General features: G+C 36.2%; 3 protein-coding genes across 4 annotated transcripts in view; 1 reads left to right on the top strand and 2 right to left on the bottom strand.

Moving 5' to 3' along the window:
- Positions 1-23,337: 23,337 nt before the first annotated feature.
- Gnpnat1 (glucosamine-phosphate N-acetyltransferase 1) lies at positions 23,338-35,480 on the top strand. The gene is made up of 6 exons (XM_047539090.1): positions 23,338-23,555; positions 28,592-28,759; positions 30,331-30,393; positions 31,747-31,874; positions 32,539-32,600; positions 33,484-35,480. Exons 2-6 carry the CDS (start codon positions 28,606-28,608, stop codon positions 33,629-33,631), a joined length of 555 nt encoding a protein of 184 aa, XP_047395046.1. The 5' UTR covers positions 23,338-23,555; positions 28,592-28,605; the 3' UTR covers positions 33,632-35,480.
- Styx (serine/threonine/tyrosine interacting protein) lies at positions 31,356-63,458 on the bottom strand. 2 transcript variants are annotated; one of them, XR_007107011.1, is made up of 13 exons: positions 63,103-63,458; positions 54,764-54,796; positions 53,270-53,323; positions 50,888-50,985; positions 48,233-48,293; positions 47,711-47,747; positions 47,278-47,317; positions 47,145-47,195; positions 45,883-45,955; positions 42,637-42,730; positions 39,348-39,502; positions 35,099-35,190; positions 31,356-32,598 (listed from the first exon to the last, which is right to left on the bottom strand). XR_007107011.1 is itself a non-coding variant. In XM_047539089.1 (11 exons), the coding sequence occupies exons 1-11, from the start codon at positions 63,157-63,159 to the stop codon at positions 39,429-39,431; spliced, it is 672 nt and encodes a 223-aa protein (XP_047395045.1). In that variant the 5' UTR covers positions 63,160-63,458; the 3' UTR covers positions 35,257-39,428. The 2 variants fall into 2 exon arrangements, 1 of the variants encoding a protein (XP_047395045.1); XM_047539089.1 differs by lacking the exons at positions 31,356-32,598; positions 35,099-35,190 and having other exon boundaries at positions 35,257-39,502.
- Positions 63,459-65,717: 2,259 nt separating this feature from the next.
- Positions 65,718-72,089, bottom strand: part of Psmc6 (proteasome 26S subunit, ATPase 6) — a 22,180-nt gene continuing 15,808 nt past the window's right edge. The window contains exons 13-14 of the mRNA XM_047541869.1: positions 71,345-71,416; positions 65,718-66,229 (exon numbers count right to left, since the gene is read on the bottom strand). Of these exons, the coding sequence (XP_047397825.1) occupies positions 66,111-66,229; positions 71,345-71,416 (191 nt within the window). The 3' untranslated portion in view covers positions 65,718-66,110. The remainder of the gene's footprint in view (positions 66,230-71,344; positions 71,417-72,089) is intronic.

Below are 72,089 nucleotides of genomic sequence, written 5' to 3'. Positions count from 1 at the left end.
AGCCACTCTGGAAAGCAATATGGAGACTCCTCAGAAAACTTGGAATGGACCCACCATTTGACCCAGCTATTCCACTCCTTGGTTTATAACCAAAGGACTTAAAATCAGCATACTACAGTGGTGCAGCCACATCAATGTTCATAGCAGCCCAACTCACAATAGCTAGATTGTGGAACTAACCTAGATGCCCTTCAATTGACAAATGGATAAAGAAACTGTGGTATATATACACGATGGAATATTACTCAGCCATAAAGAAGAATAAAATTATGGCATTTGCTGGTAAATGAATGAAGCTGGAAAATATGCTAAGTGAAATAGATTAAGCCCAAAAAACCAAAGGCCAAATGTTTTCTCTGATAAGTGCATGACAATATATAACGAGGTGGCGGGTGGCTGGGGGAAGAGAAGAATGAAGGAACTCTGGAAGGTGTAGAAGAAAATGGGGTGGAAGGGGGGGACAGAAAAATAGTAGAATGAAACAGACAGTATTACCCTATTATATGTATGATTACATGAATGGTGTGAATCTACATTGTGTACAACTATAGAAATAAAAAGTTGTGCCCCATTTGTGTACAATGAATCAAAATGCAGTCTGTAAAAATAAAAAAGATTTTAAGAAAAAAGAAAAAAAATAAGTAAAATCTAGATTTGCCACTCGTTTTCACAATACTGTCTTCTCAGACTGAACTTTTGTGACCAGATGGTTGATACTGCCAAAAGGACAAATAGGTACTTACATTCTGTTCATGAATATGAACAAAAAATGTAGAAGGGAAGAGTAACTGCAATTTCTTTGTGAAATACACTGGACAAATGCAGGCAAATTAGGGGCAAAGTAACCCAAGAACAAAAACAAGAAAGGCCTTTTGATAAAGAGCCCTTTTCAAAGAGTTGACTAAGCTTTCTGTAAGGATATGGATAATTCCAAAATTCATGAAGTGAAAGACAAAACACCAAGATGAGAATAGTCTATATATGTTTATATACAATAATATAATATTTATATTTAGCACAAATGTTTTTGGAAAGACACACAAAAGAACTGTTACGAAAAGCTTGGTCTTTGTCCCTGATGCCAATCCAATAATGAGGACATGGTTTTGAGAAAAAGGAAAAAGAAGTTTTATTGCTTTGCTAGCAAAGGAGAAGCACAGGGGACGCCTGTCCCAGAGGCTGTGATTCTGCCCATCTGAGGCAACAGGAGGCTTTTTAAAGAGGTGATTCAAAGGCTACATTCCACATGTTCTCTGTTCAGAGTTGTAGTTCCCTTGTTAATTTGGGAGACAGTCGTTTTTGAGAACTTCTGATGTCATCCCCAAGTCTGAATTACTTTGTTCCTAGGGTGAGTGTGTTCCTATGATGGGTGTGTGCTCAACGACATGTGACTCTGCCTAGGATGTGGAGGAATGGTAATCCCATTTCCCCTGAGATTGGGGAGGGAAAGAGATTAGAGAGGAGCCTGGAGAGAGGAAGAGAAACATACCTGTTTTAAAAATAAGTTGCAATGGCAAAGCAGCAAGAGCCATATTTAAAAAGTGGACACTGTTATAGAAGGGTAACATTAGTAGCCCCTGAAAGAGAACTTGTGTGACTGGTGGGCAGAGCAAACAGAAGTTTTCAGGGCTGGAGAAGACTCAGTGTTGGAGCATTTGCAGAACATGTGGAAGACCCTGGGTTCAATCTGCAGCACTGAAAAAATAAGTAAATAAAGAAAAGCAAAAGGAGTTTCACTGGATACTAATGTGTTTATTGAATTTTGAGCTGTGTTTGTATGACCTACTTAAGAAGTAAATTAAATTTTTAAAAAGTACCGACTAAGAGTAGATTTAGGGCCCTCAATCCTTTCTTCTAAGAGACATCATGATGTAATAGAAAGAGCACTGTTGTGGGAGTTTAAAAAAAAAAAAGAGGGGCTGGGGTTGTGGCTCAGTGGTAGAGCACTTGCGTGGCATGTGTGAGGCACCACATATAAATAGATACATAAAATAAAGGTATTGTGTCCATCTACAACTAAAAAATATATTAAAAAAAAGAAAGAAAAGAAAAGGACCTGGTTTTTAAACCTGGTCAGCTATTTACTAGGTCTGTGACCTTGACCAAGTTTCTTAAGTTATTTGAATCTCAGTTTTGGCATTAATAAAGTTGATATAACAAAAGCTACTTTGTGACATTTAGATATTATATAAAACTGCCTTAGGCTTACTGAATGGTTGCTATTATTCTGTGGATTTCAATGATCCCTGCTATCCATTACCACTAATTATGAGCTAGGCATTTATTAAAGGGAACATGAGTTATGAATGAGGTCTTGGAGAATCTTACACATATCAACTATGATATGTGAGACAAACCAATTTTTTTTTTTTTTGGTGGGGGGACCAGGGATTGAATTCAGGGGCACTTGATCACTGAGCCATATCCCCAGCCCTATTTTGTGTTTTACTTAGAGACAGGGTCTCACTTAGTTGCTTAGTGCTTCAATCATGCTGAGGTTGACTTTGAGCTCTTGATCCTCCTGCCTCAGCCTCCCAAGTCACTGGGTTACAAGTATGCACCACCTCACCCAGTCAAATAAATCATTTTAAAAAATTGTGTTCTGGTGCTTTTTGAGGCTTCTTAAGGACTATCCTGAAAGATCAAGCAATCAGTGATGGTTACTCCATAATGCAATTTCATATTGGTTCTCCCTTCTTGAATTTTGCTCCCTTTTTCCTACTCCCTGTTCCTTGGAATTGCTCTCCCTAATAAAGTAATAGCACATAAATCTTTTGCCTCCAGCTCTGCTTTCTGGGGAAACCCAAATTAAAACTGGGAAATGGGGCGGGCCAAGATGGCGGACTAGAGGGCGGCTGCATTTCACGTTGCTCCAGGACGCAAGATTCAAAAGAGGAGATAGTGAGAGACTTGGGACCAACTCAAAGCCGCCGGGTGAGTCTCTCCTGTTGGGGAGGCGTCCCGGATGGGGCGGTAGCCCTGGAACGCAGGGAACTTTGTGAAGTGGAGTTGCTCAGCGAGACGCCCCTCCCCCCGCTGGAGCGGTAAACACGGACAACTGGGATCATTGTGGAGGAGGCGGCTCAGCACAGCACTTGGACTCGGAGCAACCACTGGGGCTCCGGGCGGCTGCCTGAGGAGGAGCTGCGTGGTGAGCTGTTTAGACCCAGAACGACCGCTTCTGAACACCGGGGGGTTGCCCGGAGGAAGGGGAGGAGCGCGGCGGGTTGCTTGACCTAGGAGTGACTGCATCAGAGCCACAGGCAGTTGCCAGAGGAGGAGCTGCTTGGCGAGCTGTTTGAACTCAGAACAACTGCTCCAGAACACTGGTGGCCTGCCTGGAGGAGGAGAGCGGTGGGACGCTTGGTCTAGGAGTGACTGCATCAGAGCCACGGGTGGTTGCCGGAGGAGGAGGCGAGTGGTGAGTTGATTGGACCGCTCCTGAACACCTGTGGCCTGCCTGGAGGAGGAGCGTGGTGGGTCACTTGGTCTCGGAGCCACCGCTCCTGAACACCCGGGGGGCTACCCCAAGGAGGAGGAGGAGGAACAGGGCGGGTTGCTTGACCTAGGAGTGACTGCCTAGGGCTATGGGTGGTTGGCAGGAGGAGGAGACCCGAAGTGAGTTGTTTGGACTCCTAGTGACTGCGTCGGAAACCGGGCGGCTGTCCGAGGGGGAGGTGTGTGGCGGGTCTCTGGGTCTCGGAGCTATTGTACGGGGCTCCGGGTGGTGGCTCAGAGGAGGGGCTGCATAGCCAGGCGATTGGTGCAGAGCAGGGTCCCAGGAGCTAGGTGGCTTCTTGCTGGAAGAGCCGCACAGAGACACGCCTAGGGGCGGAGCGAAGTTTCCAGGGCTGCGGGCAGATTCTCTGGGAGAGGCAGCCACAGGAGACTCGCCTGCGAAGGGTGAGGCTCCCAGGCCCAGGACGTAGGTCCGGGCCCCTGGGATCGTTGCAGAGGAAGACAGCCCAGCCCAGGCGGTAGTTGTAGATTGAGGGGAACCTCTAGGAGGGGAACTGACCAGCGAGACGTCCCCACCGAGTGAGTCTTCCCGGCCGGGGGAGGTTTTCCCACAGGGATGGTAAAACCAGAGACACAGGCACAAACAGGCCTTGCCTCAGCCCGCAGTCTAGTTCCCCATTGGATGACCATTGGTCAACAAGTGGAGGCACCTCTGCCCACTAGCAGGGAATATATGCCACCTGAGGGTCACCACCCCTAGAGAGGCAGCTTCTTCGTGGAGCTCTGCATTATCAACCTCCTCCAAGACTTCAGGCTACTGAAGGATAAGAGGGGATATACTAGCAATCTTCAGGGACATTATAAGTTGATAGAGGAAATCTGCAATATCTTAATGACCCACTGATCCCTGAACAATATGAGAAAACAAGGGAAGAAAATGCCCCAAACAAATCTAGATGTTACATCAATAAAATCCAATGACAGCATGGCAGAAGAAATGACAGAAAGGGAGTTCAGAATGTACATAATTAAAATGATTAGGGAAGCAAACGATGAGATGAAAGAGCAAATGCAGGCATTGAACGATCGCACCAATCGACAGTTAACAGAGCAAATTCAAAAGATCATTTCAATAAAGAGTTAGAGATATTGAAAAAAAACCAAACAGAAATCCTTGAAATGAAGGAAACAATAAACCAAATTAAGAACTCCATAGAAAACATAACCAATAGGATAGAACAGCTGGAAGACATAACTTCAGATATTGAAGACAAAATATTTAACCTCGAAAACAAAGTTGAACAAACAGAGATGGTGAGAAATCATGAACAGAATCTCCAAGAACTATGGGATATCATGCAAAGGCCAAATTTGAGAATTATTGGGATTGAGGAAGGCTTACAGAAACAAACCAAAGGAACGAACAATCTATTTGAAGAAATAATATCAGAAAATTTCCCAAATCTGAAGAATGAAATGGAAAATCAAGTCCAAGAGGCTTATAGGACTCCAAATACACAAAATTACAACAGACCCACACCAAGGCACATTATAATGAAAATACCTAACATACAAAATAAAGACAGAATGTTAAAGGCTGTGAGAGAAAAGAACCAAATTACATTCAGGGGGAAGCCAATACGGATATCAGCAGATTTTTCAATCCAGACCCTAAAAGCTCGAAGGGCCTGGAACAACATTTTTCAAGCTCTGAAAGAAAATGGATGCCAACCAAGAATCTCATACCCAGCAAAACTTACCTTCAAATTTGACGATGAAATAAAATCATTCCATGATAAACAAAAGGTAAAAGAATTTACAAAAAGAAAGCCAGCATTACAGAACATTCTCAGCAAAATATTTCATGAGGAAGAGATAAAAAACAAAGAAGCAAATCAGCAAAGGGAGGAATTATCCTAAAGGAACTGTCAAATAAAGGAGGAACCAAGATGTGTCAAAAATTTTAAATATGAACCAAATGACCGGGCATACAAATCATATCTCAATAATAACCCTGTTAATGGCCTGAATTCATCAATCAAAAGACATAGACTGGCAGATTGGATTAAAAAGAAAGATCCAACAATATGTTGCCTGCAAGAGACTCACCTCATAGAAAGAGATACCCATAGACTAAAGGTGAAAGGATGGGGAAAAACATACCATGCACATGGACTCAGCAAAAAAGCTGGAGTATCCATCCTCATTTCAGATAATGTGGACTTCAAGCCAATGTTAGTCAGAAGGGATAAAGAAGAACATTTCATACTGCTTAAGGGAAGCATAAATCAGCAAGATATAACAATCATAAACATCTATGCCCCAAACAGTGGCTCATCCATGTATGTTAAACAAATCCTTCTCAATTTTAGAAACCAACAAGACCATAACACAATAATACTAGGTGATTTTAACACGCCTCTTTCACCACTGGACAGATCTTCCAAACAAAAATTGAACAAAGAAACCATAGACCTCAATAACACAATCAATAATTTAGACTTAACAGACATTTATAGAATATACAATCCAACCAAGAGCGAATACACTTTCTTCTCAGCAGCACATGGATCCTTCTCTAAAATAGACCATATATTATGCCACAAAGCTAATGTCAGCAAATACAAGAAGATAGAGACACTACCTTGTATTCTATCAGATCATAATGGATTGAAGTTACAAATTAATGAAAGAGTAAAAAACAGAAACTACTCCAACACCTGGAGATTAAACAATATGCTATTATATGATGAATGGATAACAAAAGATATTAGGAAGGAAATTAAAAAATTCTTAGAGGTAAATGAGAACAAAGAAACATCATATCAAAATCTCTGGGACACTATGAAAGCAGTACTTAGAGGAAGATTTATTTCATGGAGCGCACTTAATAAAAGAAGTAAAACTCAAAAAATAAACAACCTGACACTACAGCTCAAAGCCCTAGAAAAAGAAGAACAGACCAACACCAAAAGTAGTCGAAGACAGGAAATAGTCAAACTCAGAACTGAAATCAACGAAATTGAAACAAAAGAAACAATACAAAAAATTGACAAAATAAATAGTTGGTTCTTCGAAAAAATAAACAAAATTGATAAACCTTTAGCCACACTAACAAAGAGAAGACGAGAGAAAACCCAAATCACTAAAATTCGGAATGAACAAGGAAATATCACAACAGACACGACTGAAATACAAAACATAATTAGAAGCTACTTTGAAAATCTATACTCCAACAAAATAGAAAATTTCAAAGACATCAACAGGTTTCTAGAGACATATGAATTGCCTAAACTGAACGAGGAGGACATACACAATTTAAATAGACCAATTTCAAGTAATGAAATAGAAGAAGTCATCAAAAGCCTTCCAACAAAGAAAAGTCCAGGACCAGATGGGTTCTCAGCCGAGTTCTACAAAACTTTTAAAGAAGAGCTCATTCCAATACTTCTCAAAGTATTCCAGAAAATAGAAGAGGAGGGAACTCTCCCAAACTCATTCTATGAAGCCAATATTACCCTGATTCCTAAACCAGACAGAGACACATCAAGGAAAGAAAATTTCAGACCAATATCCTTAATGAACATCGACGCAAAAATTCTAAACAAAATTTTAGCAAATCGCATACAAAAACATATTAAAAAGATAGTGCACCATGATCAAGTGGGTTTCATCCCAGGGATGCAAGGTTGGTTCAATATCAGGAAATCAATAAATGTCATTCACCATATCAATAGACTTAAAGTCAAGAATCACATGATTATTTCGATAGATGCAGAAAAAGCATTTGATAAAATACAGCATCCCTTCATGCTCAAAACACTAGAAAAAATAGGGATAGTGGGAACATTCCTTAACATTGTAAAGGCCATCTACGCTAAGCCCATGGCTAATATTATTCTAAATGGTGAAAAACTGAAAGCATTCCCTCTAAAAACTGGAACAAGGCAGGGATGCCCTCTTTCACCACTTCTATTCAATATCGTCCTTGAAACTCTAGCCAGAGCAATTAGACAGACCAAAGAAATTAAAGGGATACGAATAGGAAAAGAAGAACTCAAACTATCCCTATTTGCTGATGATATGATGGTATACTTAGAGGAACCAGGAAATTCCACCAGAAAACTTTTAGATCTCATAAGTGAATTCAGTAAAGTAGCGGGATATAAGATCAATGCACATAAATCTAAGGCATTTTTATACATAAGTGATGAATCTTCAGAAAGAGAAATTAGGAAAACTACCCCATTCACAATAGCTTCGAAAAAAATTAAGTATTTGGGAATCAATCTCACAAAAGAGGTGGAAGACCTCTACAATGAGAACTACAGAACACTAAAGAAAGAAATTCAAGAAAACCTTAGAAGATGGAAAGATCTCCCATGTTCTTGGATAGGAAGAATTAATATTGTCAAAATGGCCATACTACCAAAAGTGCTATACAGATTCAATGCAATTCCAATTAAAATCCCAATGATGTACCTTACAGAAATAGAGCAAGCAATTATGAAATTCATCTGGAAGAATAAAAAACCCAGAATAGCTAAAGCAATCCTTGGCAGAAAGAGTGAAGCAGGGGGTATCACAACACCAGATCCTCAACTCTACTACAAAGCAATAGTAACAAAAACGGCATGGTATTGGTACCAAAATAGAAAGGTGGATCAATGGTACAGAATAGAGGACACGGACACAAACCCAAATAAATACAATTTTCTCATACTAGACAAAGGGGCCAAAAATATGCAATGGAGAAAAGATAGCCCCTTCAACAAATGGTGCTGGGAGAATTGGAAATCCATATGCAACAGAATGAAACTAAACCCATATCTCTCACCATGCACGAAACTAAACTCAAAATGGATTAAGGATCTCGGAATCAGACCAGAGACCTTGCATCTTATAGAAGAAAAAGTAGGTCCAGAGCTTCAACATGTCGGCTTAGGACCAGACTTCCTCAACAGGACTCCCATAGCACAAGAAATAAAAGCAAGAATTAATAACTGGGATAGATTCAAACTAAAAAGCTTTCTCTCAGCAAAGGAAACTATCAGCAAGGCAAAGAAAGAGCCTACAGAGTGGGAGAAAATCTTTGCCAATCATACTTTAGATAGAGCACTAATCTCCAGAATCTATAAAGAACTCAAAAAACTCTACACCAAGAATGTAAATAATCCAATTGACAAATGGGCTAAAGAAATGAATAGACACTTCACAGAAGAAGATATACAAGCAATCAACAAACATATGGAAAAATGTTCAACATCTCTAGTAATAAGAGAAATGCAAATCAAAACCACCCTAAGATTCCATCTCACCCCAATTAGAATGGCGATTATCAAGAATACAAGCAACAACAGGTATTGGCGAGGATGTGGAGAGAAAGGTACACTCCTACATTGCTGGTGGGGCTGCAAATTAGTGCAGCCACTCTGGAAAGCAGTGTGGAGATTCCTTAGAAAACTTGGAATGGAACCACCATTTGACCCAGCTATCCCACTCCTTGGCCTATACCCAAGGGACTTAAAATCAGCATATTACAGAGATACAGCCACAACAATGTTCATAGCTGCTCAGTTCACAATAGCCAGATTGTGGAACCAACCTAGATGTCCTTCAATTGATGAATGGATAAAGAAACTGTGGTATATATATACAATGGAATATTACTCAGCCATAAAGAATGATAAAATTATGGCATTTGCAGGCAAATGGATGAAACTGGAGAATATCATGCTAAGTGAGATAAGCCAATCTCAAAAAACCAAAGGAAGAATGATATCGCTAATAAGTGGATGATGACACATAATGGGAGGTGGGAAGGGTTAGTGTTGGGGTTGGAGTTGGGTTCAGGGAGGGGGGCAGGAATGGAGGAAGGAAGGACTGTGTAAATGGAGGGGAGGGGTGGGAGGGGAGGGGGGGAAAGGGAAAAATGGCAGAATGAATCAAACAACATTACCCTGTGTAAATTTATGATTACACAAATGGTATGCCTTTACGCCATGTACAGACAGAGAAACAACATGTATCCCATTTGTTTACAATAAATAAAAAAAGAGGCAAAAAAAAAAAAAAAACAACAACTGGGAATTGCATAATCCCATTGAAGACAGCCTGAGACTATGTAGCAGATGCTACTGGTGCCCTGTCCATGTGTCCTGGACTTTACATGGTGACAAATATTTGCATTTCTTGCTCCACCAGCGGGTTTTGTCACCCTCAACCAATATTTCCTCCTATTCTGTGGACTGTCCTTTCATTATCTTGATGGTGTATAGCAGTCTCCATTTACTCATGGTTTTGCTTTCCAAAGTTTTAGTTACCAGTGCTTAATCATGTGGAAAATTCCAGAAATAAACAATTCTTTAATTTCACATTGTACCCTGTTATGAGTAATGTAGTGAATGTTCATGTTATGGATATGAATCTCCTGCTCTGGATGTGAATCATCTCCTTGTCTAGTATATCCCTGCTATGTCACTTTCCAACCATTAGTCACTTAGTAGTCCTCTTGGGTTTAGATTAACAATGTGGTATCACAGAGCCTGAGTATGATTAAGTCTTATTTTAGTTCATAATGACCCAAAGTGCAAGAGAAGTGATACAAGCAGTTTGGCTATGCCAAAGAAAAGTGCTTCCTTGAAGTGAAAGAGTACAAGTACAGGTAAGATACTTCGAAAGAGCTGGGCATGGTGGCATGCGACTGTAATCCCAGAGGCTCAGGAGATTGAGGCAAGAGGATTGTGAGTTCAAAGCCAGTCTCAGGAACTAAGTTAGGCCCTAAGCAACTCAGTAAGACCCCATTTCTAAATAAAATACAAAAAAGAATTGGGGATGTGGCTCAGTGGTTACATGCCGTTGGGTTCAATGCCCAGTACCAAAAATAAATAAATAAATATATATATATATAGATTTTGAAAGAGGACATTCATGTAATGTATTATGTATATTGTTATAAGGTTCTATTTTATTATTATTGTTACCAACAAGTTTGTCTATAATTTATAAATTTATAGGTGTGCATGACAGGAAAACATACTATTTACAGGGTTCAGTACTAGTTAATGTTTCAGGCATTCATTGGGGTCTTGGACATATCTATCAAGAAGGGAGAACCACTGTAGTTTATAATCCAAGAGTTTTTGATTTTAATGAAGCCATATTTATATATTTATTTCACTTTTGCTTTAGGTGTTATAGTTAAGAAATCATTGCCTAGCTCAAGGTCACTAGGATTTACTCCTGTTTTCTTTTGGTAGTTTTAGTTTTCTTACCAGTTAGATATATGATCCATTTCTTTTCTGCTCCTTTGTGGTACTAGGGATCAAACATAGGGCCTTGTGCATGTAAGCAGATGCTCTACCATGGAACTATACCCCAATGCTTTATGATCCATTTATAGTTTATAGTTATATATTGTTGAATTAAGTGTCTGAAGTGTCTGACTTCATTTTTTTTTTTTTTTTTTGCATGTGCATATCCAGTTGTCCCAGCAATAGTTGTTGAAAAAGATAATTTTCCTCCCTTTGAGTTGTTTTGGCACTCTTTAGAAGAATCAAAATTGACCATAAATATAAGGGTTTATTTTTGGACTCTACAGTTTATTCCATGGATATCTATCTATCCATACGCCAGTGTCACACTCTCTTGAATACTGTAGTTTTGCAATAAGATTTCATAGAAGGCAAATTCTTCAGCAGACAACTGGGTATCCTATCAATTCAATTAATTTTTTTGGTACTAGGGATTGAAACCAGAGGTACATTACCACTGAACTATAATCCTGGCCTTTTTATTTATTTTTATTTTATTTTATTTTATTTTTTGAAGGCCAGATCTTATTTATTTGTTACTCTTAAAAATTCTTATTTGGGGGGGCTGGGGAGATAGCTCAGTTGGTAGAGTGCTTGCCTCTCAAGCACAAAGCTCTGGGTTCGATCCCCAGCACCGCAAAAAAAAAAAAATCTTATTTTTGACTGGACTCAGACTTAGAAGTAGAAGCTCTCAGAGAGGACAGCCTACATCTCTTGGCAATTTGTTCCTGTCATTTTTCTTTGGTTTCTTTCATTCTCTTGGCCAAAAGTTTGGCATATTCTTCAGCGTCTTCCTTATTTTTCTTAGTAGCTGTTCCTTCAGAGCAGTAGCCGCGCTTGTGTCGCAGGACACGTGGAGTAACAAGATGCTGAATCTTTGGTGCTTTGGTCCTGGGTTTTTTACAAGCCCAGTCCGTCAGGTACGTAGTATCCATAAGTCCAGGAATATCCTTCTCACCTTTTTTTACAATAACCAAGTTAAGAACGGTCAGCTTAGGGCTGGGGAGATAGCTCAGTCGGGAGAGTGCTTGCCTCTCAAGCACAAAGCCCTGGGTTCGATCCCCAGCACTGCAAAAAAAAAAAAAAACATGCTCAGCTCAGCTTGACATCCACAATGCAACCTTGAACAGATTTACACTTTCTCTCTCCAGTTAGCCTTGCTCTGTAACAGGAGTGCCCCTTACTCAGTAGCGGACGGCCATGGGTCCAGACACCCTGCTTCATGAGGAAACCTTGTTTGTCGTTCCCCCCATGATTGGGGCCACATAACCCTTCTATTCTTCACCCGAGCGTCAGCAGCAACTTCTGTGGCCACACGCTTCTTATGAAGTTTTGCATTCATCGTCCACTTCAATGGGTTTCTGGCAGCCAGTAACTGGGAAAGAAATAATCAGCTTCATTTTGGAGCAGCTGATCGCCCACAAGGCGCTAGGTAAAATGCCTTTTTATTTTTTGAGACAAGATCTCACTAAATTGCTGAGATTGGCCTCAAACTTGAAATCCTCACGTCTCAGCCTCCCAAGTAACTGGGATTAAGGTGTTTCCCAGCATCCCGGGCTCTATCAATTCACTACTGAGGATAGTGTCAGATTCTATAGGTTAAGGGCTCAGTGCCACAAGACTGCTCCCCACTCTGATGCTAATCCCAAGTTCCAGGTTGTGATTTGTAGTTCTCATCCACCAGCTATAAACTGGGGTTCCTACAATACCTCCTCATGTTTGAAAAATTTGTTAGGACAGCTCACCAAACTCAGGAAAACAATTTACTTAGGTTTAGTGGTTTATTATAAAAGATATTACAAAGAAAACACACGAACAGCCTAATGAAGAGACACACAGGTACAATGTCTGAGCCTAAAACTTTGGTCTCAGTGAACTTAGTATAGGCAACCAGGGAACTCATCAATTTCATTGTCTAAGAGATCTTGAACATGCTCCAATCTCCACCTCTCATTTCCTGGAGTTGGTAGGTGGGACTGAAAGTTCCAAGCCTCTAATCTTCTACTCATTTGGTCTTTCTGGTGACTAGCCCACCCTGAGGTTATGGAGGTTCCAATCCTAAGTCATCTCATTAGTATAAATTCAGGTGTGAGTCTTGTTATGAACAGATAATGCCATCATATAGCAAATTCCAAGGATTTTAGGAACTTTATACAAGAACTAAATATTACAACAAAAGATATTCCTATCCCCTATCATTCAGGAAATTCCAAGGAATTTAGGACCTCTGTGTCAAGAACTGGGGATAAAGACCAAAAAATAGAATCAATCCTCTATATCTTCAGGTTCCACATCCTTGGATTCAACCAAACACAGGTCAGAAACATTTTCTAAAAATTGTATCTGTGCTAATCATGTATACTGTTTTTCCTTGGCATTGTTCCTTAAATAAGATACAACTACTTATATAATATTTACATTGTATTAGGTATTAAAAGAACTCTTCAGATAATTTAAAGCGTACTACTATAGACTGTATGCACAAACTATATCATTTTACATGAAACTTGAGTGTACATGGATTTTGGTATCTGATGGGGGTCCTAGAACCAATCTCCCTTTGATACCAAGGGGTAACTGTTTCTAATTACACAAATTTGAAACTGGGAAGGTTTTGTGGTGCTAGGGATTGAAACTATGGTCTTGTTGCATGCTAAGCAAGTGTTCTATCACTGAGGCACATCCTCAGCCAACCTTTCTTTCTTTTGATTTATACAATGTTCTTTAAGAAATCTTTCCTGACTCCAAAGCCATAAATTTTTCCTGTATGATTTTCTAAACATTTTATAGTTTGCCTGTCTCATGATCTATTTGGAATTTATTTTAGTGCACTGTGAGAGGCAGAAAGCCAAGGTCATACTTTTAAATAGCATTAGTTATTTTTCAAGATGGGTGCAATGGCACACACCTGTAATTCCAGTTACTTGAGAGGCTGAGGCAGGAGATATCACAAGTTCAAAGCCAGCCTCAGCAATTTAAGGAGGCCCTCAGCAACTTAGTGAGACCCTGTCTCACAGAAAAGGGGGTGGGCCTGGAGATGTAAAAAAAAAAAATTATTTAGTTTGCAGTTTTGGAAATTCAAAGGCATGGTACTGGCATTGATTCAGTACTGTTGATAGTTTTCTTGCTTCCAGAGTCTTGAGGTGGCTCATGGCACCACATGACAAGAGACAGAAGCATACCTGTCTATGTCTGTGTCTGGTCTCCATTCCCCTTCTTATAAAGTCACCAGTATTAATCACCACAGCTCTTCTGTGGGAAGCCATCCTTATCTAGCAGAATCAGACAAGGTTGAGCTTCAGGACACAGAGGTCTGACTTCTCAGAACTGGCAGACACGGAAGTCTGTCCTAGATTGTCAGGGGGTATGTGGCACTGTGGGAGTGGTTCCCTGTCTGGTTCTGTGATAGTTTCCTGAGCAAATTGGCTCCCCTAACTCCACCCCATCCTGTTCATCACAGAAGAAGCTCCTCCTGGTCTTGGTTCCCTTTACCTGTGTGATTATAAATAAAAGAAAGTTGTTAGAGGTCAGAGCTTATATGGCCAGACCCGTCACACCCCCACTTATTTAAAAAGAGTATTGGCTCTCGTGTGTTTATTGATTAGATAAGTTTATGGGTAATTGATTGATTTATAGGCAACATAAATCCAGCAGTTAACCCTTTTCTCATCCATGCTGGAAGTGGCTGAGACCCCCACACTTCCATAATGACTGTTATCTACTTCTATCACTTTCCAAAGGCCTAACCTCTAAATACCATGTTGGATTATGTTTCTACCCTCTTCATACTGAAGCAGCAACTCCTCCCTAAGATGTCTTTTATCTCTGTTAATAGCTCCAACCTGCCAGCTTCTGCTTCTGTAATCATGCTTGCTCAGCAGCTATGGCAGGAACCAGAGCTGCTTGGAGAAAGTGGTAGACATGAAGGTTACGTGCATGAGAAAGTCCTGAAGCCCAGAAGTCTGTACTACATAAAGGATACTGAGAACAAAGGGCTGTGCTCAGCCTTTGGAAAAGAGTCTGCTGAGCCTGCACCAGTGCTGAATAAACCTTGCCCTTCTACTCCGAGTGCTACATTCCAGTGCCATAATTTTTCCATGTTTTCCATAATGATACCATTAACATGACTTGAGGGATTAGACTCCTGCATGAGTTCAGGAGAACAAACCACATTAAAACTTTAGCTGCACAATATAAATCAAATTTGCAAATAGGTAGAGATCTGTTTGGATTTCCTATTTTGTTCAATTGTCTTTTTTTTTTCCTCCAACATTGAATAAGCATTACACCATACCACTTTCTTTACTTTTTAATAATGTAATCTGGTAAGGCTAATCTCCCCATCTTGTTCTTTTCAGCTTTTCTTTTTTTTTTTTTTTAATGAGTAGGAGGTTTGCAAATTTATTTATTTACTTATTTTTGGCACTGGGGATTGAACCCAGGGGTTTTTAACCACTGAGGCACATCCCCAGCATCCTCCCCCGCTTTTCTTTTAAATTTCAAGACAAAGTCTCACTAAGTTGCTTAGGGCCTTGCTAAATTGCTAAGACTGGTCTTGAACTTGCGATCCTCCTGCCTTAGCTTTAGGAGTCACTGAAGTTACAGGCGTGGGTCACTACACCCGGCAATCTTTCCAGTGCTTACATATACATTTTAGATATGGTTTGAAAAGTTCCACAAAAACAAAACCATCTGGATTTTGATTGGGATTACATTGAAACTATAGATCAATTTGGAAAGAACTGACTTTCTTAAAACAATACTGAATGTTGTCTTTGATGAACAAGCTACATCTCTTTATTTACTTAGATTGGGCCACATTTTTCAGACTTCCATGAGTGTCTTTCACAATGCATTATATGTACACAGTACCCTGGGATCCATTTAGATTTTCCCTTTTTCATAGCCACCAGTCTTGTTCCTTTTTTAAGTAATTGGCATCCACCCGTTTGCTTAAGTCAGAAATCAGGAAGTCATCCTAGACTCATTCAATTTTCCCACATGTATTAGTCTGTTTTTATTTATTTTTTGTTACCAATGATACAAAGCTAGAGACTAAATTGTGAAGAAGAGATTTATTTTGGCTTATGGTTCTGGTCCAAGATCAAGGGGCTACAGCTGGTGATGGCCTTCTTGCTGGCAGAGTCCCAAGGTGATACAGAAAATCACACATCAAGAAATGGAGCGTGCATATGTATGTGTGTGTATGTGTCTGCCTCTCTCTCTTTCTTTTCTTACAAAGCCACCAGGATTCAATCATGGAGGCTCCACCCTATGACTTTAATCCTAATCACTTCCCCTCTAAATACCCTAGTTGGATTACGTTTCCACCCCCTTAATAATTCACAATTGGGATTAAATTTCAACACATGAAATCTTGGGGGGCACTCAAATCATATCCAAACCATAGCACCTCTCTCTCAAATATCTCTTCTATCAGTTCACTTTTTTCCTCCTCTTATCTGTTAATCTAATTCTTCAATTCTTCTCCTCTAGTTACCTCCTAAATGGTTTTCCCAGATATACATTTGTTTTCCACACAGTGTTCAGAATAATCTTAGGAAACTGCAAGTGTTCATGTCACTTTCCTGCTTTAACATAAACCAAAAGCAAACAAAAAACTTCAATGGCTTTCCTTTGCCCTCAGAACAAAAACCAAACTGTAGAGTCTATAAAAACTGGATCCTGCCTCTCTACAACGTAGCCCTATCATCTTTCCTTTCAAGGTACTTCAAAAATCAATTCAGTGCTGTTTGCTCTGCCTAAACCACTTTCTCCTCTGTTACGGTTTGGATATTAGGTGTCCTCCAAAAGTTCATGTGTAAGACAACGCAAGAAGGTTTAGAGGTGAAGTGATTGGATTATGATAGCCTTAACCCAATCATTAAATTAATCTCCTGTTAGAAATTAACAGAGTGGTAAATGTAGGCTGGTAGGGTGTAGCTGGAGCAAGTGGGTCCCTCGGGGCATGCCTGTGGGGTATATATTTTGTCCTTGATGAGCAGAGCTCTCTCTCTGCTTCCTGGTAATGTCCAGAGCTTCCTCTGCCACAAAGTTCTACCTCATGTGGAGCCCCAAGGAATGGAGACAGTCATCTATGGATTGAGACCATGATCCCCCAAATAAACTTTTTCTCCTCTAATTGCTCTTGTCAGGTCTTTTGGTTCCTGTAGGGAAAAAAACTGACTAAAACATCCTCTTAGCTAAGGAGTTTGCCTAGCCAACTCCTTGTCATTTTTCGTTTTAGCTTTGGTATCTCTAAAATCCTTTCTGACCCTCCAATTAGGTGACATAATACCCTGTTGAAGTTCCCATAATATCCTGTACTTCTTCACAAACTCAGTGCATTTGTAAACACTTATATAATGCTGGTCTTCAGGGAACTGGAGCTAAGCCTGTCCTGCTTTAGGATCTTAATATTTGGCAAATGATCAATTCGCTAAAAGACTGTAAGAATAAGTGATAACTGACAGTGAATTTAGGATATGACAGGGGAGTATAAAGCAAAGCACCAGTTCTCAGACATCCAAAGGCATTCTCTCTTGGGAGGAGGATTAGAAAACATGGAGAACATTGCATTTCAGAGCACCCAGAGTGTTTCTTTTATTATTTTCTATTCCTCCTTTTGTTTGAGTTTCTGCTTGAAAGAACTAGGCTCACGATTTTGGTATATTGTATTCAAACAATACCAGTAAAATCCAGAAGGAAGATATTCTGTGTCTCCATTTTTCAGATGAAAAATTGAGATTCAGAGATTAAAACTACTCTGTTTGGTCTAAAGGCAATTTGGGTGACCATTGAATCATGATGATACCATGTTTACATCATGTTTGATATTGAGGTTTGGTTGTTATTCCAAAACTGTTTTTAAAATCAGATAAGGCCTACGATTAGGTAGCCTGATAAGGAAAAAATGAATCATTCCAAATTCTAAAAATATTTCCAATGAAATATTTCCAATGAAATGGCATAAGGTAGTAATCATTCCTTCCTAAGGCAACCATGTTCTTCAAATAGAGATTTTGCCTCATACAAAACAGATTATAATTAAGGGTGAACTAAATTATGAAAACTAAACACAGAGCACTTTTATGTACCAGATTTCCAAGTTATCAATGCCATGAAAGTTCAAGTCTCCTCCTCTTTTGCAGTACTGGGGATCAAACTCAGGGCCTCACACATGTTAAAAAAGCTATACTCATGCCTGCCAAGTTTTTGTAACATAGCTTCTCAGCAATGTCATGAATTTTCCTTTACACGTTATGTTCTAGTTGTGTGAGTAACACTGACAAAATTGTCTGTGATGAGGGTTCTCCTTCACTGCATGACCATCCTGTCACCATTTCCCTTAACTGCAGGGTGGTTCTAAGTGATCTTTCCAAGACACTCCCAATGGTGTCTGGCAGTGACCTCACAATAGTCAAAATAAGAGTTGAGCAACCTTTTTGGGTTTGAACTAGGCTGATTTCATTTTCTGTTTTAATCACAATCTAGTTGTTAAGACTCTTCGTCATTTAAGCAAAAACTGACAAAATTTATCAAAATTTTATGCAATGTAGCCTATTTCTATGGCAACAGAAAGTAAATAACTGAAAGGACATTTTTAAAAGTAGAAAAATCATAAATATGTGACTAAGAAAAGTTTCTATTTAAATTGTACCTCCCATTTGCCCAATTACTTCAAAAATATTTAAAGTATTTTTGTTCTCTAATGCTCAAATTTTGGGGGAGTTGAGGGTACTGGGAATTGAACCCAGTGGTACTCTACCTCTGAACTATATCCCCAGCTGTTTTTATTTTTCATCTTGAGAAAGGGTCTCCCTAAGTTACTGAGGGTCTCATTAATTGCTGAGGTTGGCCTCAAAATTGAAATCCTCCTGCCTCAGTCTCCCAAGTCTCTGGGATTACAGGTGTGTGTCACAGCACCTGACTTAATACTCAAAACTTTAAAATTATTTGTTGCTATAATAGTCTGTGCAGCTCACTTTGTTTTTTCTTTTACATTCTCAAGATGGCAAAATGCTGTGAAGATTATTAGGGATTGTCATTATATTTAAAAAATCACTATATTTTACTTCACAATTTACAATGTTTGCAGAGAATTTATCATATATTCAACACTTTAAAGGATATGATAGAAAGGGTGGAATAAAATGATAAGGCTACCATAACTAAACAACTGGGCATTGAAAAGCAGGAACCATGGCAGCCAGAATTAGGATGTGAAGAAAAAAGTTAAAACATCATTTCTGAGGAGGTAATTTGTTTAAAAAAAACAATTTTGGGGGGATAATTGAGATTATTACTTTTTGTGGTGATTTTTCTTTTTCAAAATGCAGATATAAAAACTTTGAGAATTTTACTAAGGCTGCTTTTTGTTTTTAATCTTTTCCATGGAAATTTTCAGACATAGGCAAAAATAGTAAAATGCATCTTCACATATGACTAAACCACCCTATTGCCAGAGGTCTTACTCTGGGGATCCAATAAGTCAGGTCTGGCCACTTGCCCCCAAAACCAAACAGAAAGGGCAGTGGTGAAAAACATGAATGGAATTTTAATCAGTGTAGCTATCCTGGGAAGACACGGGGACACATGTCCTTAGTCCTATCTTCTAGGAGCTGACAATGACCTTGAGGTTTCATAGAAAGGGGAATGAGGCAAGGGTTGGAGGGTTTGCAGCTGAAGGCTTTTCACAGTTGCCAAAGCAAGTGATCTTGATCTAGTGTGGTCTGTCCATCATTATCTCTGGATTGGTCATGCCTTATATCCCAGACAAAAAGTTGTTCCTACCTGTGGTGGTGGTAGAGGGATGACTTCCATTGGTCACAAGATGTTTATCAGATCAGACCTTGTTCTGGAATCCAAGGTGACTCAGAGCAAGAGAGATGGATGCAAAATGAGGCAAAGATGCCAGATCTTTAATCCTGTTTTTATCCACCCATCAGATATTTGTAGGCAAGAATGGAGTCTAAGTCCTTGTTACAACACTAATAGTTTTATTACTTATATGTTACAATTTTTTTTTTTTGGTGGTGCTGGGTAAAACTGTTTAAATTTGTGGTTTAATGTTATAGAAAAATTACTGAACTCCTTTATTAAGATCTTTTTTTTTTTTTTTTTTTTTTTTTTTTTTTTTTTTTTTTTTTGCTGTGCTGGGGACTGAACCCAAGGCCCTGTGCTTGTGAGGTGAGCACTCTACCATCTGAGCTATCTCCCCAGCCCTTATTAAGATCTTAAGTTCAAAAATCTACAGGACAAAGCAGCCTCACCCATATGAAAAGGAAAATTACCTGTTTCATTTGCCTTATGGAAATAAAAATGCTCACCCTACATCATGATATTCATATGAGGATCAAATGAAATAATTTATGAACATGTATAGAGAACTACTATAAGATAGGTGCCACATTTCATCAAATCTTAAACACATCCATTGTATGACACACTATTAGATTATGAACCACTAAATTAGTTTTTTTTTTTTTCCTGGGTCTTTTTTCTTTTTTTTTGCAGTGCTAGGGATTGAACTCAGGGACTTGTGCTTGTGAGACAAGTGCTCTACCAAGTGAGCTATCTCCCCAGCCCAATCAAACAACATTACTCTATGTAGATTTATGATTACACAAATGGTATGCCTTTACGCCATGTACAGACAGAGAAACAACATGTATCCCATTTGTTTACAATTTTATAATAAAAAAAAAAAAAAAGATTATGAACCACTAAAGAAATAAACAATGTGGCCCATTTAAAGCCATTAAACATTTTCTTATCACTTAAGACTAAGTTTTTGTTTATTGCTACTGGGGATTGAACCCAGGGGTACTTTACCATTCAGCTACATACCCAGTTCTTTTTATTTTTAATTTTGAGACAGGGTGTCACTAAATTGCTGAGGCAGGCCTTGGACTTGTGATCCACCTGCCTCAGCCTCCTGAGTTGCTGGGATTATAGGCATGCTACTGTTTCTGGTAATTAGAACTTTTAATATTTACCAAAAGAGCTTTTTTATATTTAGTTAGATAGAAACTGTTATGTCCAATACTTGTGCAAACAAGAGGAAAATATTAAGTATATCAATTATTTAAGGATTCTTAAAAAATGGGGGAGGGATGTTGAGGATCCATGTTTTACTATATAATACCATTATTCAAGTAATCAAGAATACTGATGATGCAGCATTTCTTATATGAATCCATAAAGTCAATAAAAATCACCAAAGGACACACCAGTGATTCCATTAAAATGGAAGTTGAGACTGTCACATGGCCACCTTGGTCTCCTCATTGCCAAGTAAATCAACCATCAAAGAAGAGGATTAACTAGTGGCCACAGTGATGGATCTTGGTTAATGAGGAAAAATTGCGTTGCTGTGGCACAATGGAAGTCAGGTATATGTCTAGAATGCAAGAGACCTTGTGGAGTATCTCTTAGAACTCCTGTGCTGTATGACTTAATTGATTATGTTTTACTCTGCTAAATTACAAAACGTACAGGATTCTGTTGCATAAGAAACTCACTGAAAACATTTACTGGAAATATTTATTTTTTTGTGTGTGTGTTTCTGTGTGTATGTTACTGGAATTGAACCAAGGGGTGCTCTACCACTAAGCTATATCTCCAGAGCTTTTTTTTTTTTTTTTTTTAAATCTTTTTTTAAATTTCTTTATTTTTTGAGACAGGGTCTTGCTAAGTTGCTGAGGCTGAACTTGAACTTGCCGTACTCCTACCTCAGTCTCCCAAGTCACTGGAATTACAGACCTGCCCCACTGATAAGAAAATGGAGCCATTCAATATGGAGATTCCTCAGAAAATTTGGAATGGAACCACTATTTGACCCATTTACCCCACTACTTGGTATATACCCAAAGGACTTAAAATTAGCATACTTTAGTGAGGCAGTCACATCAATTTTTATAGCAGCTCAATTCACAATAGCTAAGCTCATGGAACCAACCTAGGTGCCCTTCAACAGATGAATGGAAGAAATGAAAGAAAGTGTGGTGTATGTACACAATGGAATATAACTCAGCCATAAAGAAGAATAAAATTATGGCATGAGCTGGTAAATGAATGGAACTGGAGACTATCATGCTAAGTGAAAAAAACCAATGCCCTAAACCCAAAAGCCTAATGTTCTCTTTGATATGCAGATTCTAACACACAATAAGCGGGAGGGTAGAAGATCATTGGATTAGACAAAGGAGAATGAGGGGAAGGGAGGAAGGATGGAAATAGGAAAGACAGAATGAATCAGACATAACTTTCCTATGTTTATATATGAATACATGACCAGTGTAACTCCACATCATGTTCAAGCACAAGAATGGGATTCTAATTAGAATAAGTTATACTCCATGTATGTATGACTCAAAATACACTCAGGTATCATGTATATCTAAAAAGAACAAATAACAAAAATAACAAAAGGGGCTATTATATGCTTAAGATGAGTAGTGTGTATAAGATTTCTTATTTTTTATGCCTTATATATTCCTTTGTATTTATGGAGGTAAAATAGGGATAAATACAGAAATGTGGGTACCATCAGTCTCAATGGTTTTTGAAGTTGTGAGAATTCATGAATCAAAGCGGTTAATCTAAATTTAAATCTCACAAGTGAGCAAATAATATAATTTCTGGTTGATTATCTATGGTGTTAATTCTTTGAACACTGTTCCTTAAAAGGATAAAGTACTCTGTAATTTCAATAAAGAGGAGTTACTAGTTATGTGACTTGTAAACTACTTATGTCTCAGAACCTGTATCCTAATCTATAAAATGGACACTTTGGAACGGGAGCACAGAGGAAAAAGACTTTTCTTCTCTTAATCAGGGTTTCTCAACTTCAGCAGCACTGACATTTGAGGCCAGGGATTTTGTTACGAGGTGTTGTCCTATGTATCCTAAGAAGTATAGCAGCCATCCTAACTCTGCCCTCCACCATCCAGAGATTTGAGCACAACCTCTCCCCTTCCAGATGAGAGGTTGAAAATGCACCAGGCATTGCCAATGTCTCCAGGGAGGTAAGTCACTGCAGTTGAGAATCACAATGCTAACCCCATGTTCATCCTAAAAGGACCTCAGAAAGAAAGAAAACGACAGTTCCAATGGAGTAGTACACAGGGGCCCCGACTCATATAGTTTCAAGGCATGACTCAAAATCCTGGGAGTGAGGAGCTCAGAGCTGCCAATGAGTAACCCAAGTCCTAATGGACTGGATGGTGAGGAAAGGGGAAACAAGGGACTAAAGAAGAGGACAAGAGGCCGAGTGCTCGTTCTCTGAGAATCAAAGGGACCCACACTGGTCACCACTTACGCTGCTTAGCCGGCTCCAAGGTAGATTTTATTTCCAGGAAAAGAGACAGTGACGCTGGGAGGAAGGCGGTAAATAACCAGGAGCAGGCAGGTACACTAGAAAGGAAGGCTTCTGGGCCCCGTACCGTCGCCCCGCCCTGACGCGCCGCGTGCCCCGCCCAGCACCCGAGCCCCGCCCTCCTGGGCCCGCCCATCGGCAGGCTCCGCCCCGCCCCCAGCCTGGCGGGTGGCGTCTGCGCCTCCGCCGGCGTCCGCCTGTGCGCGGCGCTGCGTGAGCTGCTAGAGAGGGGAGGAGGCGTTGGCCCTGCCACGTTTGGGTCGCGGTTCCCGGCTGTGGCGCGGGCGGTGCAAGAGGAGGTGGACGCGCTGAAGCCGGATCCGGATCCAGATCCGTGCTGCGTAGCCGGGTGGAAGAGAGTCCCACGCGTGTGAAGAGCAGCGCCGACGACTGGGCCTCTGCCGGTGAGAAGGTGCCGGGTGTCCTGAGGGCCGTGGGGACCCTGCTTTCAGGTTTACCGAACGCCGAGGCGGGCTAGGCCCCGATGGGGTTCTGTTGGGGCTGGCGGGCGTTTATCTTCGCCAGCAGGGTGCACATGGGGGTGCGAGCGCGGCTCCCAGGAAGTTGAACCGACGCGCATCGGGAGCAGAGGTTAAGGATGATGGCCCCCGGTCACTCCGTGCAGGGGTCCTGGCCTGGCAGGGCAGAAGCTGGGTTTGGGGTCGAAACTAACTCCTTTCCGGGCTTTGGCGTGGGAGATGGAGACCGTTGCCTGCCGTTCCTGCCGCTATCGCTTTCGAGTGGGCACCAACTGGCCCACGCTCCCTTCTGGCGTCCCGCGGTGGCGGGAGCCGCTGAGGACACGCTCCTGAGCGGGCTCCGAAGATCACCGACTAGATCAGGGCCTTCCCCGGGGAAGACAGGGCTTTCCTTTGTGTTTTTCTCAGGGCTCCGACCCCTAAAAACACCGAGTATTATGTGAGTTCTGTTGTAGTAGCTGGTGTTTATGTAAGCCGAACTCTTAAAAAAATTAACAAAAATTGAAAGGGTAATTATGAGATTAATTTTGTTGAACTAATCACTCATAAATTAATCCAAGAATAGATCTCAGGAAATTGTTTATATGTTTTACACAGGTTTTGATGAAGAGGGGGGACAGCTACCTGTCAGTACCGTATTTTATTGTAGAGCTCAACATGGGAAACAGGATTCTAGTTCCATTTAACTCAGTACCTTGAAGCAAGTTTTGAAAATTCTTTGTGCTCCAGCTTCCTCATAGGTAGACTGGGAATAATGCCTAAATGTTAAAGATCTAATGCTATCAGAAAATACTTTTGAAAATTGGTGCAGTTGCACACTCTTATCAGCAAATGTTCTGTAGCTTCAAATGTAGCCAAATTGTTAAAATTGTTACAAAATGTATATAGACAAACTCTAAAGTTTCAAACAGCACAAATCCTTTTCCCCATTCAGCACGACCGAGGATGTTCCCACTCTTGAGATATATACATATATCTATATCAAGATATAAACTGATATACACATATCATGAGCTTAATCAGGTCTCAGATTGTAAAACTTGTGTATTGACTTTGTAGATCTTCATGTCCAGTGTCTGTTACTTGTTGCTCTCAATTTCTTCTAGGAGCAATTTCTCCCTACTTGTATTCTAATCTGATATATAGAGGCTGGGAAACCAAATTGCTGAAATTGTGTCTAAAAATTCTCAAATGAATAAAAACTTATCAATACTAGCAAAAATGAATTTGATGTATGATTTTTGTGATACCACTTGTGACAATGTAGGAATTTTTTCCCCTTGATTTTCTGAAATGTGACCTCCAGATAAATCTTACATCATTCATTATTTGTTATTCATTCACCAGACATTTACTGCACTAGGGCTAGGCAATATCTTGGCCTTGTAAATGCATGCTAATTTAGCAGTTAAACAGAAAAAGATTCTTGAGGGTTAGGGTTTGCTCTTTCATATTTTTTAAGGGATTTTTTCCCCCCCATATAACCAGACTTGAAGAAGTACAGGAATAAAGGTGGCTTAAGGTATAATAGAGTGAAGGACCTTAAAACCATTATAACTTTTTTTTTTTAAATATTTTTTTAGATGTTGATAGATCTTTATTTTATTCTTTTATTTATATGTGGTGCTGAGAATCGAACCCAGTGCCTCACACATGCTAGGCAAGTGCTCTACCACTGAGCCACAACTCCAGCCCCCATTATAACTTTTTTGATCACATGCCTACTAGTTTCTATAATTAGTTTTTTGATGAGACTGAATACATAAATCCCATCTTCATAGCTTCTTGACTGGAAAGAGGGCTCTTCCTCTCTTGCTCCATGTGGTAAATCCTAAAGAGAGTTTTATATCGACTTTGGTTCTTATACTCTTAGCCGGATCAATCACTGTGGCCATGGTTGTGGAGCTGTATTATTTAGTAGCTAGTGTTACACATGGAATTAAAATTGTTTAACCAAAGATTATTTTCTCTTATTATTGGAAAATTGTGGTAAAGAGTCATTTATTTATAGTTCTTCCATCTCCCTCCTCTTTCTTTAGTACAGGTAGTTGTGGAGGCTTTTAGGAGTTGCCCTTTTTTTACCCCCTGCTTGCCCCTTTGAGTTTCTGACCTTTGCCATGAGAATGGACTGTCTCAGGGATCCACATCTTCTTCAGCATGGCTTATTTACTGGTTTATTTTACAGTATATTACAGGGATACAGATGAAATGTTATTAGGGTAAGGTATGTGGGAAGGGGTGCAGAGCTTTCATGCCCTCTCTGGGTCTGCTTTCCAGGAGCCTTCACATGTTCAGCTATCTGGAAGTTCCAGGGTTTACTTTTTAAAATTAAAAATAAAAATTAAGACCATAATGATAAGACTCAGTTTCAAACAACTGTGCAAACTTTACTGAAATTTCCTACTTTTGAGTATCTGTGGGCACCTTAAGATGCTAAAACATTTAAAATGACCCATTTAGTTCTTTTTCATTTTTTCTTTTGGTACTGGGGATTAAACCCACAGGGCTCTACCACTGAACTACAACCCCAGTCCTTGAGCAGAATTACTGTGCCTGCTTCCTAGTCTGCAAAATAGGGATAAAATCATGATTATCATTTATTGTGTTTTAAAGAGTTAACAAATATAAAGTACTCAAGTGTCAGTATTATTTTTATGATCACTCATAGAATAGGACCATCTGATGAAAGTAAAAACACCAGAAACTTAATATTTACTGATTAAATTCATAAGGCTAATTATTCTGTGTACCTCTCCCCCTCATGAAAATGACTAACCCTTTTTGTGTAGTTTCCAGACTACATTTTATTATAAACTCTGGCAACTTTAAGGGGAAAAGGAATCTAGTTAACCTTAAGTTTTGCTAATATTTATCTAAATTTGAATTCTTTTGAATTTTCTTTAAACTTCATGCTTACATGTTAAGTAACATAGTCAAATGTTTTAGTAGGGTGTTACATTGAGGAACTAAAAAATTTAATACCTTTCCCCAGCATACTGGTTGGACACAGACAGAATTTTATTTTGTTAATACCTTATCTGCATACCTGAAAAAACAATGTTGTTACCTATCTTTCACAGGAGATTTTATACAACAGCCTCAGGGGTCCAATTATCAGGGACATATACTAAGATGCATGCCTATAAAAACCTATTTAGGATGGATAGTAAGCTTGTTAAGTTGATATTAGAGTTTTAATCATCACAATTTACATCCTTTACTCAATATTTTTCACTTAGGTATAGTGTTATAGCACAAATGATCTGAATTCTGGGTGGGGGGAGGCTTAGTGTTCTACATAATAAACTATATTTTAATTTTTTCCTATCCAAGAATAGTGACTTTTGGCTTAATATAAACACAACAATCTGTCATTCTTTTTGTAGTCCCTCTATCCAGCACAGAGCCTGAATCATGAATTAAAGACAAAAATGTAGTAAGAACTTGGAAAATGAATTTTAAATTACTAATTAGAATGTATCTTGTTGAGTTTTTGTGGTGTGCCACATATTGCGAAGTGCTTGCTTGCATATAATAATTCTTTTCAAACTTGTGGTAATTTCATCTCTATTTTACAAATGAGAAAACAAGATTCTAAGAGCTTAATTACCTTAACCAAGATCACAGTTGACATTTGAATTAGAGTCCAACTGTTTCCATGCCCAGGTTTAAACCCTGCCTTCATAAATTTTGTAACCTCAGGCAGGTTATTTAATATCACTGTACCTTCATTTTATCATGTTAAAATGGAGATAATCATCACACTTAGCCTGTAGGATTTTTGAAGTAAATTACTTGGTAATACGTAAAATCCTTCAGTGCCTGGCATGAAGTAGGAGTTGAAAAAGTATTGAATTCTATTATTACATAACACTAACTTCCCAAAGCCTATACTGTCCTGCTGCTTTACCTATATAGTTTCATAGGGTGGTTACAGGCAGAAATTTAATTCACCTTTAAGGAAAAGTTAAGAATATTGGCCCTAAAGCATGTGTGACTTATGAAATAGCATATTTACATAAGAGAATTGTCTGTCTTTAAATAAGAGTTTCTTTAACTGGGTATAGGAATAGAAATGAAAGTTGGAAGGTTTTATTTAGTCCCTGGATGGGTAGGAATATCCTGTATCTTCCAGCAGCTCTGTATTCTAGAAGTGCACTCCCCCACCCCATTTTATACTTCATAAAAATTTTCATCCTTCCTTTCTGTTTTATCTATTATTTAGTCCTAATTTTATTAGGTCACTAGAGAGAATCTGCCCATTTCTGAATGTTCAAAAAAGCAGGGGAAATACCAAAAATGATTATTTTTCAGGAGCATGAAAATACTGACTGTTCTTAAGCTGCTTAGATGCAGCTGAGGAACTTATGTTACAGATTTTTAGAAAACCTGCTACGAAAACAAAATCTAATTTTTAAAAGTGACATAGCTAAGACCAGATATTACTATCACAACAATTCAGTAATTAGCAGTTCATCATGATTAATATAAAACAAATGATATGCCCAATAAGTCTTTACATTCAACAATTCCATTTTCTGATAGTAAGCATGATTTGTGTGTGTGTGTGTGTGTATTACTGGGGATTTAACCCAGGGGAACTTTACCACTGAGCTACAGCCCAGCCTTTTTTTTTTTTTTTTTTTTTTTTTGGAGATAGGGTCTTGCTAAGTGACCCACGTTGACTTTGAACTTATGATTATCCTGCCTCAGCCACCTGAATTCCTAGGATTACAGACATGCACCAGAAATTCTGCATGATATAAATATGTACAGACACACACACACACACACACACAGACACCGAGAGAGATCTGTAGTTGGGGCATTTGATGTTAGATTCTGGGTAGGCTAAAGCAAAATAGCTTGTATAAATGTTATAGAATGCTTTATTAACTTTATCGTTAACCATAATATTTCTTTTAGTAAACAATGCCTTATCGTTTAAATTTTTATTTTAGACCTTACTGGAAAGATGAAACCTGATGAAACGCCAATGTTTGACCCAAGTTTACTCAAAGAAGTAGACTGGAGTCAGAATACAGCAACATTTTCCCCAGCGATTTCTCCAACACATCCTGGAGAAGGTTTGGTTTTGAGGCCTCTTTGCACTGCTGACTTAAATAGAGGTATGGTAGGAAATCCTGGTTAGAATTATAGTTGACCTTCTGTTCTCTCTATAAACATGATGCTGATAACTTTTTAAAATATTTGTCTTTATATATTTGAAAGTATAGAGGTATTTTTCCTTGGATAAGTTGAAAAGGTTCTCTATGTACTTATTTTTTGGGGTGGGGTGGGGAGGATACTGGGGATTGGACCCAGGGGTACTTAACCACTGATCCACATCCCCGGCCCTTTTTTGTATTTCTTATTTTGAGACAGTGTCTCCTGAGTTGCTTAGGGCCTCACTAAGTTGCTGAGGCCATCTCTGAACTCATGATCCTCATGAGCCAAGCCACTGGGATTTCAGGCATGTGCACTGTGCCTGGTTCTATGTACTGCTTTTTTTTTTGGGGGGGGGGGTGCTGTGGATTGAGCTCAGGGGCATTCGACCACTGAGCCACATCCTATTTCGTATTTTTATTTAGAGACAGGAGCTCACTCAGTTGCTTCGCACCTCCTTTACCTGAGGCTGGCTTTGAATTTGTAATCCTTCTGCCTCACCCTCCTGAGCTGCTGCCACCACACTCAGCCTCTATGTACTTCTTTTATTAATATCTAAATTCTCGGGCCTGGTAATATAGCTCAGTTGGTAGAGTGCTTGCCTCGCAAGCTTAAGGCCCTGGGTTCAATCCCCAGCACCATTTAAAAAAAAAAAAAAAAACACGAGAAATATCTAAATTCTCCAAAATAACTTAAACTTTGGTAATCAAAAGCATTTTACTTCTCACAGTTTTATTCTGGGTAGGAACCTGAAGAAACTAATTTTTTTTTTTTTAAGTTGGGGAGGGAGTAAACAGTGGGCCTTTATTTTACTTATTTATATATATGTGGTGCTGAGGATCGAACCTAGAGCTTCACACATGCTAGGCAAGTGCTCTACCACTGAGCCACAACCCCAGCCCTGAAGAAACTAATTTTAGTCAAATTACTGAGTTTAGAAAAGTTGAAGTTCTAAGTATAGTTTTCATAATAGTTTTAATAAAATTAGAAATCTTTAAAATTGTAGTCTCAACAATGCTGTATTATTTATACTTTGACAAATGTTTTATGTGTGATCATAGTAAGAGCCTTGTACTTTAGTTCTTTTTTTTTTTGGGGGGGGGGGGTGCTGGGGATTGAACCTAGGGCCTTGTGCTTAGAAGGCAAGCACTCTACCAACTGAGCTATCTCCCCAGCCCCAAGCCTTGTACTTTAAACCAACATATCTGGGAAAATTTGGCATTCTTTGTATTGAACTTAACAAAGATAGCATTGAAAAAAATGTATATACTGGCTCTATAAATACTAGATACTGAAGTTTGTATTCCAAAAATCTTATTCAGGCAAAAATGTTGCTGAAGCCTTTTGTTCTTTATTGTAGTGATTATAGAAATAATAGATTTCAGTTTAATCTTTTTTAGTAATATTCAAGGGATAATTGTGGAAAATTTGAGAAAATAATTGTCCATATCACAACAAACGTATTACTTCTTTTCATATTTTATCTTCCCTTTTTGTTCTTCCTCACCACTTCAAATCTGTTCTTCAAAACAAGGTTTTTTTAAGGTACTTGGTCAGCTAACAGAGACTGGAGTTGTCAACCCTGAACAGTTTATGAGTAAGTACTATAGCCTCTTTTTTCCTGAATGAAATTAAAGGGAAGTAAGGTTTTATATTTGTTTAGAGTGCTATTCAGTACCTGCTTGTTTTTGTTCAAATAGCTGGAAGTTATTTAAGGAATAGATTAGCTGTTCTTCTTTTAATATTTAACCTAAATTGTAGAATCCAAATATAGTAACTACGTTGTTTTGCAAAATAGCTAACTACTTGTACAAAATTACTAAAGCATAGGATAATCTAGTTGGGGATTGAGGGAGAGGCAGCTCAAAAGATTTTTCATTTACTGTAGTATTTCCTTCTAGGTGGTTAGATTATTCACAGAAATTTCATTAGCAACCTCTCCCACCCCCCCACTCCAAAAAAAATTCAAGAGCAAATGTACTAAGTATTTTTGTTCTTATATTGAATTTCAAGGTTGGCAGGTATGTTAGTCATTCTAGCCCCTACCAACCCCAGCTTTTTTTTTTTTTTTTGGTGCTGGGAATTGAGCCCAGGGTCTTGTACATGTATCCCCACCCCAGCTTTTGAGAAAATGGGCATTCAGAGAGATCCAGTGTCTTACTCAAGACCACATAGAAGGACCAGAACCTCAGCTTCATCCAGTACTCCAACACTGCCTTTCCTGTTTCCTATAATTCTTTATTTCCATTAGTAGCTAAGTTTGGTTTGTATTCTGACCCTACTGAAAATGAAGACCATCATTCTCTAATTCAACTCCTAAAATTCTCTTCGCATGCATATCAGATTCAATGAGAAATTGTTTTTCAGCAATATCAGCATTAATAATCACTTAACGGGAGAGGAGCTATGCTCCTCTTAGTGACTTTGAAAAAATTACTTGGAAATGGAGACATTTTTCACTTACTTTGTAAGGTACTTTGAAAACAAAAACAATGATTCTGTTTATAAAAGAGCAAGTATGTAATCATGAAGCAAATGAAATCACAGTATTTTGAAAGAATTACAGAATACAAACATATTCTTGTTAAAATTTGTGAAGTTTGAGTTCTGTTGAATACATATTGAAGAAATAAAGTATTGAAGATATTGAAGTTTTAATAAGTCATAAAAATAGCAACATGTACAATTTTATGTATTAAGTGCTATTAATTAAAATAACTGTCAATCTTACTTTATTTTGCTAGCAGATTGTTTTAAATGTATCTACCATCGTCCAAAAATATTGATTGCTGATATTTCAACTTGTTTGTTTGAATAATGTATTTTTTAGAAATGAAAAGTAAATATTTTTAAAGTATTCAATAATTAATAAATCATCCAGTCCTAGTATTTTTCTGGCACCTAATAAAATAGATCTACCATGTGACACTTTGTTTTCCAATTTCCACAGAATCTTTTGAGCATATGAAGAAATCTGGGGATTATTATGTTACAGTTGTGGAAGATGTGACTCTAGGACAGATTGTTGCTACAGCAACTCTGATAATAGAACATAAATTCATCCATTCCTGTGCTAAGGTATGTACTCACATTAATGCTTGTAAGTAAAACAAGCGTTTTCTAGCAAAACTGACTTTGAATTTCCTCTAGACAAATCTGTTTTCTCACTGCTTTTCACTGTTTCTTAGAAATCCTTTAGCATTAAGCAGTTTTTGGTGTGTTTCTAAGAATTATAAATGAAGGAAAATGTAAATGAACTGCTTACTACTTTGTACTGCATTAGCACACATTTGTATCATTTTCCAGTTGGTAAAGGTTGCAGAATATTCATTTCCAATTCTCATAAACTTACATGATGTAGTAAACATATAAGAAGCCCTAGGTAACTGAATGAAAATAAGATAGGAACACATGGACTGTATCATGTGATTTATAAATTTGGGGAGGGGGGCTAAAACACTAGAAATTGATTTTACTTGTACATCTGAAATAAAATAGAATGATGAATGTACTGTGTTTATGGAACGATTTTATTTTTGGTGCTACAGATTCTGAGATTTGCTCTAAAACAATGGAGTGGGGTGGTTGGGGATACCACCAAAAAAAGAGTAAACCAAACGTTGACCCTTTATATTTCCTTTATGGTAATAAGTTAAAAACAATGCATTTTTTAAATGAAGTTCAAGTTTATAAAACATTTATCAATAAATTCTTACCAACTATCACTTGTAAATATTTTCAGAGAGGAAGAGTAGAAGATGTTGTTGTTAGTGATGAATGCAGAGGAAGGCAGCTTGGCAAACTGTAAGTAAACAATCAAGGCAACTCTGGGTAAATTGGATACTGTTTCAGTTCATTTCTTGCTAAAATGCCTATTATAAAAAGTTTTTCCTTTTTGAAGTTCTTTTTGGGCTCCATTAATTCTGAACTCATTTTCATTCGAAATTGAAAGCATACTATCACCAGCTTTTTCTTGGGGGCGGGGGGTTCTAGGGATTAAACCCAAATCACATGCACTGAACTATACATTCCAGACCTTTAAAATTTTCTTTTGAGACAGGATCTCACTAATATCATGAGTTGGCCTGGAATTTGAGATCCTCCTGCATCAGCCTCTCCACTAGCTGGGATTACAGGTGTGCACCATTGCACCTGGTAGATCACATTTTAATAAAAGGTTGTGACCCTTTAAGGACTTACAAAGATGTATACTCTTTTGCTTTGTGTCCATATCTGTTATTTAGACCTATGCTGACTTAATATTTTCACAAGTATTAAAGTAGTTTTAAAATGATTAAATGGGGCTAGGGATGTAGCTTAGTGGTAGAGTGCTTTCATGTGGGCAACCCTGGGTTCCATCTCCAGTACCACAAACAGAAGATTATGTAGTTTTACACAAGTTGATAGTCTTTAGTGTCAACATGAATAAATACTTTTGAAAAGTTAGGGTTAGGGTAAGTTTAGTATTTATCTTGTTGACTAATGAGCTCGAGGGTACTGGATAAAGTATATTTGAAACTAAGTGAAAATGCTTTGGTGATTTAAATGCTTATCGACTTATAAATTTGAATTTTTAAAGGAATACAATGGGAAAGGACAAGATCTATACCTATTTCTAATAGACATTTTTATATAACACTAATTCATAAATGCTCTGTCTCCTCACTTTCCCTTTTTAAAATTTTAGGTTATTATCAACTCTTACTCTGCTAAGCAAGAAACTGAACTGTTATAAGATCACTCTTGAATGTCTACCAGAAAATGTTGGTTTCTACAAGAAATGTGGATATACAGTATCTGAAGAAAACTACATGTGTCGGAGATTTCTACAGTAAAGAATTGTCAGAGGAGCTCATGCTACAATGCTTCACTCTTCCTAGAATTAAAAACATTTTTGTTACTGCAACCCAGTGACCTCCATAAATACTGGACTGAAAAAAAATTGTAATACTACAAATTTAATGACACTTAGAAAGATTACTTTGAGATGGTGGGACAGTCTGTGAGCTTAGATTTCAAATGAGTATTATCAAAGGGGATGATTTTTAACCAAAGGAATATATTTTTAACTTGAATCTTTTCTTGCATTGTATTTTTCTAAAGTTTGGCTTCATTTCTTGATAGTCAAGAGTATGGGTAGTAAGGAGTTGTATAGTCTGCTGTCTTTGCTGCTCATTTTTAAAAAGTATACATTCACAAAATTAAATATTTTGTTTCAAAGAAACATCTAAATAAACCTAGAGGTGTATCATTTCTCATATATTATAGGAAGTTGGATAAATTAGTTATAACTAAGTAGTGCACCTAACATTTGTTGATTCTAATGCTGGCAAACAACTTTGTCAGCATTGTAAAAAGAAAAATCAGCTTATAAAATGTGACAAGATTTAAAGTACAGTAGTTTAAATGTTTCACTAAATTTTATATAGTTCTATGGAGATCAAGTACCACCTGTCTTATCTGTGAAACAAATTATTCATTGTTCAAGGGCATAATAATGGGTCATCCAAGGTATGTTCTGGTGTAATTGTGTGTGGTACTGGGGATTGAACCCAGGGTAAGGTACCTTTTAATAGTGAAGAAGCAGCTCTGGGCATACCTGATTCTGTTTTCATAGGTATCTAAAATCTTTTGATTAATGTTTTTAGGAAATATGAAATGATTATAAAATTGAGTGGGATATTTAAAAATGTATGGTACTGTATTTGCAACATTGTTAAAATACTGATGGAAGCTTTTCTATTTAATGTAATTATAATGGAACTATTATTCTGTTCACTATTTTGATTTTATTTATTTCAATTATTTTTTAAAGTTGAAGAATTACTTATTAATGGTACTAATCTTTTGCATTCCATGTTACATTAAACCTGTTCATATGAATGGTCTGTTAGAATCCTGCCCGTGCTTTTCTTGAGTGTTTTATTGAACTATTAGATTCAGTCATGGTTCAAGACATCTTAGTTTTGTGTACTCTTTGTAAAATGAACTTAGGAAGTAAGGACCACCTATTTCTCACCTCTTATTCATACATGGCTGGGTTTCCCTCCAAGCAGTTAGGTAAAACTGGCTTTCAAAGACAACAGAGATCTTTCACCAACAGAAGGTACACTACTCATTTTGCTGACCCACTTACACAAATAAACCCATTTGCCTATAGTGAAAGCAATAAAAAGTTCACTTTTTCTTTTCAGGAGTCCTAAAACTTTAGTAGCTTCATTAGGTAAATTCAGGTAATTAAAAACCCATATTAAGTAAGCCTAGTAAAAAGTTGAAATTTAATGCTTTATTAAATTTCTTACCACTTAACTATTTGAAGTAAAATTATCTATTAGGCTGGTATTTCAATAAATCCCATTAAATTGTGTTCTTCAGGTCTTCTCTTAAATCCCCCCTATAGGAAATAGAGTTATAAATAAGGCTTAGTATGTAAAAATTGTGTTACTGCAGAAAATAGTACTCTAGTTATCAAAATGTTTATTTCTAATCCACATTGTAAGTAAACAATATGAAAAAAATCTGCATTTAATATATGAACTATATTAACTTCTTTTTGTTAGCATTTTGTTTTTGAAAAGGTATAATGAGTGGTAGTTCTGATTTTCAGGTGTCCCATGTTTTGTGTGCTTACATTTCATTGACCCAAAAAGGTACTATTGGACCATCCCTGAAATCTGTATGCATTTTAGGATCAGTGACCTGGTATAGTTTAGTTGCTCTTAGTGGAATCTAAAATCATGATTTATTTAGGTGGAATCTTAGATTTGATTAAGTAAAGAGTACAGGATGAGAGAGGGAAGAAAGTACTATAAAATTGAAGTTTTTTTTAAAAAATGGATTGAAAGTGGTTCTATAAGCCTTCTTTCAAACATGAATTCTCTCCCTTAGATTTCCCAACTTGCTCAGCTTACAAATTTGGGGCTTGTAGACTTCTCATTTTTTGTGTGTGTGACCACAAAGTTTTGAAAGATATTCTTAAGTGCTTCTCAATATGCAATGTTCATTCACCTTTTTTTAAATCTGTGAGTGTAAAACTGGGTTACTTTTACCCAGAAAACAAGTAAAGCAATTTTCAGGCATAAGCAGTATGAATGAACTTTTCAGGATTTTTGAGGTATAATGGCACAACAGTTTTAATACAACCACCAATCTTCACAAAATAATTTTAATACTTTGTGCCTGGGCTAGCAGCATTTTGCACTGTGACATTCCTATACATACATAAGCATTTTATCCAAATACAAATGTTAAAAGCAGAGTAACATAAGCAATTGCTTATACAAAGGTAAATAGACACTGTAATGTTTTCTTCTTGAATCATTTTTGCTGCATAGTAAATTGCAATTACATGTCAGTATGTTACTGATCTATAGAATACACTTTGAACTGTGAGGTATGGCAACTCCCTATGAGAGGGAGCTAACATGTAAACCTGAATATTTTGAGTGAGTTTTTTTTTTTTTTTTTTTTTTTTTTTTTAATAGCTGCCATGGATGGGAAAGACAAAGAAAATCCAGCATTCAATACCCTAGAAACTTATTTTTCTAATAAAAAAGAAATTAAAGAATTTTAGTAATTCTTAACTACTTCCTATTATTTTCTTATCAATGAATGGACAAAAGTAAAGTAAATATTGAAGTGAAGCTATGTTATGGAATTATGGATTAAACCAATTATTTAAAAAATAAATCCGCCAGGTAACTGCTCATTTACTTTACATCAAGCTGAGATCCTGATAGATACATCTCAACTTTATAATTCAAGACTGCAGTTAAATACTTCTAATTCACTTGAATCACCATGGTAATAAGACAATTAGGAACCTTATATTTTCTTGAAAAGGACATGCTTAACATTTTGACATTACTTCTAAACTCAGATTCTAAGCACAAAATCCCCCCAAAATGAGTATTCTGCTCTAAAAGTTAAGTGGTTGAGAATTGGTAGCAAAAGCTATCACAGTCTAACACTTCCACCGGAGTAGATACAAATAAAAGTAACTTGTTTAAATATCTAATGGATAACAAATTAACATGAACGAATTAACTGAAATTAGAAGGTAAGAATACTGCCATTTCAGTTTGAATATTTTCAGTATTTAAGTTTCATACTTTAAAAATGGATAGTAATGCAGTTTGCCTGTATTTCAATTCAATTTCATTTTAAATTCTGTGCCTGGATTATATATTTAATGTTAAAATTGGGTGATATCTCATACATTATTCAACTACTCTACAAAATAAATCATGATTGGTTAAGTTAATTATCACAAAACATCACTGGAAATGAAAGTAGCAGAGAAATGAGACCAAATAGAATAAAGAATGAGTAGTTACAAAAAAGCTAGTTGTAAGTCGATAAACAGATCTAAGGGGTTGGGGGGACTTGCAATGTTCTCATAGGAAAGGGTAAAACCTCATGTTCTGTACCCATTAACATTTTATGCAAGATGATAGTAGTCCTGTTTTCTAGTGTTTGAGACTGTCTTTAGTATATAGTGCTGGGCAGGCACTTTAGTGACAACACAAAAATAGTGGTTAGAAAAAGAGGAAAATTACTAGCTACAAATTGGTATCACTACCCAAATTTGTATTTTTTGCCAGACTGCTACAGAGGATAAGTAGTTTTATACGAATTTAAAAACTAAAAAAAACTTCAATTACCTAATTTGTAAATCTAAATTTGCTTTTATGAAGATTATTTCAAGCAGTTTCTGTTAGAGATTGTAAGAGATGTTTGCTGACCTGTTCAATAATGATCTACATACAGGAAAGCTGTGGAATCTGGCTTTTTACCAGCTAGAACTTTTGAACACTCAATGCAATCTTGACTTCACTAGATCACTATACCAAATATAATCACAACAGAATACTGGACCACAATGAGATTAACAATATACTATTTTCAGAGTGGTGAGAGAAGAAAAGATGGGAAATGAGAAGAATACTACGAGTCAACAGGACTTAACTCTAAATTAACAAAAAAATTTCAATAACTCTTCATTGTTGCACTATGCTGATAAAATTTTTTTTTCTGTATTATTACATCATAAGGAGGAAAGAAAGCAAGTAACCTGGTGTAATAAGTTACCTTGCATAGTGCCTCTTGGTACTATGGGAATGCACAGATTTTTATTCCCATCAGTAAAGCACCTCAAGAGAGGACTGAGAAAAGTGAGATATAAAGTTTTGTTTGTGCTACCCCTAAAGTCATCAACTATAAAAAGTTAAAAACTTCCCTCAAATCATACTTAAGATAGCAAAAATGTTTTTCTTAGAACAACTACTGTACATATAAATAAAAATATGAAGAACTAAAGATTCATAAAGTGACTGCTAATGCAAATTATGGGGGAAATTTGGATTAACTCAATTTAAAGAACTGATTAATTCACTAATTTAAACACCACTAAAACTACCCACAAATCACTTTCCCCAATAAATCCATCTTCAAAGAAGAGCTTCTGTCTGAGCTGGAATAATCTCACAGAATCATTAAGACAACAAAACAGAGTAAATGTTCCATATTTTTAAAAAAATTTAGTAACATTTTCTTTAGGCCTCACCCATTCAGTTTAAGCTAATTTATAAAGATTTAAAAACAAAAATGACAGAAAAATGTTAAGAACTCTTCAGTGTTCTACATACTAATTTAGAGGTCATGAGAATTTAAATTTTTTAAAAAATAATGCAAGGCACTTTCTTTTTGGGGGCTTCATTTGGAAAAAAATAGTGCTACATTGGTTTATCATATTCTATTTAGAACCATTTTGGACAAAGGTCAAAAGAGCTAGACAACTCTGAAAAGAACAAATACAACATTTGGCTTAAAAAAGGAAGCAAAATGGAAAGTCATTTGAAAATCAAACACTATCCTTGTTTTTGAGCATCTGGTACTATAAAGCAAAAACATCTTTCTTTGATCATCAAAAAACCTTTTTTCCTATAGAATAAACAAATTAGGAAAGGAAGCATTAACTGAATTAAGTTACAGTAAAGATAGTTGGTTAATGTCATGATTGAAAGAATACTAAGAAGGAATCAAGAAGTTTAAAAAAATAAAATGGCAAATAACTGAATTATAATAAAAAATGTGGCAGACTGCTGCATTTTGTTAATGTTTCTGTAAGAGGCTCCTTCATAAAAGTGAACTGTAAAATTATTTTAAAAATGTAATACATAGAACACAAAATGAATTTTTAGCAAACCTTAGGAAATTCTTTTGTTATAAATTACCCAAAATTTATAAACAAATCCCCCTAACTTGCATTTTGTTTAAAGTAATAACTTTATATCATACAAATAAATTTCAAGTATGAAAAGTGCATTATTGCAATAATACCTCTTTGCAAGTCCAAAATTCTTGGTTTATAATAAACTGTAAAGTATTTAAAAAAACAAAACAAAAAACAAAACAAAACAAAAAAAACCCAAAACCATCAGTGCCATCTATTCAGAAGTCCAACATCTTCTTAAAATGTTGCTCAACAAGTTGCAGAGAAACATGTCTGAAAGCAACATATAATTGAAAAGAAACTACTTGTTTTCTTACCATTTTACATCATTATTATTATTTCTAGTATTTTCTCCTTTCCAAACAGAAATTCACACCCTCTATAATGTTCCTCTTGAGTCAGCCATTCTGTGCAGTTGCCACTTGCATGTTTCCAAAGTCATCTTCTTCCTCATGTGTTCTCTTCAAACTGCCTAAAGTTATTGAGTGAATGTAACATGAGAACTTAAATTCATGTTAGAATGCTACAGGCAGTAAAAATCTATTTTACATGAAGTGATACCATGTACAAACTATAACCGCATGACTAAATTTATAGCAAAATTGAGTAAATTATTTCATTGTAAATTACCCAAAAAACTTTTACTTCATGATTGAATATATTTTTCCTCCTGATATTTAGATATTGTATATAATAAACACTAATTTTTAAAATAGTGCAAAAACAGAACTTTTGAAGAGCTAATGGTACATAAGTTTGATTATCAAGTTTATGCTCTTTAAGCACCATGTGACTAAGGACATAAAATTTAAGAAATTAATCATACTTTATGACTTTTCAAAATATGATTATCCATTTGTTTTCATAGATACGGTTATGAAGAGCAGCTGAAAACATTTTTCCATTGAAGTTGTGGTCTTATTATCAGTAAACTGAAGGGTAGAAGCAGAGTCTGCTTGTACAAAAGTTTCCCACACAATATCAAACCTATTCATTTATGCCGAAGAGTTATAATCACAAAATCTGAGTCTAAATGGTAGAAAACTTTAGGGAAGTTTTCTGACTGGCAGAATCAACTGCCAGTTCTGTATTTTGTCTAACAATGGCATGGTCTCAAACTTATGCCTTAAAGGTGGTGCTAAGTCACAGTTAATAATAATTCAGAGGACAGATTCTAATATGAAGTTAATGTTTCAATGTAAAATTAAACTAAAGATTAAATTATGAGGCTAAACACAATGCTGTTTTGAGTTTCAGATGAACTCCAAATGTTGAGGGGCTAGTCAAAGAATGCATTAATCATGTTTTTCTGAGGCGATGACATCTGACCTCAAGAATAGGGAGAATGACCACTCAGAGCGGCAATCATCAAGAATACAAATAATAATAAATGTTGAGGATGTAAGGGGAAAAGGTATAATCATACAATTCTGGTGGACAGCAAGTTTGTACAACCACTCTGGAAAGCAGTATGGAGATTCCTCAAAAGACAAGGAATGGAACTACCACCATATACCCAGCTATCTTACACCTTGGTATTTATCCCCCAAAACTGAAATCAGCATACTATAATGATAAAGGCACATCAATGTTTATAGCAGCCAAATTAGGGACCCAGCCCAGGTAAAGAAAATATTATGTATATATACCCAATGGAGTTTTACTCAGCACAAGAAGAATGAAATTGTGGCATCAGCTGGAAAACACCATGCTAAGTGAAATAAGCCACACTCAGAAATCAAGGGTTGAATGTTTTCTCTCATTTGTAGAAGCTAGAATAAAGTAAGGGGAAAAAAAGGAGTGGTGGGGAAATCCCATGAAAATAGGGAGATCAGTGGAGCAGAGGAAGGGGATTGAAGAGAAAGGAGGAAGTATGAGAAGAGAGAGGAATGGTGGAATGACAGACTGACCAAATTATGCTATGTGCACACATGAATATACCACAGTGAATTTAACCTTTATGTATATTTAATAAAGCACTAATTTAAAAGAAAAAAACATAAATAAACAGGAGTATCAGTATAAGAGAGGAAGAGAAATGGGGGAAAGGGAAGAAGGGAAGTCACTGGGGACTGAAGTGGAGCAAATTGTATTACATGCTTGTATGATTATATCACAATGCACCCCAAAGTTATATATAACTATAATGCACCAATAAAAATACAAAAAAAAAAAAAAGAGAGAGTGAATATCATGCATTTTAGGTGAGAAAAAACACACATAGTAAATCATTGTTTATGAGGAACAATGAGAAACATACAGAAAAATCAGAAGAACTTTACTATGTCTGGTAATCTATCTGTTTTCTACTCTGGGAATGAAGGCAGTGAAGTCTTTGGCAAAGGAAACATAATTACAAATATCTTTATAAAAATAAGCCTGGACACAATGAACAAAATTAAGTTTGGATAGGAGGCCAATATACCTGAAATAGATTGTGAATAAGGGTACCATAAAAAAAAGGAAGGAATTTAAAGATAATGAGGAAATGGACCCTACAGGATTAAGAAAGTGATTATCGGGGCTGGGTTGTAGTTCAGTGGTAGAGCACTTGCCAAGCACATGTGAGGCACTGGGTTCAATTCTCAGCACCACATATAAGTAAATAAAAAAAAAAGTGATTAGTCACAGGTGGCATAAGAAAGAAAAGAGTCAATGATAACCAGGAAGTTGAGCTTCAGGGAAGAATATATAGCCTTATCACATCAGGCAATGCAGTACAGAGGAAAGACTGTGGATCAGATCACCCTGTGCTCAAATTTCAGGTAGGTAACCATTCATTCTTTCTTACAAAGCTGTCTGTTCAAAGAATACATCAACTGTATGGCAGAGAAACTATAAACGTATGAATGAGTGAATGAATGAATGAATGAATACGTGCATGCATGCCGTGAGTACTCTAGTAGGCTAAAACAGATAAACAAGGGTAGCAAGGTTGTGGAAAAGGAAGACGAAGGTTAAAAGGTTTTGAGAATACAATTGGATTGCTATATTTGAAAACGAGGGGCTTTGGGTGCTTCTAAAATAGCAAAGGAAGGAAAAAGATCAAAATACTGATGGCCAAAGAAAAACAAAGGTGGCTCATATTAATTATCCTTCTAAACCTAAAACATACATCTGAAAACAGGGTTATATTAACTATCATTTATTTTTAGTAAAATCACTTACTAAAATCAGACTCCTCCTATTATCTTAATCTTTACAACACAGTTATATTATTTAAGAAACTTAAAACTAAATTAAGTAGATATCTAATCTTCCAACTAGGAGATTCTAACTGACCAGGCATAATGGTATACACACAGTTCATTGTAACACAGATTCATCATAAAATCAATGCTTTTGAAATTATCTGAATTCAATAGTTTACTCCTAATTTTCTGAACAATTTAAACTGTTCAGCATAACTTCTAGCAAGCAATGGCTGCAACTTTTCTACAATTTTTTTTTTTTTTTTTTTAACCATTACCTTTCTCTCCAACTTTCTTTTTTTTTTTTTGGGTGCTGGGGATTGAACTCAGGGCCTTGTGCTTGCAAGGCAAGCACTCTACCAACTGAGCATCTCCCCAGCCCCTCCAACTTTCTTTAAAAAGAAAAAATCCTTACCTGTGGTACCAGAATGAACAGATAAGGACCTTTCTATCTGGAGTGGTGACATCATCTGTATTGTTAATTTTGCTAAGTAGATGGCTTCATATTCCTAAAAAAGATTTTAATTAAGTTGGATATACATTTATATTATTGAAAAAAGTGATTAATTTGCACATTATTGGTATTCTTAATTTACAATGAAAACACTGGCACCATATCATTGTAAGAATAACTGAGGTTTAAATTCCTATCTCATAATTGCCAGCTACTGATAACCATAAATCAAGTCATGTCAATAGCTTGAACTGCCAGTCAGTATGTGTACCCAGGCACTAGGGCATTAGCTATAATGATCTCTAATTCCATTTGCTGGGGGCAAAAACAAAACAAAACAAAACCAATCAAAAATGAAACTGGCAATCTCATTAAATGAAATGAAATAAAATAAAATTCAGTAAAAATAAATGCTGTAGACGGGCACAGTAATCCCAGCAACTCAGGAGCCTGAGCAGGAGGATTGCAAGTTCAAGGTCAGCCTTTGGCAACTCAATATGATCCTGTATTAAAATAAAATAAAAAGGAATGTTGCCCGGTGGTCAGTACTCCTGGGTTCAATCCCTGGTACCTAAAACAAGGTATGTTGTAAAATATTTTGAATATTAGATAAATTAGTCATTTAATATATTCAAGTATATATCTTTTTCTCTAATCCATTAAAGACAGTTGTTCTTTCTCTGCTTCCAGTAAAAGATGGCAGAATCAAGACATTTCTGTTCTTCCCCACTTTCTGAAAACAAGGAAAACATTTAATGAAAGTAGGAAACACTGCTAACTCTGAAGAGAAAAATGAGGAAAAGGGGACTGATCACCAAGTAGATAGGGGTAAGTGGTTATCTTTACAAAGGGAGGAGAGCTGCGCTTAGGAAGGAGTACCAAGAGGGCTCTAGGGATTGTGGCAAATATTCAAATTTCTTGACCTGGGTGATGGTTATGTGAATGCTTATTTAAATTTTATGTATTTTCTATATATGTACTGTATTCACACTAAAAGGTCTAAAAAATGGAACCAAACTCAGTTAGGCACAGAAGATGGCTGCCTCCTCAGCTATCTCAGGCAAAGTAGATATAGTTCATAGTTCTTCAAAAATGGAGGTAGACTTACAAGACCTTGAGTGGTATGACAAAAGCAAAAGAATAAGTGGGCTGTGGGAAAAAAGCAATGTTGGAGGCATCAGAATACCCAACTTCTAAGTGTACTACTGAGCTACAGTAACAAAAACTGCATGTTTTTTATTAGTATAAACACAGACATATAGACCAAAGAAACAGAAAGCACAGATATGTGCTGTCTGCCATTTGATCCTTAATAAAGGAGCCAAAAACACGTTGGAGAAAAAACAGCTTTTAAAAGGTGCTAGGAAAACTGGTTGTCCACACGTAGAAGAATGAAACTAGCTTCCTATCTCTCATCCTGCACAAAAGTCAATTCTAAATGGATGAAAGACTTAGGAATTAGACCAGACACTGCAACTGTTAGAAAACACAGGGTCAACACTCCTATATACAGGTGCTGACTGGCTTGTGATATATACAGATTTACCATGCTACATGCTACCATGATGTGCTGCCCTGACAGGAATCTAAAACAATGGGTCCAATCAATCACAGAATGGAACTTCTAAAACAGTGAACCAAAATAAATCATTGCTGATTATGAGTTGATTATATCAGATAATCATACACAAAGAGCTATTGCAAAACCTGTGAGAAAAAGACCAATAACCTGCTAGAAAAATATGCAAAGAACATCAATAACCAGTTCACAGAAAATACAAATAATTTGAACACAGGAAAAGAGTCCCAAATTCATTAATTCAAAGGAAAGTCAATTAAAACAAGGAACTGTTACCTTTACCACTATGATAGCAGTACTCAAAAAATTTGATAAGAAAATTTGTGGCTACTGGTATTCACTCGGGTAGGGCAAAGCAGGCACTCCTTGCTTCCTGGTTCACATTATTTCATACTTTTGAGAGATAATTTGGCAATATCTATCAAATTTCAAATATTCTGTAATCCAACAATTCCATTCCAATCAATTATCTTACAGGTAAATTCACAGATATATACAAAGATGTACCTGTTAAGATATATTTCCAATATAGTTTATCATCATAAAAGCTTAGAAACAATATAAAAACTCGTGAATAAGGAATTGGTCACATGTATGGTCATGGTCTGCTTAACAACTGTAGCAAGTTCTAAGAAATGTATTGTCAGGTGATTTCATAGTTTGGTTTGCTGGAGGAGGAGCAGTGTATAGTTAATGGGAATTGAATCCAGGGGCACTCTTAACATTGAGCTATATCCCCATCCCTTTTTAAAAATTATACTTTGAGAGAGGATCTTGCTAAATTGCTCAGGCAATTGCCTCAGACCCAAGTCACTGGCATTACAGACTTGTGAGAGCACACCCAGCTTGTTAGGTGATTTCACTGTGTGAACATCAGTGCACTTACACAACCTAGATGGTATAGTTTACTACACCCCTAAGTTATATGTGTGTGTGTGTGTGTGTGTGAAATATCCTAAACCTCAAGGTAATGATGATCAAAAGAGTAAATCAAAGGAAGAGAACACTGAAATCAAGAGGCAGTAAAGACAAGATGTATGAGACTGCCTATGACATATGCATACTATTTTATAGTAAACTGCAGTAGTCGTATATAGAACTGCACACCAGCATCACCACAAACATGTGAGTGGTATGTTGGACAACACTGTTATGATGGCTATGAGATCACTAGGAAATAGGAATCTTTCAGATCCATTACAGTCTTATAGGACCATCATCATATGTGCAGCCATTGTTGATCAAAATGTTATGTGGCCAATCAATGTATATTATAGAAATATCTTCAATATTTATTATAAAGAGATTTATTACTTCACATTATATTCTTAAACACTGCTGATTTTTTAACCATAAGCATATATTACTCTTCCAAATATAAAAATGTTTTTAAAAATGCATTTTTTTACAGAACAAGGCAAAAAGCAAAGAAATTATAGTTAGTGCATCTGACAAACCTCAACAAAATTTTAAATAACATGGAAAACATAAAATACATAATAATCAAATTATTGAGATTATGCAAACTCTAAGCACTTAAAAAGTAAATTCTACATCTAAATTCACAAACAAAATATTTTAATTATTGTATATTCCGAATGCCATTAAAGAAGAGAGAATTTAGCTACCTGAAGTTGATGGACAAAACCAGCATTTGGATTAATACAAAATCTTCTTTCTTGGACATAAGCAAATGCATCTCTTAAAACAGAAAAGAAAAATTAATGTAATGTTATTATTTAATTAATTATTCAAGCATTTCAGAATTCATCCAAATCAGAACTATGCAAAAATTTCCCTAAATAGGAAATCATAACTATACAGTTTAACACACTGGGGTAGTGAGTCAACAGTGGAAAGAGCAAACAGACTAAATATCACAATCTCTCTGCTCACCTACTGTATGTCCTAGGTGCTCAACTTCTCTAAGTTTTACTTTTCTCCTTGTTAAAATGGGTATTATAATACTTATTTTGGAGAACCTTTGTCAAGACAGGAGGAGTTTATGCATTTAGTAAACCTATCATACAGTACACACTCAAAACATTATTATTGCTTAAATGAGAAGTTAACTCCCTTGAATTGTGAGGATTAAATGAGATTAACAGAGCCTGCAATAGTATTGGGCACAATGGAATCCATGGAAGTTATTTTCAATATTAATATTATTACTGATGAGAATCCACATAATAAAGAGAACATATGTATCAAATATAAATCTTTTATTTAAATCTTTTTCAATTAAATAAACAAAGCATTTAAATTCAAATATTTCCTTAAGACCTGATACTTATAAGGAAATGTTTATGTTTGAGCATGAAACAGAGGTGGCAATGATAACAAGATTTCTACCTTGCACAAAACAGAGAAGTGTACCTTATACACAGCTAGATTTTTGCTGTTTTGAGTCAAGAAGGCCATTTCCTTTTAAAAATCTTTGTACTATGCTGGAAAAAATGACTTTTGATAAGAAATACTACTCTGAATTATGAATAGATATTACAAATAATTTTTAACTTCAATTATTAATAAAACATAATTAGCCTTTTAAACAATGTATCCACTAATATCTGTGCTAAGAGTTTCTAAACTGAGATTAACCCATTCCCTAGTGGCAAGTAAGTAGTCTTATATGCTACTTCATCTATAATGTTACCTTGACTTCTTAAAATAACAGTATTAGCTTCATAAACCACAAAAATATTAGCCTAAGAAAATCTATACTAGGTAGATGAATTAGGTTAAGAGATTAACCATGGGATATAAGCTCCTGTCTATCAAATATAAATAACTGAAAAAAACATATTTACTTCAAACTCCCAACCATCTCTGTTAAGCTTCATTGTAATGAGAATTTAAATTGTGGCTGGGTTTTAGCCTATTTTCTTACCTGTACTTCACTCCAAATGTTTCCATAATGTATGCAATAACAAAGGCAGCACTGAAGACAGGGAAAAAAATTTTAGAAAACACAATTCATTAATCAAATGTTAGAGAAAGAAAGATCATCTCTAACTCCATACCTTCTGGAGATCCCTGCATTTCCATGGACAAGAACTTTTCCTGAAAAAATAAGAAATAGTTATTTTCATAGAAAAACACTTTAAAAAATCAGCAGTTAAAACATATAAACCAATATATCAAACTACAGTAAATCTTTCCTTAAACATTTTAGGTCATATACATGCCACCTGATTATTTATTAATTTTCAAATCTTTTAAGGTATAGGAAACACCAGACACTTTAAAAGAAATTTAAAGCTCAAAGAGAATTTGAAAATAGTTATAATAAAAATGTTTTTAAAACCCTATCCAAATGAAACAAGTAGCTGGGAAAATATAAATTTGGGAACAGTCTATTATATATAGCTAAAACTGCCTGTAATTAAGATAAAAATTTACTTTAACAAATAATTTCCTAAAATTAATTAGCTTAATGAAAGAAACTTTATTTACCTCCAGTTTGTAAGCTCCCATCAATAAATTCCTTAGTCTGAAGGCAAAAGAAAATGTTATAATAAAACATGCAAGATTAAAATAAGCATATAAGATATAGTGAAACAAAAGGAAATCTGAAAACAATTTCCTACTAATTTTTTTTTTGGTAGTGGAATTAAACGTGGGATGCTTTTCCACTGAGCTATACCCAAGTCCTTTTCAAATTTTCTACTTTGAGACAGGGTCTCACTAAATTAATGAGGCTGACCTCAAACCTGAGACCCTCCTGCTTCAGACTCCTAAGTAGTCAGATTACAAATGTGCATCACTGCACCTGTCTCCTGTTATTTTACTTGAATAAAAATTATCTTAATTCAAGAATTTCCAAAATGATACAAACATAACTATTACAAGTTTCAAAAATTATGAAGGAGCTAAAAAAATTTGAATGAACAATTCATTTACTTTTAAAAATAATCCTAGAATCTTTAGTCATAATGAGGTTGAATTTTTAATGATATTAAAATATGTGATACCTACCATAGGGAAAAAACGTATGATATTTTCAACTGGATTATCTGCAATATCCAAGACTAAATACCTGAAAATAGAATATTTCATGATAAGCACACTTTCAGATAAAGTTTTTTTTTATTTATAAAGAAAGTAACTATTTCTTTGTAATTATGCAAGGAATACAAAATAATAAATATTCAAAGTATCAAATTTCTAAGAACCAGGCTGATAGATACTGCACTAGGGTATAGCACTTAAAGCTTTAAAAACACGTTAACATTTCTCTTGATACTTTAGTAGAAAAAATTCACCTGGTTAAAACAGAAATGTTACAAGCAAGAAAGAAAATTTCCTTTGGATCACAGTGGATCTAGAAAATAAAGACAAAAACCTATCCATACGAATTATTATTTATCCTTCTATTTCTACCAACTTTCTTAAGACCACAAGATTGTTCTCTGAATGGCCCTGTGACCCCTTCCCCGAAAAAACAAAGGACAAGTCCAATGTCTAAAAAAGAAGAAGCAAAACACACAGACCAAAGCTCCCTCCAAAAAACAACAAAAAAGAGGCTGCTGTCTGATGGAACCATTAGTTAAAGATTTAATGTTTGAACTAAACTTGAGTAAAGTAAGACAATGAAGAACATGCCTATTCTTGAATTTTTCTCTCCTCCTCTCCCTCCCTCCCTCTCCCCTTGCTTTTTCTCTCTCTCTCTCTTTCTTCCTTTCTTATTCTTCTCTTTCTCTCCCTCCCTCCTTGCCTCCCTTTCTTCCTTTGGTACTGGGTACTGAACCCAGAGACACTTAACCACTGATCCACATCCCGAGCCCTTTTCAAAATTTTTATTTTGAAATAGGGTCTTGCTAAATTGCTGAGGGGCAGGCTTTGAACTCTTGATCCTCCTGCCTCAGCCTCTCCAGTTGCTGGGATTGTGGCGTGTGCCACCATGCCTGGCTGGGAATTTTACTTTAGAATACCTTTAAAACAATGCAATATCAACATGCTAGGTTTATTCTACTTTGTGAAAAACTCCCATCTCTAACCTATCTAAGACCACTTCTTTGTAGGTAACCAAGTAATTAGTTTTGTAGATCTCTTTTGCTTGAAAAATTACAGTTCTTTGATAATCCTTTAGGTGGTGATAATTTCAAAAAAATTCTGGTTTTAAAAACAGAGAGGTTAAAGCTCAGGATCCAAGGAAAATCCAATGTATAAAACATAAGGATTCCAACAATGACTGTATCCTAAAGTAATTCTGCAGACCAAACTGTGGATGCCATTTTGGATGTCAAATGTCTATGAATACACATAGTTAATTTTATTCTTTTTTTGGTTAAATATTATTTTATTGTATGTTCATACACTATGTTTTGGAGTGTCTTATATTTATGTTTAAGCAAAGGCTATATTTACTTTTATAAAGAATAAAGCAGAGCATTAAAGAACATTAAAAACCACTAGAGGGGCTGGGGAGATAGCTCAGTCGGTAGAGTGCTTGCCTTGAAAGCACAAGGCCCTGGGTTCGATCCCCAGCATCCAAAAAAAAAAAAAAAAAAAAAAAAAAAACCCACTAGACATATCAGAAGATAAATGAAAAAGTCAAGTTAAAATGGGAAGAGACCATTTTTATTCTATCACAGGAAAAATTTTAAATGTTTTAAAATTCTCTCATGGTATAATTCTGTCTTAGGAAAGTACAAAGAAAAGACACTTTAAACACTCAACAGCGGGACTAAAAAGTAATAAAACTCACTGGAGAGAAATTTGCATTACTTATCAAATTTAATCTGCTCACATTCTTTTTTTATTATTTATTTACTTTTACAGACTGCATTTTGATTTATTGTACACAAATGGGGTACATCATTTTGTTTCTATGGTTGTACATGATGTAGATTCATACCATTCGTGTAATCATACATGTACATAGGGTTATGATGTCTGTCTCATTCCACCATTTTTCATACTCCTCCTCAGCAATTCTACTACTACAAATGTATCCTATCAGTATATTAACATATGAATTAAATAATATATATAGGGATAATCAATACACAATATCTATATTTATATCTACAAATATATGAAAGTCTGGAAACAATCTCAATATCCAACAAGAGATTGAATAAATTTTAGTATAGTCACATGATGGCTTTGTAAGTACTAATATGAAGCAATGTACCAAAATAAAAAAAGTATAAAAAACAAAAGTTTATAGTAATATGCTTGTATAAGTTAATATTAAAGTCTGAAAGGATACTCAATGAAGAGGTAAGGTAGATATGTTTGGGTAGGGGAACTGAGTATCTAGAGATAAGAGTATGGAAACCTACTTTTTAGTATATATTCTTTTAAACCTTTAGAATTTTGCATCATGAGCATGATTTAAATATTTTAAGTAAATTATAAAAACTATGTACTGTTATGTTTCATCATTAAAAAATAGATACATATAGGGGCTGGGGCTGTAGCTCTGTGGCAGAGTGCTTGCCTAGCATGTATGAGGCACTGGGTTTGATCCCTAGCACCACATAAAAGTAAACAAATAAAATAAAGGCATACTGTCCATCTAAAAAATTTTTTTAAACAAAATATATACGGAAAAAAGTCTGTATAAGATCTATACAAATTTATTATCCTTAACATTTTTTATTAAATCATAACAATAATTCTTACCTAAATAATTGTTGAAAGTTTGGTTTAATAAAGTTTGCTTCAATATTTTGTCGTATGCAAATTATGTGGGTTATTCCATGTTTCTGTAGTATAGGTAGCTGTAAAATATGAGGAGACCGGAAGAAAAACAGTATAAAAAAGTTAATTTTATGATAATTTACCTGAAATGATCAGCAAGATAGTTTGATGATTCAAGGTAAATGTCCTCAAAAAGCTAACATGGATATTTTATATGTATAATTCTAGAGCTTCATGTACCCTTAAAGATAATTTACTTAGAAAACAGATTTTACAGTGGTTAAAAGCATGGGGTTTGAAGTCATGAGAGTTCAAACCAGAAATTCCAGCTCTGGTAATGACCTGTATTCTGTGGCTCAATACCATCATGTAAGAATGGGAAAGATACTACCAACTAACTAAATAGTTGTGACAATTATGTAAGATAATAATTTTAAGAAAGCATAATAAGTAAGTTCAATAATTACTTGTGGCTGGGCACAGTGGCACATGCCTGTAAAAAAATTTTTTTTGGTACTAAAAACTGAACCCAGGGCTGTTTTACCACTGAGCTACATCCCCACTCCTTTCAATTTTTATTTTGAGACAGGATCTTGCTAAGTTGCTTAGGGACTCACTAAATTGTTGAGGCTGGCAACAAACTTGCTATCCTCTCGCCTCAGGAATCATAGGCATGCACCACGGTTCCTAACCCCCCCCCCACCGCAAAAAAAAAAAAAAAAAAAAAGGTATCTGATAAATGAGCAAATCATGCTGGCATGAGGAATCAGAATAACCTAAATTTTCTAACACCTCTGACTTAAAATTCTATATATTTAATTCTCACTTTCTGAGTTAGTCCAGAACAACAGCCATAATTCATGACCGAGTCAAAGAATAATTTATGTTATGAACTGAATGTTTGTATCCCCCTCTCCAGATTCATATGTTGAACCCCTATTCTTGAAATGTGGTATTAGGAGGTTGGACATTTGGGAGGTAACTAAATTTAAATGAAGTCATAAGGGTAAAATCTCCAGGAGGGATTACCATCCTTACAAGAAAAAGAACTAAGAACTTGCTCTATTGGCCATGCAATGGTATTACAAGTAAGAAGGGATCTGCAAGCTGGAGGAGAGCTCTTACCAGAACTGGATCATTGTGGCACCCTGATCTCAGGCTTTCCAGCCTCCAGAATTATGAGAAATAAATGTCTACTGAACCCATACAGACTGTGGTATTTTGTTAGAGCAGCCCTAAGATAATATGGTTTTCAAATGTTTTAAATGTTAATTTTTGTACCAAATTTTCTCATGTCAACATAGAGTTCAATTATCTTTGAATATCCTGAACACATCCTGAGTTAGTGGAAGGGAGGTGTTTGGTAGGATTAATAATGAACCAATGTTCAATATTTATATTTATGCCAACCTCCAAAATGAATTCAATATTCATTCCTTTGTTTACACTGGATGATCTATGGAGTTTTCACATCAACATTATTTACATGAAAAAACTACAAGTAGGCAAAAACCTGTTTTAACAAGATTTGAAGGCATATTATACTATTAAGAGGTAAAGCAAACCTTATCAAAATAGAACTCTAATGTATGTAACAGCTAACAATATTTTGTACCTTTCAATGGATTTATTTATATAAAGCAAGTTTTGACCTTATAACTACAAACAACAGAAAAATTTTACAAAAAGAAACAGTTTACTAGTTACCAAGAGCCTAAATCTGTCCTTTTATTTATACTCTATGAAACACTCCCTTACCCTTGATAGAGAAAGGTAAACTAAATCTTAATCCATTAAGTCCCGAGTTTTCAATTTTGCAAATATTTCAATGAAATTGATACAGGTACATTAAAATAGGTTGGAAATCACAATCTAGAGCTCATATATATTATAATATTAATATAATTGTTATATCATATTATTATATAACCATGTTATATAATATCTAATCATAGTAGATGTTATCCACTATATGTAAGTTTTTGTAGATGTTCCACATGTACAACAATGGGTCAAAATGGGTTTTAAATTTTCTTATTTTGGGCTTTAACTATATCTCATATTGTTTAACATTTAAAGATGTCAATATTTTCAGGAAGTAAATAAGTTTATTAAGAGTCAATTTGGTAAATCTTTCAACCCATAGATTTCATGAGGAAAACATAAAAACTCATTTGTGATGAAACACTTGAGAACTACTGGTCCAGTAAAACTGGGAATGAGACAGGTATTATATAGTGACAATGACTATTAACACATAGTATTTGTGAATGTTCCCTAAAAGAAAACTCTTATTACTAAAAAACTTACCCAAGAAACGTGGGTTTTTAAAGTCTCTTGGTGAACCTAACCTAAAGTTCATACCTTGCTTTTCATAGCAGAAGAATATGGGCCTAAGAACAATCCAGGTAAAATTTCCTAGAAAAAAAAAATTAACATCAGCAATTTAAGTCTATACCAGATATGTGCCACATATATGGACTTATGGGTTTTTTTTTCATAGTTGTTATAATAATAATTTGCTTAAAAGTTTATTATTTAGGGGGCATTTCCTGGCCACATGGAGCAAATGATTGGGAAGAGAAAAGCAGATGTGCTATATGTCAAGTGAAACAGTCCAAGTTTAAATCTAGATTTGAAAAGTCAGATTATTTATACTTTCGGTGCTTTTCATAAGTAGCTTTGGTAGGATTAGTCCACTGTGTTGTTGCTTTATAGATTAATGAGATCTCTCTAATTTTACTTCTACTCTCAGCTATAATCTAGAAATAAAACAGGTATAAAGCACATCAGAATTACACAAAACCTTAGGCAAATCAAAATCAGCACAAGATAGAACTATTATCTATAGTTAGTAGAAACACATTCATTGTAATTATATAATTATTTGCATATAAGACTTATTTCTCCCACCATTTTCTTACTAGCAGGAATTACCTTTTACTCATCTTTGCGTTCTATAGCAGTAAGTAAAATGACTCATATGTACTTCCATATTTATAAAAAAGTGAATTTTTATTAGGAGAGAAAGATAATAGATTTTTAGAAGTTAAGGGATTCCAAGGAATGAGACATCACCTGAACCTGAGGTTGGCAAAGTTGGCTGCAAAATGTTAAGAAACAGAATAGAAAAGGAACGGCTATGAGAATTAGCTACCACTTTAATTCATTGCAAATTGGAAGTATTTGACTCACTCTTCGATACAACTTAGCTATGAATGTTGAAAAGAAATCAGATACAAAAATGAATAAACAAAAATTGAAAATGCTTTACAGTTAACTCTCCTGAAATTATCTAAACCATACCAAGAAAGCAAACTGCTTTCAGAAGACATACAAATATGGTATTCCATTCCTGTTTTTTTTTTTTTTTTAATTGCAGGTGAACACAATATCTTTATTTTATTTATTTATTTTTATGTGGTGCAGAGGATCGAACCCAGTGCCTTACACGTGCTAGGCAAGTGCTCTACCACTGACCTATAACCCCAGCTCCTCCATTCTTAAAATGAGGAAAAAGTGACTCTACTTGAACATACATATGTTACTATGTTCCCAAGGAAGAAAGGTAACAATATACTTCCCATATTCAAACTAAAAAATTTAATAAAAATTGTATATATTTTTGAGGTATGTACCATGTGATTTTTAAAAAATATACATAATGTTCAAATCAAAGTAAACATATCTATAATTCTCATCTCCGTAAGAGTCAAGATTAACCTTACATAGTTAAAACAGTTAACATTTATAGTACTTAATGATAAACCTACAGGTCATGAGCCGAATCCTTTGTGAAGAAAGGTTATTAAATAATAACAATATGAGTTGGCTTGAATAAACAAAAAGTTGTCATACCTGCATCTCTCGTCTCATAGGGTAGGTCCACTCCTTAAAAAGAATGTACAAGAATAAAAGTAAATACAAGGAAAATGTCACCCAATTAAAGCTAAAGATGTGACATACAAGAATGTGGGTTTTTAAAAATTAAATACCAAAGAAGATTCTATAGGGTTGGGGATGTAGTTCAGTGATAGAGGACTTGTCTAGTATGTGTGAGGTCTAGGTTCAATCCTCAGCACCCATACACACCCAAAGCTATAAAAACGACAGATATAGTAGGTGACAGAAATCAGATCACTGCATGATAATTGTCAGGTGGGGTGAGGAATGCCTAGAAATGGATGAGATAACTTTCCCTGTTGATAAAAATACTCTTACATTTTAATAGGGGTAGTAGTTGCTAGCATACATTTATCAAAACTCATTGAGTTACACATTAAATATATATTACACTCCATGTAAATTTTATGTGTATTATTAAAAAACAACTCACAAAACACAAAGGAAAGACAATCAACTAACCCTTACTTCTCAACTGCAAGAATGGAAGACAGGAATAATTCATTCAAAACAGACAAGACAAAATAACTGTTAATCAAGAGTATATGCTCCAAAAAACCCCTTAAAAAAATCACCTTTCAAGAACGAGAATAAAACTAAAAACTATTCATATAAAATTAGACTTTAATACCAGCAAGCACTAATTAAAGGAACCTTTAAAAGATGTTCTTTGAAGAAAAGGTAGTATCATTGTTTCTATCTTCCACTTCTTCTTTAGGCACAAAGAACCTTAATTCTGAGTGCAGACAGTCTGAATCCAGAGTTCATTCTCTTAATCACTACACTATATAGCTTTTCAGTGTTAAGAAGGAATTTTATGGAGAAGATACATAAACAAATATTGACTGCACAAAATAACAATGATTTGTGAGGACAAACAGAATAGAAATAAAAACTTCATTTCCAAGACAGTAGAAGAGGAAATGTAATCAAATTGAATGTTGATTGCCCCTTACCCTAGTACTGGGGATTGAGTCCAGGGCCTTTCTCATGCTAGGCAAGCACTCTACCAATAAGCTATATCCCCAGCCTTTTGTTATTTATATAACTTTATTTTGAGATTGAGTCTAAGTTGCCCAGGTTGTCCTCGAAATTGTGATTCTCCTGCCTCCTGCTTCCAGGTAAGTGGAATTACATAGCTGTGCCATCACACTTGGTTCACCTGTCTCTTTAATGTACCAATATGCTATGGTAATCTTTTTAAGACAGAAAAGTTTTTGAAGCTTAGGTCAAAGACCCCGTCTTTTTAGTCATGGTACCCCTTACATTGAGCATAGTGCCTTACATAGAAGAAGCACAAAATAGGTGTGCATTAAGGAGATCCAAAGCACTAGATTCTACTGATACTTTTTCTTTTTCAAAAGATTTTTAAATAGTCTAATGGACAGCTTTATCTTCATGAAGCAATATCTCTGAGCTAAGAGAAAGAAGAAAAACAAAGAAATGTACTTTTGAGTTTGCCTAAAATGAAATCACTAATTTTGTAATTGTGTGTGATCATAGTAAAAAAGAAAAAACTGGAACACATTGATGATTTGAAAACTGAATCTATGAATAAACTGACAATAGAAAGATTAACAGGAGGACAGTGTCACAGAATTTATTACATGTATGGTGGTAAATACCCAAAGCACCAGTGAGATTTAGAAGCATACATGCCCTCTTCATAGTGGAGGAGAGTGGGGGGATGTGGACAACTTTGGAGAGTGAATGATTTTAAAGAGATGAATGGACCCCTAGAAGGATATATGATAATTTTTGATAAAGTCTGTCTGGGCATGGAGTTGACTTCAACTCTCCTATATATGTGTTAATCTTCCATGGTTGATCAAACTTCTTGGGTGGGAAGTGATGAAGATGAATTCCTTTCAGAGGATCTATCTCTGAACAAGGAGTTCAGAGAAACTCCCTACATTTGTAGTTTTTCAAGTACCTTAAGCTCAGAGTAATCACTAAATCAAAAGCGTTTCCTGAACTTCAACTTGGCAATGTGCCAGAAGGAACTCAAGGTCACAGGACAAATTTTGCTCTTTTTCTGGAGTGTTCATTTTACCTAAAGATTTGGCCAGGGGGAGGGGGGGTTATTTTCATAGGTTACTAAGTCAAACAATTTTTAAGTTAAAATGAACTTGAACATTTAGGATAGAACACAAATTTTACCTCAATTTTTATGTAAAAGCAGACTTAAAAAAACTTCAACTTTCCCATAAGGTTGTAGGTAATAGAACATGACAGACTATTTCTGTATTCATTCAAAAAATTATAGGAGTGAACAACAATTTGTATAAAGAATGAAAAATTATCACTATTTACAGGACAAATAAGCATGCAGCCTTACATGGGGAGCATCAGGCTTTGTTGTAATACATGTGGTTCTTCTGAAATCTGGAAAGCTTTCTCTCAGAGAAAATTTTATTTAGAACCATTCCTATTGCCATAATTGAATCCTGAGCTTAGAGACCACCCTCTTTATTGCTCTAATCCTGTGCTATGGTTTGGATATTACTTGTGTCTCCCAAGGTTCCTATGTTGAAATTTATACCCATGTGAAGTAGTAAGGGGGTGAAAATTTAATCCCTTTGTGGTGTTTAGAGGTGGGACATTTGAAAACTGACTGTGTTTAGATAAGGCTCCCAAGATTGAGTCTTGAGGCAGAACAGACCAGAAGACAGTCTGACAGACAAACATACATTCCCTGTCTCATGTCAAAATATGCCCTGCACAACTTGGGGCTTTTGCCAGCAAGAAGGTCATGATCAGATGTAGTCCCTTGACCTTCCCCCTCCAGAACCATGAGTCAAAAATAAACTTCTTTTAACTTGTCTAGTGTATGGTAGTGTTATTGGTGATACAAAATGGACTAAGACCCTCTGACTATGATGTTGGTCTATAATGGAAACCTTAAACATGCCTTGCCTACTGATTCTCCTAGAGTCTTTACCACATTGGATCAAGATTTTTTTAAAGGTTATTCATGCTCACAATTTTGCTCTTCTAGAAATCCATCTGTCTGAACATGACTGTAATTACCAAGACTTGCCTGTATCATGATCATTCTTTCTTCTTTTTTGTACTAGGGCTTGAACCTAGGGTCTACCACAAGCTAAGCAAACACTCTAGCACAGAGCCTTTTAAAAAAATTTCTTTTTCTTTCAGTACTGAAGATTGAATTCAGGGCACTTTACCATTGCAACACTCCCAGACCTTTTTATTTTTCATTTTGAGACAGGGTCTTGCAAAGTTGCCCAGGCTGGCCTTGAACATGTGATCCTCCTACCTCAGCGTCCTGAGTAGCTGGGATGTCATGTGCTACCACATCTGGACAGTCACACTCGTTCTTAATCTCAGCCTCCTCCTGCTGTTCCTAAAATCCATCCCTTTAGAGACTATAGTATTAATGGGGTAGACTCCTCTATTTTAAGTTATTATTGTAGTTAATTAGTAGAATCAATTTCCAAACTTTGCTAATTAGCCAAATCATATTTATCAAATCAAAGCAAGCCTGAAAAATCAAAATACCCCTCATTGTGAGATATAACATGCTTCTGCTGGAAATAAACACAAGTGAAAGTATTTCTTTTGTCAATGAGCTGGAAGGTACCACATATCAAGTCATCCTTCAAGGTCTCTCAATCTCATATAAATGCAGTTATATAATTTATAAAATTGCATTTGGAGGATAGAAAAGTGTTGAAAAAATATTCAAAGACCCTCAAGTGCACCAATGAAGGGTATAAGCCTTAACTATTAGATAAAATAAAAGCGTAATTCTTACCACCAGATGAATTAGATGTATTAAAGCATATAACTTTTAGAAATATCAACACACAATACAAATTTTACATAGATGGAGAGGAGGAGGAGCAGTTCTGGCCATGGGTGGGAGAAGAAATCAGAACACTATACCTAAGTTGGTACATTTAACAAAACAGAAGACTTAGCATATAGTCCCTCTACTCCAAAAATGGTAGACTTTTCCAGAATGAATCTTTTTTCTTTAGTTTCTACATGCTGTTGAGCCTTTGCTTAAATCAAAGGACAAAACGAGATTTTTCAGTCAAATAAAAATGAGGGTGAGGAAATGCAGAGTCAGAACAGCATTCATGTAAGAGACTTCTAAATCAGTGATTTCTGGGGAGTATTAGAGGAATCCAAGGATGCTTTACCATTGAGCTACACTCCTAGTTTATTTTTTATTTTATGAGACAGAGTCTTGCTAAGTTATTAGGGGGCTCACTAAGTTGTTGAGGCTGGTAACTTGCCAACCTCTTGCCTCAGACTCCTGAGTTGCTGGGATTACAGGGTGTGCCACTGCGCCCAACTGAAATTTAATAATTTTCAAATTATAAGACCAATCAAGATATAAAACTAATTTGCTTAAAAACTGGTATTACAAGCTGTTCTTTTTTTCTTCCTTGAATCTAGTGGACTCTTGACAGAAGTAAGACTACACTGTCAAAACTAATCAAGATTCACATTTGTTAAATGTGTGGTATATAACAGACAGGGTTGTGGCAAATAAGATAGGAACTGATGGGTCACTAAACCTTCCTTATGAAAGGTTCAGTCTATCATGGAAAATGGACAAGACCAAAATTTTCAAGAATAACATTTACAAAGGTAAACATTAAAGTACAAAGTGCTACTTACTGTATCTGGGAGATTAAATTATTCTGGGGGGCAAGGAGAAGGGTATGACTTGGCAAAAAAGTTTCTCTGAAGAAATGTTGCCTAAGTCTATGCCAAATTAAATATTTAATTAGGTGAGGGCAAGGAGGGTGCTGGCAGCCATGGCAGGGGAAAACATAAATACAAAGGTCCTGAGGGTGAAAATTAAAGCACTTCCAGGAACTAAGAGATCTTGGGCACACAAAGAAAGAAGCATGGGGAAAGAGTTGCTCATGAGGTTAAAGAGAGAGGCAAGTACCAGACCATATAGGACAATGGAGAGGATGTTAAGGCTTAATTTCACTCTCAAAACAATGGGAAATCATTAAAAAAAAAGTTTGAACAGAGAAATAACAATCATTTTGCAAACTGATCTACACAGCTAAATTTCTGCTAGCACTGTCCTATATAAAGAATGCCTAACCAGTCTTATAAGAAACTTGGAAGTAATATCCTTATAGAGATAAACAAATAAAGCTATCAAAGATTGATCACATTAACTATTAAAAAACATTCACTAAAATCTACTTGAATTCCATTGTTTAATCACATCAAGATTCAGATCATAACTCAGCTTTCTATATAGCGCCTCCTACGTGGAACAGTGCTGGTTGTGCACCCTAACTACATAAGACCACTTGACACTTTATATATCACACTGGGAATCAGGAAGTTAATATTCTGCTTATTAGTCAATTTATTATGATTGCATATCCTTGTTCAATGTTTTATTAATATGGCCCCTATTTATAGTTCTGTCAGCCCAGAAAGCACACTCCACCTGTAGAAATGCTATGATTTTGGTGGGCATGATACCAACAATAAACTTTAATCTCCTTGCCAAGGAACTGAGCATATAACTAGACTGTGCCCCTTGTAGAATTCATCCCTTTCTGGTTATAGTGACTGATCCACAGAGTATGCACATGACCTAAATTGAGCCAATCCTTTAGACTGCACACACTAAAGCTGGAAGAGAAGCACTTTCATTCTTCCATGAGTAAGTGTTTCAAGGGTATGACACACCAGAGCAACTGACAACCAAGCTCTACACCTTGAAGAAGTTATAGAAAAAGCAGAGACTCATAAGAGGCAGAGGTAGTTATGACACAGTATAATACCTGGGTTACATTAAATCTCTGATACCACCTTAGACCACCACCTTTTTAGATTTGGTTAATTTCCCTTTGCTTAATTTAGTCTGAGTTGGTTTTTGTTACTTGAGATCAATATAGATCAAACATGCAATACTACAAAATAAAGTCTGAATTGGCTTTCAGTAGACAATTACATCACTATCCACTAGGCTTTAAGCATCACCCTCCTATATAAGAAGAAATATATAGGATTCTTGAGCAGGTTTCCTGTCACAAAACTCCTTTATTTTCCTGAGTGATAGGAGTGTCTTTTGTTATTTATAATGAGCCATTCTTCTTCTTTTTTATTGGTGCATAATAATACAAAATATTGGGGTTCATTATGCCATTATGTGATCCATCTCAATACCATTACCCTTCCTTTCCGTTCCCCACCTCTTGCTTACTCTACTCTGCCACTTTTGATCAAGAGTTTATACTAATAAACTGACTTAAGGTGGGCCCCTATGGTGGGGGGCTGATCACCAGTAAGACTACATGATTAGGGGGCAGAACTTTTAACTTTACCCACTGACTTCTGGGAAGGAGGTAGGGTAAGGTGGGAGGAAGCTAAAGATTAAGTTGTGTGATAAATCTTGAAGGAATACTGATTAATGATCTAGGCTGCTAAACAGGGTGTCAGAAAGGTGGTATGCCCCTTCCCTCATGCCTTGCCCTATGCATCTCTCTGTTCTGGCATCTGCATCCTTTGTAATATCTATTATGATAAACTAGTAAAAGCATTTCCCTGAGTTCTGGGAGCCATCCTAGCAAATTAATACTACTTGTAACTGGCATCTGAACTGAGGAAGATAGAGGCAGTTTTGTGGGACTCAGTCATTTACCTGTGGAACATAATTCTAATTCTAATTCTAATAATGTAAGACCTAAATTGAATTAGAGGACACCCTGATGATGTCCACCAAAGAAATGATGTGGAGAAAATCCCCCATATATCTGGTAGAGAAAAATGGCAGGTTTTCAACAGTTCCCCTCTAGGGGAAAGAAAGGTATATTCCCAGTAAGAATTTATAATTTTTGCAGGGATTAGACACACTGTATACATAATAAAATATTAAATGCAAATTCTGAGGAAACTTTAAGCTTTAAACTTTTATGATTAGGGCAGGGAAAAACTACAATATATTATAAAGAACAGGAATTAAGAATTAGGATTCTTAATTCTTATTAAGCTTGATATAAGCTTGACATATGACTGTTGCAGTCAAACGCAATTTCTTAAAATTGGTACTGCTCTACATTTTTTTCTAAAGTTGTCTGAAGTACTGAAATTACTGCATTATTTTGAGGATATAAAAGCATACTCCTCATTCACATTATTGTATATTCAAAAACGTGTAATTTCATTTTTCTTGAATCTTAAAACATGTAGTTCTCAAGCATCACTACCACAGCCAGGGAGCCCTACAGATTAAAAAGTGAACCCCAAGAATGATTTTTTTTTTTTTTTTTTTTTTGGGTGCTGGGGATCGAACCCAGGGCCTCTCCGACTGAGCTATCTCCCCAGCCCCGAGAATGAATATTTGTAATAAACTGAATGTTCTCCTAGTAAAGGGGGCTTTATTTTCCCAATTAATTACCTAAAATATACTTAAAACTTTAGGAATTTTAGACTTTTTTCTTGATCATACCAAAGCATAGCCGAGATCCCTGTCCTGTTACTAATTTAGCCTCCAGATAATTCTAATAGTTTCCAATACCATAAAATATTTGCAACAGATGGAAAAAAAAATCATAATACAAACTTTAGGCAAGGAAAAAGGTGGAGTAAAAAGAACCCCGAATTCGGAGATCAGGAGACCAAAGTACAAAGAAATTTACTCTCAATATCAACTTCCTCCAAGGACAATACTTCTGATTAAAGTGTTCAGATTCAAATGAGCTAGCTTTGTGACATTTTATTCTCTTAGTCACTTTTTTTTTTTTTTTTTGCCTGAAAACAAACACTTTGGGAAACTATTTGAGGGCGCACTTCCCAAGTATAGGCCCCAGGTCTATTCCACGTGTGAGTCCATGGGTCTCACAAGTGAAGAGTTGACACCGGAGAAATTTCTCAAGCTGAGAAAAAAACAACTTTACCCGTCGCTTAAAGAAAAAAAAAGAAAAAAAAAAAAAAAAAAAAAGGAAGAAGGAAAAAGAAAAGCTTTCCGCTGCTTGGGCATAAAAGATGAACCTTACTCCAACAAAATCCTAAACACCGAGTCCAGGGGGTCAGAGATTGGCTTTTCTTCATCCCATCAACGTAAGTACATCAGAAGCAGCCAGCCTACCGGGGTCTCCGGAGGGGACGAGAACTGCGTCTGGGTGGGAGCCGCTACTCTTGAGCCTGAGGTCACGCCAGAGGTCCCGGGACGCCCTCTGAGCCCACGGGGCTCCCACCAAGGTGGAGGCTGCAACTGGGGCCTGGGGTCGCACCTCGGCCAGAGCCACGGGGGAGGCCTGCGCGTGGCAGTCGCCGGACAGACTCACCTCGGCGTCTTCTTTGCACTGTGGGAGGGAGGGGAATTCCAGCTTCACGTCCTCCATGGTCCGGACCCCGCGGGCTGGTGGGTGAAGTGGGAGGGTGAGTTACCCTGCCGGCCCGACCCTCGGGCTGGCAGTGGCGGCGAAAGGAAGGAGGGCCGGTGGAGCGGAGGGTTGTCCGATGGGCGGCGGCTCACAACTAACACACGTAGACTAGAGGGTCGCAGCGACTCCGGTGGCGGCGGCGGCGACAGCGGGGAAGAGGTGGGCTGTGCGGCTCGCTCCCGGCCGCCATGCTGCTGCCGTCTCCCTCCCCCAGTCTCCCCGTCCCTCTGGCAGCCCAGGATCCGGCACAAGCTCGAGCCCTGCAACCGTCTCCCCTCCCTCCTCCACCCCCACCCACGCCGCCCCAGCCAATCCCTGCCCACGCTCGCCTGCGGCCCGCCCTTCGCCGCCGCCAGGTGTCAGCGCGCCGCCGCCCTGCCCCGCCCCTTCGCGAGAGCGCAGACGCGGGGGGCGGGGCGTCAGGGCGTTCGGCCGAGGCTCGGCCCGCGTGGAGGGCCGGGTTGCGGTAGGAGGGGGCTCGCGCAGGCCCTGGGGGAGTATGGATGCTCGAAACCAGTCTTGCCGCTGCAGACAGGACGCAGGTCCGTTCTTTAGAACACAGGCACCATGTCCTACCCACCAGAAACTGGCATCCAAAAGGAAAACTAGTTTCTCCTCTCAGAATTCTGCAGTCAGTCGTGAAGTTATAACCAACACTGCAAATTCATGTTACGCTACACAGAAAAGGAAACATCCATCACCTTTAAACAAGTAATTGAAATGGTGGACTTCTAAGAATGCTGGGGAATATAACTCACTTTACCTACAAAATCCCAAGAATGTCAAATAGAAAAAGTCGTTGGAAACGGAACAGATAAATTCACCCTTAGTAGATTATACATAAAACACTGTAAGGTTTCTCCCCTTGAGTTTATTAGTATTTCAACATAATATTAAACAACTTGATTTGAAGAATTTTTTAAAAATGAGTTTCCATTAGAGTTAATATATTGTTAATAAGGGTTAGGTATATACTTTCTTTGGGCCTACACAGATATTACCTACCATCCTTTTTGTTTTAAAAAAGATGATGGATCCCAAGCTTTATACACCAACCTGTACATTTTAAATAAAACAACCACCAGTAGTAAATAGGCAAATTAACTAAAGCAAATCACAATAAAAATGAAAGGATCACAAGAAAACTTGACTTAGACCCCCCCCTCACAATTCTATTATTTTTTATATTGTCATATTATGCAATGCACACTGCCAATAGACAGAACTGTTAAGCAATTAGAGTATTAGATGACCAGCATGTTTCATGTTCCCAATCACCATATAAACTGTTCTCCACCTTTAAATGTTATAAAAGGCACACAATACTCTCCCAGTAAGTTTTTAATTTGAAGAATGCTTCTATAATTAACCAGGCCATTTATGGTTCCTTCTTTAGTGTTTATAAAACTGAAGTTGTCTTTTTTAAACAGCACTTTTAATTATAATCTAAATTAATCCCCAAAGGTGATTTCCTTGTTAAAACTTTTATTGCCAGATATGATTAAAAAATTGTGCATAGGTAACAGAACTTTTGAACATTTCTTACATCAACATTCCCTACATTAGACACTCTTAACCTAGCATTCATAGACACTTATAGAGTCCAAGGGTGAGCTTAGGAAATAATAAATCTACTGAAATTACAGTATATGTAAAATTGTGTGAATTTTTCTGGGAAGAGTTTCCAAACAGTAACATTCTCAAAAATGAACTATTATCTCACAAAAACAAAGACAAGCAAATCACATTTATTAACTATTAACTATTAAATATTATTTTAAATCATAATCTTAAAAATTATGGATGTTCCTGTACTTTTAAAATTAACTATCAATAGCCTAATCACAATAGATAGAGAGTAAGTACTTTCTTGAAGGAAGCATACATATAGACATGCCCATTCATGTTATAGATACAAAGATGCTTTACAAGTGTAAGTTCGGTTTTAAAATAAAATTTAAAAACCTACTAATTGCTGAGCATGGTGGTGCACTCCTATAATCCCAGTGGTGAAGGAGGCTAAGGCAGGAAGATTGCAAAGCCAATCTCAGAAACAAAGCAAGATCCTAAGCAATTTAGTGAGACTCTGTCTCAAAATAAAAAACTAAAAAGGGCTGGGGATGCGGCTCCGTGATTAAGCATCCCCAAATTCAATCCCTGGTATAAAAAGAAAAAGAAAAAAAAAAAAAAAAAAAAAAAAAAACCCTACTAATTGCAAATTCATCTGGATTATCAAAATAAAGTTTACTACTGGGCACAATGGTGCATGCCTGTAATCCCAGTGACATGGGAGGCTGAGGCAGGAGGATTGCCAAGTGCAATGCCAACCTGAGCAATTTAGCAAGACGTGGTCTCAAATTAAAAAATAAAAAGGACTAGGGTCACACTAGATTGGTGGTAGAATCTTTCTGGGCTCAATCTCAAATAACACCAAAAAAACTAAAATAAAATAATTTACTTCTGAAGGACCTAAAGGAACACAGTAAATATACTCTTAGAAAAGACAAGAATATATGTAGAACTAAATCAAACATTTTATTAAACTTTGTTAGAATGAGGAAAACAAATGATATAAAATAAGTCTTAATTAAGAAATGCTCTCTTGTACTATTTTCAAACCATTTTCAGTGTTTTACAAAATGCTCACATGGCAAATACGAAAAGCTTCAACACTCTTCTCTTGTAACTTTTGCTGCGATAAATGCAACATTAACAAACACAAATTTCTTCTGTGTCAATTTTAAAAGTTGAATTACTGAATTACATACTAATTTTTTTGTTACTCATACATATTTTTTATTCATACACATTTAATGAGATCATTGCCAATACATACATTATTTTCTTTAACTTTATTTTTCATTAAGTCAGTGTCTGTCATGCAGCCATCCAAAAACCTTACAATAAATTTACACAGGTTTGTAGTCCAATTTGGACTCTAGCTTCTTAGAATCAGCCACTTTTCTGACTGCTTTCATGAAGTCTTCTTGAACTACAAAATCATGATCAGCACGAATTGCAAACATACCTGTGAAGAATAAAATAATATCATTGCTATATATCATATGTAAACTACATTTATTATAAGAAAACTAAATAACATAAATCTATGGAGTAAATGTGAAGGAAACTAGATTTACTACTTTTGAGCCAGTAGTTCTAATTCATTAAAAACTATTTTTGTTCAACTGATTTCCACAGCTATGGTGAACATCATTTTTCAAACCAAAAAGATGTTGAGACAATTACATGAATATTTAAAATTTGGCTCAAATTGTCTCTGTATCCAAAGTTAGCTCTTAGTAAAAACAAAAACAAAAAAACCCCAAAACTATCAACAGCACATATACATTTTAAGCATAGTTTCTTAATGCTATAGGCAGTGATTCCCAGGAAGAAAGAAGTACATTTATGAACAAAAACAAAACACCTGCAGCAATTTTCATAGCCATTCCTTGCAAATAATCAAAGGTTTAAGGAATGAGAAATTATACAAAGCAAACAGTGGACTTTAACAAAAAAATAAGAGCCACTATTTATGTATTAAAACTTATTTATGAACGAAATTAATATTTTATGATTCATATTCAAATATAACAATTCAACTTTTTGACATATATTTTAAATTTTTATTTGTTTTAATTAGTTATACATGACACTATAATGCACTCTGATGCATCATATATAATGGAGTATAATTTCTTATTCTTCTGGTTATACTTGATGTAGAATCCCACTGGTCATATAGTTGTATATGTACCAGGGTAATAATGTTTGATTCATTCAACTATCCCTCCTATTCCTATACCCTTCCCCTCCCACTTCAATACCCTCTACCTAAAGTAACTCTATTCTTCCCTAGCCCCAATTCATTTTTTTCTTTCAAGTTTTTGACAAGTTACTTGTCAAATACGACTTGACCAAGAAGTAAAACTTTTTGTTTCTTTTCTAACACCAGTTATGTCATTGATATGGGTCCTAGATTTTGAGACAATCATACTATCCTGATAAACTACAGCTGGTATGACACAATTATCTACGAATCACATGAATCATACTAAAATTTTCACTGAGGATTTGCTTGAATTGAATTGCCAAGCATATAAGAAGGTTAAAATAGAAGATTTCAAGGGTTACTTCCTACATTTCCTTTCTGAATTTCAATATAAGGGAGTCTTTAAAATAGTCATTTTATGCCGTCCTAAAATCAGGTGAATGGAACTGATTATTCTTTTTTAATAGACAAGTTTCAAAACTTGTTTAGAAAGCTACAACTAAATTAGGTAAACTATTTTTATAAATCTTATGCACATGACTATTTTCAAATCACTGTTAGAGAATGAATAAATCTGCAAAAGACATAAATAAAAGATGATAATGTCCGAACTTGAATGGAAAAGAAAACTATAATTGAAGCAAGTATATTTTAACTTTCAGAAAGATGTAACCAAAAAGGATTAAAGTCTAATGAGAAAACCAAACAGGAATTCATGTATCTCCAGATATAAATATGTTCCCCAGGAAAATCAAAATATTTCTGGATGAGGTGGCATACTCCTATAATCCCAAATTCTCAATAGGCTGAGGCAGGAGCATTTCAAGTTCAAGGCCAGCCTCAGCAACTTAGCAAGGACCTGTCTCAAAAAATAAAAAGGACTAGAGAACCACTAGTTTCAATCTCTAATCATACAAAAACAAATGCTAAAATTTTAATCCATATAGAAGTTGTAATTCTTTATCAGAAATAATATAAGAAATTTTTAGAATATGCAAACCAAAACCACAGTTAGATATTATTTCACCCAAGGAAGAATGACTATTACCAAAAAGATTAAAGATAATGAATGCTGGTGAGGATGAGAAGTAACCATTGTACATTATTGATGGTAATGTAAACTGGTGCAATCATTATAGAAATTAGTATGGAGTTTCCTTAAAAAATTAAAAGTAGAACTACCACCATATGACCCAGCAATCCCACTACTGAATATATATCCAAGGGAAATAAAATCAGTATGTCAAAGAGACATTTGCACACCCATGTTTATTGATATACTACTCATAGTTATCAAGAAATGGAAACAAGTGTCCATCAACTGATGAAAATATGCTACATATATATGATAGAACAGTATTCGGTCATAAAAAAGAATAAAATCCTGTCATTTGAGGCAACATGGATTGAACTGGAGATCAGCAGGTTAAGTGAAATAAGCCAGGCACAGAAACACAAGTACTTCATGATCTCACTCATATGTGGAATATAAAAAAGTTCATCTCAAAAATGTTGAGAACAGAATGGTGGTTACCAGAGGCCAGGGAGAATAGGGAACAGGAAGGCTGTTTAATGGGTACTATGTTACAATTAGATAGGAATAAGAAGTTTTGGTGTGGTAATGCATAGTAAGTGACTATAAATAACAATTGGATACTGTATGTTTCAAAAAGCTGAAAGAAGAGGATTCTAAATGAGTTCATCATAATGAAATGGTGTTTGAGAAGACAGATATGTTTAACCTGATCTAAATATTACACAATGAATATGTATTAAAACATCACATAATACCCCATTAATATGTATAATGCTTATGTTTTTATGTATCAGTTAAAAAGAAATTGAGCTCTGTTTCCTCAATGCCATGTCCTGAGATGCTTTCTTCCTCCACATCCTTCAGAAATGATGTTCTGCTTCACCTCAGGTCCAGATAAATGGAGTTGGCTATGTATGAACTGATACCTCTGAAACAGGTGTCCAGTTACAGAAGATGACTATGTTTTCCCAACAGATGTACATACCCACAGCTGCCCTAAAGATCCAGTCCTACTGTCTATTGTGTTTTCACAGCACAAGCTCCTGAAATATTCCATGCCCCTCCTGTGCCAGGGCCTGACCTGAATGACTACATGTGACCTGGGATGTATTGAGCCTTTAGAAAAATTAACAAGTCTCCACAAGGGCTTATTAATAGTTTTGGGAAGCCTTCAAGCCCCACGAAAGGTATCCTCTCACTAAATATATTCTAAGTCAATTCGGAGATTCACAAATATCATGGAATGACAGTGAGTAAGACTCAACAAAACTTTCAAGGACATGCAGGATTCACCAGAACTGAAGCCACTGACAAGTAGCTGGGAAGGCGAGAGAAGGCTTTATGACAGCCAGTTTCTACACTCCAGGATGCTATATGACAGCCAGGAAGCCAGGGCATCACCACTGCCTTATCACCCAGCCTTCTTTGGAAGTTTCTGGAAATGTTCTACAACCCCATGTGATGTCCCAGAAACACTGAAGCTGCACTAGAAGGCCCAGAAATGGTATCACTTTGTAACTGAAGACTTTTCCAAGTCCCAAAGGACCGCCTCAGTAACACTCTTTGGAAATTGATCAGTTTTCAACAATGTAGCACAAAATTGACCATAAAAATGTATTTTAGGGGCTGGGGACATAGCTCAGTTGGTAGAGTTCTTGCCTCACAAGCACAAGGCCCTGGGTTCAATCCCCAGTACCATGAAAAAAAAAAAAAAGTATTTTAAGAAAAATAATGATTACTACTACAGTCACTGTCCTGCATCCTGCATTCGTAGATCAAAAATATTCAGAAAAAAATTGCATTTGTAATAAATTATATAGAGTTAAATTCTTAATGTGAAAAGTGCCTATCAAATTTGATAGCATCAACCTTTAAGAACACAGCATTGCTTCTGTTTTGATTATAAATTTCACCAAAGCAATCTTCTAAGAGCAATTTCATCTGGTATGGATTTTAGAAAGAGAATGTCATAAATTACTCTAAGTAGTTCAAGTCACATGATATTTTTATTGACAAGTCTCTATGAACATGATTTACTATGATTTATGCTGACAGCTTCTAGACCTATAGATCTTTGATCCAGATACTGAGTCACCATATACCCATGAACACATTCCTACTGAGAAGTAATGCCTGAGCAGCCTCTTAAACACTATTGAATTTACAAGAAATGTTAAAATAATATTAAACATGATATGAAAGACAAGAGGAAATCACATACTATATTACTTAAGAAACTAGTTCACCTACAACCCAGGTAGTTAGTAATGATAAAAAATTATTATAGAAATTTGGTTTTGGACATTAAGATTCTGTATAGAAAACAAAGATCGAACGACTTTAGGGAGGGTTTTTGTTTTTGTTCTTTTTAAATATTTTTAGTTACAGATGGACACAGTACCTTTATTTATTTATTTTTATGTGGTGGTAAGGATTAAACCCAGTGTCTCACACATGTGAGGCAAATGCTTCACTACTGGGCTATAACCCCAGCCCAAGGGAGGGTTTTAAAGCTACTTGGGACCAGAAATAAAAATTGTATCACATGACCTAGGACAATTATATTTTAAAATGCATTTTACACAAGTTGTGTCATCACAGAATTCATAAATCAATCTTTCAAGGAGTACTGCTCATAGACTAGTATCAGAATAGACGTTATCCATTTTGCAGCACATATCCTTGGTGCTGGCCCATTCTAATCCTAGCCACAGGTGTAACAATTTTATAGGCTCAGACTTCAGGGGCCAGTGTCCTATATGTGCCTGCCTTCCTACACTCCATTCATAGGCATTCAGAAGTGCAAAGGAGTTAACACCTCCAGGGACAAATTTCATTCAATGGGGGAGGAGTGCTAGTAATAAATATTCTAGTCTCTCATCTTTCTGCCAGTTAATCATAAGAGACATTCTGTATGTTCCTTTAAAGTCTCCTCAAATTCAAACACTCCTTCTCTATAGAAGCTGCCTCAATGGTGTATCCTTTTTTTTTTTTTTTTTTTAATTTTTTAGTTGTCAATGGATCTTTTTATTTCATTTATTTATTTATATGAGGTGCTGAGGACCAAACCCAGGGCCTCACACATGCCAGGCAAGTGCTCTACGACTGAGCCACAACTCCAGCCTCAGTGGTGTATCCTTATATGTTAGCTTTCCCTCTTTCCATCTCACTTGTCCTGTTCTCTCTCGCTATCTGGAAATCAATTCCCAAACAAAACCCCAACATACACTCAATTCTTGCAAGGTCCAGTCTCTGCTTTTAGAAAACTCAAAACAGTTATAAGAGATTTAAAATATTAAAATCAATAGCTAAAGTATGCTTTATACCCTTACCTGCTTCAGTACAAACATTTCTCAGGTCTGCTCCATTAAAACCATCTGATAGCTTCACAATTGCTTCATAATCTGTTTGGGAAAAAATACTGGAAGTAAGTATTAAAAAAAAAAAAAAAAAAGACCTTTTTTACTTTATGACTACATGGAAAATTAAATGGAAGAGCTTACTTTGAATCTGAGCAGCTATATAGTACCTAAAACATTCCACAATATTATTTTTTATTTGTTGTTTTTAGATATACATGACAGAAGGGTGTATTTTGACATACATGAACATTCACCATATTAACAACTGAAAACTAAAAATTTTTCTAGTTTCTAGTTAAGCTTCAAGTAGTATTAGACCTAGGATAACAATAATAGTTAAGTGGCCTTTCTACCCACCCACAAGACAGACATGAATTAAAGAGCTGTAGGTCTAGGGTAGCACGAATTTGATACAGAACAAGAAGAGAAATAAAAAAGCATAAGCACTATGATTTGAATAACTCTGACAAGACACTTTTTATCAGGCAATATAAGGTAGGCAATCTCTATTAGAAATCATTCAGATATTCATTAATTAGTGTCCAACAGGTTCAAGTTCACTGTAAGCTTCCTCAAAGCAGGGATTCCCAATGGTAGCACAATATCTGGCACCTAGCTAGAGTTCAGTATTTGTGGAAGGAAACAATTATTTGACAGCTTCTGTTTAGATCATTCTTTCCACCTCAATTCTCTCACAGGAGCAAGGAGATAATGA

This window comes from Sciurus carolinensis, chromosome 2 (genome assembly GCF_902686445.1).
Source record: "Sciurus carolinensis chromosome 2, mSciCar1.2, whole genome shotgun sequence".
Lineage (NCBI taxonomy): Eukaryota > Metazoa > Chordata > Mammalia > Rodentia > Sciuridae > Sciurus > Sciurus carolinensis.
Note: the sequence above shows the minus strand (reverse complement) of the source record. Positions and strands in the feature narration are given on the sequence as shown.

What these genes read in the sequence shown, in the direction of transcription:
- Gnpnat1 (XM_047539090.1), top strand. Translation starts at nt 28,606, where the DNA reads ATGAAACCTGATGAAACGCCAATGTTTGACCCAAGTTTACTCAAAGAA. An exon ending in TCATCCATTCCTGTGCTAAG is followed by an intron (nt 31,875 to 32,538) that starts GTATGTACTCAC and finishes AAATATTTTCAG; the next exon opens with AGAGGAAGAGTAGAAGATGT. An exon ending in GGAAGGCAGCTTGGCAAACT is followed by an intron (nt 32,601 to 33,483) that starts GTAAGTAAACAA and finishes TTAAAATTTTAG; the next exon opens with GTTATTATCAACTCTTACTC.
- Styx (XM_047539089.1), bottom strand. Translation starts at nt 63,159, where the DNA reads ATGGAGGACGTGAAGCTGGAATTCCCCTCCCTCCCACAGTGCAAAGAA. An exon ending in CTATGAGACGAGAGATGCAG is followed by an intron (nt 53,324 to 54,763) that starts GTATGACAACTT and finishes TTTTTTTTCTAG; the next exon opens with GAAATTTTACCTGGATTGTT. An exon ending in GTTTTGTCCATCAACTTCAG is followed by an intron (nt 42,731 to 45,882) that starts GTAGCTAAATTC and finishes AATCTTTTTTAG; the next exon opens with GAATATGAAGCCATCTACTT.